The sequence below is a fragment of the Pavona decussata genome, unplaced genomic scaffold, assembly GCF_977016875.1.
Source record: "Pavona decussata unplaced genomic scaffold, jaPavDecu1.1 SCAFFOLD_34, whole genome shotgun sequence".
Taxonomy (NCBI): Eukaryota; Metazoa; Cnidaria; class Anthozoa; order Scleractinia; family Agariciidae; genus Pavona; species Pavona decussata.
The window spans coordinates 399,493-471,581 of NW_028145457.1; the positions used below are offsets into that span (position 1 = coordinate 399,493).

At 38.5% G+C, this 72,089-nt stretch overlaps 1 protein-coding gene, 1 long non-coding RNA gene and 8 pseudogenes across 4 annotated transcripts in view; 2 read left to right on the forward strand and 8 right to left on the reverse strand.

Moving 5' to 3' along the window:
* LOC146484304 (uncharacterized) overlaps window positions 1–238 on the reverse strand; it is a 5,345-nt pseudogene extending 5,107 nt beyond the window's left edge. Inside the window, exon 1 of the transcript XR_014863638.1 lies at window positions 153–238. The product of XR_014863638.1 is annotated as an uncharacterized LOC146484304 (transcript). The remainder of the gene's footprint in view (window positions 1–152) is intronic.
* A 14,733-nt stretch (window positions 239–14,971) lies between these two features.
* LOC146484305 (uncharacterized) lies at window positions 14,972–15,444 on the forward strand (annotated as a pseudogene).
* A 4,002-nt stretch (window positions 15,445–19,446) lies between these two features.
* LOC146484306 (uncharacterized) lies at window positions 19,447–20,520 on the reverse strand (annotated as a pseudogene).
* A 7,484-nt stretch (window positions 20,521–28,004) lies between these two features.
* On the reverse strand, window positions 28,005–28,991 carry LOC146484307 (uncharacterized). Its single transcript, XR_014863628.1, has 2 exons — window positions 28,785–28,991; window positions 28,005–28,644 (listed from the first exon to the last, which is right to left on the reverse strand). It is a non-coding gene; the product is annotated as an uncharacterized LOC146484307 (long non-coding RNA).
* A 3,011-nt stretch (window positions 28,992–32,002) lies between these two features.
* Window positions 32,003–34,118, reverse strand: LOC146484308 (uncharacterized; annotated as a pseudogene).
* A 2,599-nt stretch (window positions 34,119–36,717) lies between these two features.
* LOC146484309 (uncharacterized) lies at window positions 36,718–37,688 on the forward strand (annotated as a pseudogene).
* A 4,105-nt stretch (window positions 37,689–41,793) lies between these two features.
* Window positions 41,794–43,762, reverse strand: LOC146484310 (uncharacterized; annotated as a pseudogene).
* A 6,307-nt stretch (window positions 43,763–50,069) lies between these two features.
* Window positions 50,070–53,823, reverse strand: LOC146484311 (uncharacterized). Its single transcript, XM_085104861.1, has 2 exons — window positions 52,548–53,823; window positions 50,070–51,337 (listed from the first exon to the last, which is right to left on the reverse strand). Exons 1-2 carry the CDS (start codon window positions 53,356–53,358, stop codon window positions 50,070–50,072), a joined length of 2,079 nt encoding a protein of 692 aa, XP_084960987.1. The 5' UTR covers window positions 53,359–53,823.
* A 2,065-nt stretch (window positions 53,824–55,888) lies between these two features.
* On the reverse strand, window positions 55,889–59,060 carry LOC146484312 (uncharacterized; annotated as a pseudogene).
* A 4,337-nt stretch (window positions 59,061–63,397) lies between these two features.
* LOC146484313 (uncharacterized) lies at window positions 63,398–67,344 on the reverse strand (annotated as a pseudogene). Its single transcript, XR_014863635.1, has 6 exons — window positions 66,614–67,344; window positions 66,431–66,489; window positions 66,116–66,381; window positions 65,986–66,055; window positions 65,508–65,684; window positions 63,398–64,219 (listed from the first exon to the last, which is right to left on the reverse strand). The product of XR_014863635.1 is annotated as an uncharacterized LOC146484313 (transcript).
* Window positions 67,345–72,089: the final 4,745 nt, after the last annotated feature.

The window sequence follows — 72,089 nt, forward strand, 5'->3', positions numbered from 1 at the left end:
ATAGCCATCTTGGTGCAACGCCCGTCATTGGCAATCCACCATATACATCTCAGGCCTTACTGGAATTTCCCTGTATCAAGGAAGCTTATCACACGATAACTAGGCGGCCTCTACTTGAACATGGCCTGAAGGCAATGCAAGTAAACTCTTACCTCGTAGAGTGATTTACATTGGTGGACGTTGACGCGCCATTATCGGCGGGGGAAGAAGTAAATCCTGCGTTGTCCATTTCATTCATACTATAATGGAAAAATATGGTAAAAAGAGAAACGTTAAATGACAGGCTATTAACAATACGCCTTGGAGCTAACAAACACAGGTTGTAGTTATCAACTGTTCCTGACTTGCGGTACGTTGAAGAGTTGAACAAGTCTTTTGTTTCGCTTTGTGGCTCCTTTTAATAAATTTTTTTTGTTTGTCTATACAAATTATAAATATCTATGGGAAAAGTAATATTTCTATAAATCTTAGCGCTATTACCTAGTTCTTATTCTATTACCTAGTTCTTTAAAAAATTATTTCTGTTTGAAAACTATACTATTTAAAGAGGAGGTGCGCTATTTAGTATTTGCGCTATTTATCTATCTAGTTACATTATAATTAGTCACGCGTGACTGCTGGGGCCATGCTTTCCGGTTTGTGGAAGAATGCGTAATTTCATGAAATTTTCGCTGCCTTTTTATAGTGGCCTAAATGACGGCAGAGGTCAAGAAACGGTTATTTTAAAACTGAATTGATCTAAATATTGTAAAGAAATGTCTAGCGACAGCAAAATCTATGATTACGTCCGTTATTAGAATTACGCATATGTACAAACGGGCTACTGCGTGTATTTTAAATTCAACATTTTCTTTGTGATGGCAATACTACCTTTCGATTAAACGTAACATATTTACGAACTGTAAGCACCTAATAGTGCCAATACAAGAAGAAATAACTGATTATATCATCGCAGAATGCAAGAGATTCGTCCCAAGTCTTTAGTAGCTAAAAGTTGAAGTTTTAAAGTAAAATTTGTCATCCAAACATCTGATCATGACAGATCACAAACATAAAATATATAAAGCAAACCTCCAGAGACAATGCGGCAGTTAAAGTAGGTTAATTAAGACACATTAAAGTACTATAGAAGATAAAAGATACTACAAACCTCTTTAAGCAGCGTGCAGAAGGATTCACGTGCGTCTTTCCGGCTTACATGGCTCACGGCTCACATAATGTCACGTAACGCAATCTCGTGACATCTCATAACACGATACATTGGGCTTTAGGCGTACGCGTCTCCCAGATAAAGTAGCGTAAAGTAGTTTCTTAGTGCATACATTCAGTTAAAAAGGGACAGGGTTTCTGTTAAAATGTATCTATACTTTTATTATTGATATACAAAACACAAGTACATCACGATAGGACTCAATGCACTTCACACGAAGTGAAACGTGGAGCCTTAAATGAATAGGCAACAGGTAAAAGGCTTACAATTATTAATATAAAGATTTGAAAATAGAAACATATACGCATTTGTGGTACAACTATCTGCTACTGTAGCAAATACGCATTCGTGGTAGCAAATACGCACTATGCGTATTTGCTACGGTAGCAAATACGCATTTGTGGTAGCAAATACGCAGTGTGAGTATTTGCTACGGTAGCAAATACGCACTTATAGTAGCAAATACGCAGAGCAATCTAACTCTCTCTCTCTCTCTCTCTCTCTCTCTCTCTCTCTCTCTCCCTCCCTCCCCCCCCAAAAAAACCCTTCATCGTTGAAATTTGTAGATTAAGTTTGACACCAAAGATGTTAGAAAAAAAAAGAAGCAAGAGAGCTCCAATTTAAATTCACGAACAGGATACAGTCCAACCACTCTCAGTGTTAGACCTGTGCTCGCTATTCCCTTTTATTACCCAACTCCTCATAGTACTACGAATAATGCGCAAAACGAATACAATTTGCTGTGATAATGGCACAGATAGTTATTTGCATAGAAAGAGCACCGGTTAGGAGGCTATTCGTACAGTAGAAAACAGGTTTGCTAGCATGCGTGCACCCATTACATCATAATTTTCTTTGCCATTTATCAGAAAAGATTTAGTTGTATCACAAATCTCTTGTTTTGTTTTGGAACGTAGTATCGCTGTACGTTTTTACGAGTTGTATTATACTTTGACTGGCCTTGCAAGTTCTTTGAAATTTGCAAAACTATGTCCATGTATACAGCAACTCAGTCAGATAATAAATTTTTACCCACATTTCACTAAACAACTTTTGTTCTTAACTGTTGTACTAGTAGTGTTCACCAGTATAAGCTTTATGATACATGATCAATTAAAATTTCAAAAGGATCTTTAATACTTCTGTGTAATGTACTTGATGCACACAGAGTTGTGTGCGAACAATTGATGAGATATGTCCAGAAATGCACGCTAATGAGATTTGTGAACTTTATGATAGACATCTCAAGGTGTCTCCTATCCTTAAATCTCACTACAACACACATAATTCTGTCAAACATGAAGTCGTGAAAATGACAAAAAGGCCTGTTTTAGATGAAGTACCCAAATTCAGGGCTAGGTGCATTTCTGGATATAAGTGCAATAGACATGCAGTACACAAAAGCACTTTTACTTACAAAACTTTACCTTAGCAAAATGTAACAAAATAAAACATGTTTTTCTTACGAAACTGGCAGGAAATAGGCCAATTGCAAGAGAGCGTCATTTCACTACAAGATCCAGAATTCAATTCGTTCTTCCTTTGTTACTAAAATTTTGCAATTCAGGAGAGGAGGACATAGCAAGAACAAAAATCAATAACAGGCTAAAATATGTGATGGATTCTGGTGAGAAGATGATGTTATCGTGCAAACGGGCTGTTCACCTGGATATTTGCGCAAATGCGCATTCATGGAAGTTGTGCACTCCCTCCAGACCTTCTCTGAAACTGCCAGCTCCCCATAAACAAACACACCACATCTTCTAATTTGATCGACTCTTTGCTGGTCCAGCGCCGGCCTGGCTTTTGAGCCACAGACACTTTTTCCCTTTACCTCTTCAGGGGCAAAGAGAATTCTTATCAGGCAACAAAACCTCCCCTTGGTTTTTGACTTCGAGGCCACTCTCATTAGTTCTCCACTTGTGAGGTCCCCTTGGGGTGGAGATAAACAGCTGGGGCAGGGCTGGTGAGGGCAAATTCGGCTGGGATCCTTCTCTTCCTCGGGTGATGGTAGAGATGGTTGTAAAGTTGTTGCGGCCGTTGTCTGCCAACTTGATTGGGTAGGTGTGGTATTGAATAGGGCATTTGGTATTTGGGGTGGCAGAATAGCTGATGTTGTGGGTGGCATAGCAGTTGGATGATTGGGTGGTAGGAGAAGTGGCATGGTGGGTTGTAGCACGGTTGGGTGGGTAGCAGGAGAAGTTGGTGGTTGGTATGGTAGCTGCCTGGGTGGATGGGAGGGTAGTTAGTGATGTGGCTGGTAGAGTGGGGGGCGTGCTAGTTGGCTGAGTTGAGAGACAATCTTGGTATATTTCTCAGTTCATTAAATCCACTGAGCTACAAATGTGATGTGGGTGCTCAACATGTCTTTTAGAGGTTGAAATTAGTGGTATGGCACCCGTTTGGACCTATCCTGGTAGTAGAAGTAGATTTTTTTAATTTCTATTATTATTATTATTATTATTATTATTATTATTATTATTATTATTATTATTATTATTATTATTATTATTATTATTATGTCATTTAATTTCGCATTATAATACCAAGAAGACAGAAGAAAGACAAAGACAGAAGAAAAAACAAAACATAACATGCAGAATGCTAGAAGCTGTTAAAGTCTTTTACAAAATGGTTGCTTACTAAAATACTACTAAATACTTTGGCCATAAGATAACCAGACGAGAACCATATTAACCTAAATAATTCTGTACAAAGGGATTAATACTCCATTTACATATAGTTTGTCTGGTTCTGTACGATTGAAAAAGGCACATGTACCATCTTTCATTGCATCATTGCATTTCTTCTGCCCGAACTTTTCTTCATTGGACAATTTCTATTAGGAAATCTACAGAAATTCCACAGCCAGTGTCTTGAAAAGCTCTGGCATATGAAAAATTATACTCTATCACTATGTCAAAGAAGCGAGTGATAATTATAAAATTAAACGAGACTTACCTGTAAGTTGAAGTTTGATTTGCATTCTACCTTGTCACCATGGCAATGAGGGAATACGTGAGATAGCATTGCACCTGCACGAACTCATACTTCAAAGACTTAGTGCATGCTGCCATACCCAGCCAGACCACATAGGGTGGGAGAATCATGAGGGTGGGCATGTAATCCCTCATTGCCATGGCAATAAGGTAGAATCCAAATTTAACTTCAACTTACAGGTAAGTCTCGTTTAATTTTATAATTCTACCTTGTCACTGCGATGAAAGATCACAGGAGACTTCAAAGCAATTGCATGCATAAAGTTCTCAAGTAGACTCATCTGTAAATCCAACATATATTAAAAGTTACACGTGTCAACATATTTATATAAATCTGGCCTTGCGCATGCTACTGGTGTACACAACCAAAAATCGCACCTTATTTCAATTTTGTGAAATGATGCAAACTCAGATCGAGGTGAGATTTGGCACAGACTTTAAGTTATTAAAGTTCTTCTAAATGGAAGTATTTTTCATTTTAGAAAGGACTTTTTGAAAAAGAAAACCACAGTCCAGTGCTCAAAAATACGCCCGTTTTGAACACCTTGCATGACATTTTCAGTCTGATCTGCACATTTTAGTATTTCTCCTCTTCAGGTCATACAACATGATTTTCCTTTCTCCACAGGAGATAACAGCTTATGAGCATTCAGTAAATTGAAAATAGTGCTGAAAAATGAACATACAACAACGTTATGGTAAACAACGAGGCAACTTATTGTTTACATCCAATCCACGTAATGTGTTCAACTTTATTAACTCCGCCTTACCTTAATTTTGCTTTCGTAATAATAACAAATTGAAGAATAATTTGAATGCTCATTAATTCATCTCCCTTCCTGTAAGATTTTTTTTCAATTATGATGGGTCTTCTTTAAAAAAAAAAGCACCCTCTTTCCGAAATCACACTGCAATTTTTAGATGCAGAAACGGCTCACAGCGTGCTTATACTCGAATTCCAAAATTCAAAGTGTGCCACCGCACAAGTATTATGTGCACAAAGTGTGCAATAGTTGTGCCTAAAGTGTGCGTAAATGCGTGCCAAAGTGTGCCTAAACTGTGCATAAGTTGTGCACAAGTCGTTTAAGTTGTGGATAAGTTGTGCCTGTGCCTTCTACACGCGTTCCATGTATAAGCTTATTAGATTTCTTCTTTTGGAGAATACATAGCGGTAAGAACTTTTTTTGCAAGTTTCCATCTTATCTTAACAAAAAACAAAATGCTTCGAAAGGCTTAACTGACTTATGCAGGTCACTGCTTAGGATAGAAAGTGAGAAGAAAGTTCATTTCAGTGCAAGTCATTTTGACTTCCTCTTAGTAGGATGCATTTGAGTTGGAGCCATGATTTGAAGCCAAGCAAACAAACTTCCCACTCACCTCTGCCAAGACCAATTGAATCAAAACTGGAATTATAAAACAGGTAAGCAATTGACATTTGAAATCTTGGCTTTCTCCATGATTAGTTATTGAAGACAAATGCACCAAGATCGACCGTACTGCCATGCGAACAAGACAACTGTCTGCTCGGTTGCAATTGGTCAAGACGAGTCACGTGGATATATATCACAGGCATCACGAAATAGCACCCGCATAAAACGAGTAAAGACAATGGCGAATTTGTTTTGTTAGTGAAAATAAACCAGCTTGAAAAAACAAATCAATGTTTATTTTATTTTTTTTCATCTTGAGAGGTCCATTTGAAACCTGCTCAATATTTTACAGGGTCATGACGTTCCTGTGTGTTACGTGATGGAGAAAACACGGGTCAGTTGCGTGACTGAATATTTTCACCCTCACCCCCCCCCCACCCCCTTAAAAATTTGATCTACCGATGAAGAAAACAAACAAAGTTTACGAATAAAAAAATATGCTGAAAGGTTAGTTTATCAGCAAATAACAATAAATATATCAGGCAGCAAGGCAGCAAAAGTATTATGACAAGTTTATCGCACACATTTTTTATGCCTTGTGTTAATTTCGTCAGATACTCAGATAGTTAATTTCCATGTAGACGCTCCAGGGAACGGAGACAGTGATTGTTTAAAGGAGCTGCTTGAGTCAATGGGCCCTCAACAACATGTAAACAAGCCAACGCACAAGTCAGGACACATCCTGAATTTGATCATTACTCGACAGTGCGACTCCTTATTGGCTAACATTCCTGTGACTGACTGCCTGTTTTTTGATCACTTTACTTTGATCTGTGATCTAACCCTGGATGAGCCACCGCTCCCTAAGAAAAAAATGTCTTCAGGAAGACTAAGTTAGTTGACGTTAACCTATCATATCATGAACTCTCTACAACTTCGCTTTGTACAGTCAGCCCTCGTGCTCTGAATGATCTTGTTAAATGTTACAATTCTACATTATCTGCGGCTCTTGATTGTCATGCTCCACTTGTCACTAAGTTTATCACAGTGAGGCCTTTGGTACCTCGGTTTAGTGAAGATATTAGGGAGTCAAGGAGGGAAAGATGGAGAGCTGAAAGAAAATGGCGTCGATCTTGCAGTGTCCGTGATTTCCTGGAATTGAAAATAGAGATGAACTTTACAACCTACCTGATGAATGAAGCCCGTCGTAAGTTTTACTCAGACTTTATATTGTTGAAAATAACTCCAATCAAAGGAACCTGATCTCGGCAACAAAGAGGTTCCGTGTGATGTTTCAAAAAAGTTTCAGAGAGTCAAGAAACCAAAATCAGCGTCTGAATAACTCATGTCTCCCATGCAGTGACAGCTGTTATACTGAGAAGCACATCTGCTGTCCAATCATGCATAAGGGACGGTTCATTATTTATGTACAGGGGGGGAGGGAAAAAAGAAGGGTGGGTTCAATTAGATTGGCTGGGGGGGGGGCAGATGTTTTTAAACAGTCAATAGGGGGTAATCTTTTTTTTTAACTTTTGCAAGGGATCTTGTCTGTGCTTTTGCAAATGAGACTACTTGTACGAAATAAATTGATTTCAAAGATCTGGGTGGTGAAGATGGAGAACCCAGAATAGAAGAATATTGTCGTAAACGTCATTGCTTTAATATTTCACACTTTAATTAAAAGACAAATCCAGATCAGCCTGTTTCAGTAGTTGATTTTGCCTGCATTTAATATCAACATTTCCAAATATTTGTTGGTACAATAGCCCATGAAGTTATAAAATATGAATAACACAACACCAAAAATATTGCTTTCCACCTTGGAAAATATATTGAAGAAAATATTTATCTTCCTGGGTTTAATATTTGACGTCCAGCATCTGAAAAGTGGCACCTTGAGTGGAAATTTTGTGATGGCAACTTTAAAAGATATACTAGAGGTAATCACAGGTTATGAAGTCCGTCCGACATGAGTAATAGGAGTCATTAGGAAAAAATAAATAGGCAATGGCAGAGGTAAAGAAACTGTGAAAGTGCAAGCGGGAGGGGAGTGTGAGTTCAGAGGTTAAGTTGTTGTGTGCTCTTTGGGGGGGGGGGGGGGACGTTAACAGCAAAACACCAGCAGTGTTGGAAATGATAAACCACGTTAATTTGAAGACTAATAAAAGTGATGTCTTTAAATCGATCATTGTTGGATATGCGAAAAATACAACGAGGATGTAAACAAAAACGAAATCATGGATAAATCTGTAGAATTGAAGATATCAAGACTACAACAGACAGATTTCCGTGTGTGACAAGCTAAAAGAGAAATAAAACAGCAGAAGTGCAGAGTTTCTGTACTTTGCGAAACGAGCTCTGCATAGACCGCAAAGGGATTTAACTTGTTTGTTTATATTTCTAAACGCTTTTCTTATTTATCCCTTGCTGCGATGATGATTCGGTAGGTAGTTTGAGAATTATGCAGTATTTGTAGACAAAAAAATCATATAGAATAAACAAATAAATTACGCGGCGGAATAAGATTAGTAAATCCACCAAATGATTTTCAACAGACTTCGCTCCTCTAGCACACTTCGGTTCCGAGTTGCATATTTGCTGACTTGCCATGAACTTTCCCTCTTCAACTACAACAAATCCACCTTATACTTCTGGCTATTTTGTGGGTTTGTTAGCTGTACCACAGCATTTTCCGGCTGGTTTTAGCAGTGAAGAATTGTACATCTTTAGTACTTGGTTCGTCGCTGTGACGTTGTCTTCATACTTAGTGCACACAGCCTACCAGACCAGATCACGTTACAGGTCCCCCCAGTGTCCACTTGGAAGATCGTCTCAGAGCCACCCTTGATTTCCATTGTCACATGAATTTTCGACTTCAATTGCTTGCTCTGAACATCTAGGACTTCCTGTGCGGAATCTTGGGATAGGTCCAGTGTCATGATGGAATCGCCGGAATCGTCATCTGATAGCTGTTGAGATTCGCTGATGTGTGTCTGGCTGGAATTTCTCTGTAAACAGACTTGGGAGAAATGATTCTGATTGCTACATTTCTTGCATGTTTGTCCATACGCTGGACAATCTCCTCGTCTGTGACTTCCTCCACAATAACGAGCGGATTGTTTCTCTTTCTCTTCGTGACCTTTCATTATTCGTTCTCTTGGTGTTTAGAGCATTAATTTCTTGGTTTGTTCCAGATGTCGCTGCTTTGTTCTTGAGCTCTTTAACCCTTTCACCACTGGGTGCCACAAGGAGTAAAGTGCCCAGGAAACCAGCATATTTTGAGAAAATCATTGAAAAACAACAGGTTTTCTTTATCTCAATTTTTGCCCACGAAGGAGTGATTTTCATATAAAGTAACCCATACATATTTTTAATCACTATGAAATTATCTTTTCATTCCTGCTATTTAGAAGGAGAAAGCTGTTATCCTGAACTATATTTGACTCCAAGAAGTTGAGAAATTGCAAAATTTACCGATAATCAAATTTGTTTCTTAACAATGGTCATATTTATTTCAGGAAAATCAAAAGTTAAGAGTAATGATAGATTAATCAATTTTCTGTGATAATAAACTTCCAAATAAACACTTGTTGTCTGTACTTTGTTGACTATTTACAACAGGAAGGCACCCCTATTTACCCTATCAGTTTTACGCAAGGCTACAACAACAACCACAGAAAGATGACTTTTGTGGCTTCACCAAAATTCTTCACATACTGTTTTAAATGTTTTACTGAGCTTGAAATTGCTACAAATTTATGTGAAGTCACTTAGACACTGATTCTCCCCATCAGTGCAAAAACGTAATGAAAGTCACACTTTATAACCACTGTACTGTACAGCTACATTTCACTGCCAGTAAACAACCCGCGAGTGATAATCCACAAAACAACTTTCACCAGGAGGGCCAATACACAGGTAAACATTACAATGTTGACACATGTAACTAGTTTTGTGCCTGGAAATAACCTGTCCCCTTCTCTTAGCTTCAGTAAATTTCCTCTCACATACGACACACCGGTGGTTATGTCCCTCACCCTTGACAGGCAAGTGAACACCCACATGTTCTAATTGATCTAAGGAGGGTACATCTTGTTGTCGCCTCTTACTGTTTTTGTCAAGAGTGTCTCCTACAAGCTGAGTGTACAAGTCTTGCTTAAACTGCAACAAGTCCCTCTTTCTTTTCCCTCTACCATTGTGGTCAATTACCTGGCCCTCCATAATGTAAGCATTGAAGCATGCAATCAGAATGAATTTTACAAAGACCCTCATATACCAACGCATTTGCTCCTTGCTTTTATTCATGTTTGTCATTTGATCACATAAATCTACTCCACCCATAAACTTGTTGTAGTCTGAGACAATTTGGGGTCTGTAGATTCTCTGAGTTTGCCACTGCCCTCGAACTTTCACTCTTCTTTTGACAACATCTGGGTTTGGCTGGTCATTCTCTGGATCTGAGTCAGGAGCATTCACACCAGCATCAACCCAATGAGGTACTTCAGGAGGAGCATGGATTGTCTTTCCACCTCAGTGCAATCATCTCCCAAGTTAGCCAAGCAACTTGGCCCCTACGTTGTAACTGAATAGATTTGAGGTCATTCGAAGGGTACCCTTGTCGTGGCCTGGCAGTGCCTGTAGCTAGGATACCCCTTGCCCTTAGCAAGTTGAATTGTACTGGGCTGGTGTAAAAGTTATCCATGTACAGGTGATGGCCAGTTCCAGACAGATCTTTCACGAGCTCCATAACAATTTTTCCCGTTTTGCCCAGTCTTCCCGCTTTTCCTGCATAGATGATGATGTTTTTACAGTAACCAGTTTTGGACTGGCAGAGTGTAAAAAACTTGACACCAAATTTCACCCAATTTCATCCTCACTTTAATTGTTAATCTTCCTTTGAAGAAAATCATTGTTTCGTCCACAGAAAGTTCACGATTACAGTTGTTCAGTTTTACACTTGTCAATAATGGAAGCACTCACCTTCCTTATCGTATACAGAGGATCTCTTTGTTTGTCTTCAGTAAGGACGTCCCAAGGATTAACAAAATAAACATACCTCTTTAGCTCAAATAGTCGCTTTCGGGACAGAAACATTTTCTGGGTGGTTAGTACGTGAAAAATCTTTGTGTTCATTGTAGACAAGAAATACCGTTCATCCCGCGGAACCACCAACATATCGTTCGATAGAATCAGGAATGCCAAAAAGGATTTCATCTCTTGGGTGGTTGTGGCTCTCAAATTTCTGACTCCTTTTACTTCAGCATTTGTGTTAGTAAATTGAACGATTTCTTCAATCAGTTCATTGTCGAAGAAATGCAAAAAGAAATCCATCCCCATCACACAATCTTGCAAATCCACGGTCGGGCCGACTGGAAGTGCGAATTCATCGATCGGTGGTTTGAATCTTTCATTTCCCCATTCAATATCAGTAGGAAGATCAATGCCAAAACCCGCAAATTCTTCTTCATCGTTGTCACTGTCAAAGAGCATTTCCAGTTCATCATCGCTGGCTTCAGAAATGTTATTAGAGCTTTCTCCGTCATCAGAATCACTGCTTTCACTGCTGTTACTCTTGGAGGACATTTCAGAAGACATTTAAAAATGGTGTTGTCGCGCGCACCGATGAAATTTGTCTTTCAAATGCAAAATACGCGAAAAAGTCAAGTGAAACCATGTTCTCCAGGGAATGTGAAAATTCTACCCCTCTAGGGACTATTGAACAATTGATTATCTCCCTATAGGGCAATTATAACCTCGTCCCTGGCCCTCAAAGCTAGCGCGTCCATTTGGCCTGAAAACCGGCCATCGGCGGGACAGCCTATTTTTGTCTTGGCCGGAAAACCGGTTATCGGTGGTGAAAGGGTTAAGACGCATACTGGTCGTGTCGCCGCTTCTTCCGATGTCTACAGCGTGTGAGAGGCTAAGCTTCTTTTTTTGCAACAATCCATTCCGTCGAATATTTCCATTCCATCTTCTCGCATTACAGAGAGAAACATTGCCGTCTTGAAGTTTTTCATCGAAATGCTCAAGTCTGGCCACAATTGAGTAGTTGTCCCAGGTTCATTTGAATTGTTTCCAGTTCGTAGCAAGGTTTCCGGCCGTCTTGAGAGGCTGAGGCAGTTTTAAACCGGATGGCAGAATTGGCATTGCTGCAGCCATGTTGTTGTATTCTCCAGGCACTTGAATCAATATTTACGGAACTGGCGGTTTTTCCGTGTTGTCACTTGCTCCAGGGTCTGTACTAGTCATTTCGCGAACTGTGTAGATCCTACTTCTGACGCCATGTTTTGTTTGCCGAATGGCACATCCAATAAGCTAAGCTTTTGATTGTAATCCTTGATATATTGTATCATCCAGAAACTCGGTCACAATGCCAAACAATCAACCCGTGAACTCGTCACGTGCTTTCATACATAAGGTGCGGTTACACACAGCACGGTAAATGGCATTTCCCGTGGTAAATTGTCCCGCGGTACATCACACTTGGGTTTTAGTGTACCGTGGTTCCAGCGGTTACACACGAATAGCGATTTCCCAAGGTAAAACAAATGTCATGCAAATGTGGCAGGAAATTGAATTGCAACTACTTGAGTCATGGGGTTTGATTTAAGAGAATTAGCGTGCCTGATATCTATCTTTCTCTTGCTATCACGCCAACGACTTTCCACTCAGCTTTTTATGCGATACTTGATGCGAACGAGATTTCAAAGGTGGCAGTTGCTTGCAATGATACAACGAAGTACTGCTGTCTTAACTAGACAAATTCAACGTTGAGGAACTAAAGCACGCGCGCGTCGAAGTGTATGGAGTCTTCCTCGACCACAGCTTTGGTTTGAAAGATTGCTAAATGATAGATCCCTTGATGGCTGGTAGAAAGAAAACTTTTGGGTTTCCAGAGCAAGTTTTGAATACATCTGTAGATTAGTTGGGCCGGCGTTATCGCGACAAGATACCGCCATGAGAGCCACAGTTTCAGTGGAGAAATGGGTGAGCTGCGAGGAAACTTTTGCTGTCAAACGGAGCATCATGATTGGCTCTTGTACCTTGGGCATCAAAACACCAAAGTAATATACCACGTTGAATGTCATGGGCGCTTTGTGGGATCTTTTGGACGTATCCATGGATATTTAACATGGGAAATTTACCTCGGGAAACGTCGGTCACACTACTAAATACAGTTTCCCGTGGTAAAAGGGCAATTTACCACGGGAAAAGTGCCCCGTGTAACCGCACCTATAATCTATAAAACAACATCTCGAATTACCTTTAATCAACACATAACGTGACAATGGTCATGGCTAAAAAATGGAAAAAATCCCAAGAAAAATTAAGTTACAAGTAAAACAAAATAAAAATAACACTCAGTCCGCAGTCTGCATGGTCTGCATTTCAACATGACTATGAATTTGTGCAAATTCAAGTCTTGTAGTTATACATGGTTCAAATGGAAATTTAGATCTGCATTTAAGATCTGTTTCATTTTGTTTTTTGCGACAACAGTAACTCTTACTGCAATGGGTGTGTCTGAATAGTATTTCATAAATCAACATAATCAGCCTGGGTTTCTTGGATGTCCTTGTGACCTATTTGACTTGGATGGATTTATGGTTTTATCCATATTCCATTGTCTGGTGGGTCTGGATTATATGTGGATAATAGCCAGTCTACATACTCACAGACTTGTTGAGAAGCTCTTAAATCATCAAGAACCACTTTATTGAGTTTTGGTAAATCTGCTGACTCAGCAGTAGAAAGTGATTGCTCAGCCAAATAATCATCCAGTTCTTTTTCTGTAAGTTTGCAATGGCCAGGATCATTTTTCAGTTTAGCAACACCATGACAATGAATACTTCCTCTGGCGTGATATTCATATCTGTACTAGTGCCGCTCAGCACCTTGTGAATTACACAGCCAGCACTTTATAAAGTTTTCTAAACGCTGAGTGAAAAACTAGTCTCTAATGTGAGGATTGTTTATAACATTCGAGCGCCTTTGGTCAGATGTATTATTACCACTACAGTTAAAGAGAGCATGTAATTCTGGCCAATGCATGTCAGCAGAGGAAAAGATTAAAAAAAATGTTGGTGGTCCAACATGACTGATGATTTCCTTTGAATCTTGTTTAGCTTTATACCAATAAGCATTTGATCCAGTTATGTTACTAAGATAACGTGATATCTTTGAGAGAAAAACGTCAGTGCTGCTATTATTTGCCATTTCTTGTAGCTGCTCAGAAGTAAGATGAGCTTCACCTGGATTTTGTTCAAGAAATATTCCCATTTGTTGTAGAACTTGCTGTCGCTCAATCATGTTCAAAGCCCAGTAAGCAAATCTAGGGTGAGTGGCAAAGCGGTAGGTCCATTTGCCATCTTGTTTTTCAGAACATTTCAAAAGTTGTTTCATTTTTTCTCCAAGATGTATATCTCGTTTAATAGATGGATTGGTAGGATCACCTTAAGCATCTGGAAATTAAGTTGGGAATGCCATTGTTGCTAGAATTGAGTAATAAACCCATTTAGTGGCTCGTTATCTACTGTTGGCCAAGGGATCTGAAATTATTTTTGAAGGTTACCAGACACCTTCGCGTGTCTCCTTCGTGAAAAAAAATATTTGCACGCTGTCTTAAATGCAACAACCATAAACTATATATCAGTACAAAGCTAATAAAATGTACTATCTGGTAAAAATTATTTCGCCATAAGGAGAGTGCGTCCCAAAAGCGCAAAATGACTGATGTCTCTTATTTATCAGGTATGGAAATCGACCTCAGAATTAAAACCACTGCATCATATCAATCACTGGGCATTAATCTTCAAAACGGTGTGAGGCTTTTCCAATATTCCTTTTGGTTGCTTCGCAATTTTACTGTAAATCTTGATGATTAAAGACTCACCGATACGTTTTACGGCAAAGGCCATTGTGGGAGATCAATTTTACAAAAAGGAAATCCCTCACACGTTTTTTTTGCTCGGTGTCTTACTGGAATCCTCAGGCCAAATTTCAAGGCAATCCGTCAAATCCTTGTACTGTATAAATTACTTTTAAAGAGAGCACACTCGCGTAAAAATGAAGTAGGTTTTTTCTGCTTCTAAAGGTTTACAAACATTTCACGCCCTTACTGCGCCATATTTCAACACTGCATGCCGCCGATGTCGAAAGCCAATAGAATTATGGGAGGTCTACTGCTGAGTCCCCTGAGATTACTGGTGTCAGTTAGCAGCTTGCGGGAAAATAGTTGAGTGTGTGACCGCTGCTCTATTACCATTCAGAATTTCTCTGATTTCTGATTTACTTGTAAAATGCTGGGCAGAAGAAAGTCTTCAAAGAAAAGGAAAACGGCAGTGGCCTCGACGGTGAGCTGTATCGATCCAAAAGAACAGCTGCAGACAGAAATGCGGTCACTGGGGTGCGTTGAAATACTATTTATATATATTAGCCATGCGAATAAATTGCCGTCGCAAGCTTGCAGTTCAATATCAGAGTTTTTCTGCTTTGCAGGTTTGATGGTGATTTTTTCACTCGCAACCTGGAGGCCACAAAAGCCAGTTAGTTCACTTCCATTATAGAAATCCCATTTTCATGCTTAGCAAGTCAACCTTATTATTTTGATTTACAGAAGAAAGAAGTTGGCCCGGAAGATGCAGAATTCTCCTTTCCTGACGTTGTGTTGACTTTTCTGAGGCATATAGCTCCCGGGGACGTCAAAGGAGGGATCAGAGAGGTCAGTAATTTGCGTTGGGATAAACCTTTGTAACAAATATGTGTACGAAAATCAGTACAGAATGGTGTTTTTACTTCTGTGTAGGATGCCTTTAAAGTCACTATGCAGCAATTCTGTGAGGCCCTGGAAATTCCCAGGATATGAAACTAGAACCAAGAAGCTAAATGTACACTTTTGACAACACATGAAGCATGCTTGATTTTATTTAAATAGTACATAATTATTATTTTAGGCGAACTTTTTACGAACTTGTTACGTTTTCTCGGTTATATACCCATAGATTTATTTGAAAAGTTCAGTTTGATTAAATACCACCACCCCTTTGACAACCATACATGGACGAAATTTTTTATCATAATTATTTGTAGTGATGGCAAAAATTCAACAGTCATTAAAAAAACTAATTTGTCAGAAATTGTAAATGTAGGATATATGTACAGAATATCGTTGCGAAAAAATATCATTTTTGTAATCACTCTGTCAGAAATTGTAAATTTAGGATATATGTACAGAATATCGTGGAGAAAACAATATCATTTTTGTAATCACTATCAGAGATTGTAAATGTAGGATGTACGTACAGAATATGAACAAGAGAAAATGTAATAATCACTATAATGAAACCTAAACGATACTTGACTATTATTTTCTCCCTCCTTTTTGTTTTTGTTTTAAAACTCCCCCACCCCTTCCCCGCCAATTTGCATTTCAACTGATGCTTCCATAATTTGTAATGTGCAGTTCCAGAAAAATTCCATGCTCACACCATGAAAGGTCATTAGAAATTCCTATTGGGAGGGCGTCTTAAAAGCCAACATTTTGGAAGCAGAGTATGGAGCTAAACTGGAATTTCCTGAGGGGGAGGAGGGGTGCAAAAACCTTCCGTGGGGGGAGTATGAATATTTTCTGATGGAACTACTCATCACTGAACTATTTTGCCATGCAAACAGGGAGAATTATGGTCAAATAAGATATATTTTCTGTGCGTAACAAAATACCAATCCAGAATTTTACATTTCTGGACAGCTACACCACTTGACAATTATTGGATCAGTCATGTCATTAACCCTTTCAACTCCACATTCAACATAAAAATTCTCAGTAATGGTCTTTGTTCATAACAATACTTGCAAGGCTTTCTTTTCATTCTTTGCCAATTTGGTGATCATATTCTAAGTTCTCCTTACCTTTTCGCATGATTGTACTGCAAAGATCAATTTACTGGCAATTGCTAATAGAACAAAGGGTTAATGACTACAAAGAACCAATCCAATCAGTGTCACTGGAAAAACCTATTGAAAAATTCTGGCAGCCTAGCTCCATGTAGTGTTTGTATAAAAGCTTCTTGAGCTATGCATAACATCTTCTTGGTGAACAAAACCCTCTTGTTTTTGGACTTTTCTTTTTGGAGCCTTTTTCTGCGCTTCTTTACAACTTGATTTGACTTGTAGTCAGAGCTCCTTATTCGTTCACCATCGATCTCCTACCACTTACTTTGCATGCTGCCATTTACTGTCATAGTCATGGCAGGCAAAATTTTGGTCATGGTGCTTTCAATGCCATTGTTAAAAAGTAACATACTAAGTGATACTGCCACACTTACTTCTTGTTGGGAAGTAAACTGTTCTTTAGGAGCCATACTCCAAACCACGTGGTGCCAGCTTTCATGTCTGTTCTGGTCGAGGCATTCCTCGCAACCAACAAGAAACTGTTCACTACCAAGTCTGTCAAAGACTGGTTGCACAACCTTAACAACTGCTTCAGGCAAAGGATCTTTAATGGGTTGATGGGATTTCTCACCAGTAGCTGCATCTCGGTTGTAGCTACACCAGGAGTCCCTTCCTTTTGGGCAGTCCTCACGGCGTGGCTTTTCTGGCATGCTGGAATAGTGCTTAAGAATGGCATAGGTGGCCCATGACATCGGTTTGGCATCACCTTTATTATCTCTGATTGCCTTCCCATAAAAGTTTTGGAATGCATCAATCCTGGTCAATGTCAGTCATCCTCGGCCTCTAAGACCAAGGCCATCATCAAGTTTCTTACCTGAAACATAAATGCAGAAAACATGGAAGTCTATTTCAGACACTGTGGTCCTGGTAGGCTAAAATTGACATTAGTCCTTTGCAAATAGATATAAGTGCTGCACCCCAAAACAAAAAGTTCAGTGATTCGATTTTTGCTGTACAGTCGAATCTCTCCTTACGAACACCTCTCTAATACGGACAGTTCACTTGGTCACGGGAAAATGCCCATACATTCTTTGTAAAAATAACCTCAATAATACGTACAACAGACACGAAATCTCAGCCCCAGAGGGAAAATTCATACAAACTTAACCTCTTTATAACGGACACTCCATTGATGACAGTTTTTATTCAACACGATTTCCTGTTTGTCGTTACATATCAAAGTGTAATCAATTGTCTCATTGTTCATATGATAACAGTATCATTTGTTTTCAATCAGTAAAAATTATATATCGACGTGTCATTGCCATTTATCATCAAGATTAAATTATTCTTTGAAGACTCTCCAGTTGTTGCTTTCCTTTTTCTACCTCTTTTCTTCTCGACATTTTCACTTGAAAGACTATCTTTACGGACAGCTGGGTTTTCTGTAAGATCCAAGTTTTTCTCTAAAGGCTCAATGAATTTGTGCAGTCCAGTGAAAATATATTCACCATATTAATACCAATATTAATACCATCAATGGAGCCTTTAAAGTGACGTAATATTCATGACCTCTATAAAATGGACACCTCTCTAATACGGACACTTTGCTCAGTCCTCTCGGTGTCCGTATTAGAGAGGTTCGACTGTATTATTTATTTGGTTTCAACTTGAAGGACAATAATAGAAGAAAAATATGTATTAACAACAAACAACAACAATTTTTTATTATTTGCCAATAAATCCTTAATCCCCTGGCTCCGCAGATAGCAGTGCTAATTGAGGCGGGCCAGGATAATCAGTAAAAGAAGAGGAAAGTACACACAGTAAAAACTACAGATAAGTAAATAGGTAGGTAAAATAAATGTATAACACAGAATCTTCTAAATAAGATACCTTTGTAATTTTAAAAATGTTGGGTGTGTGCCAGGCATGTTAAAAAGAAAAGAATTAAAAAGTTGACACTGGCTAAAAATATATATACTGGACGTTTCGGCCACTACTTTTGCCTTCTTCAGCAAAAGATAAAAATGCAAATATCTAACGGCGTCCTGCTTGGAATATGTACACGATGTGTGATAAATAATTAAATCACACCTACACAGAATTTCAAAGTGTAACAGTGGTCTCTAGAGTATTGTAAAGACTAAAAACTCTTAATGTTATTGTATACGTTTGGTAGCGCTATATGTTCATTTATAGTTTCTATCGCGCACGGAATGCCAGGTTTCAAGGATTAGTCTTTGTCGCCACGTCAATGATCTTTCAATGATTTCAACATTCTCCAAATCTATTTGGTGACTGTGAAACACATGGTGTTTGGCTAACAAAGAGTTTTTATCCAATGTTGCTATGGCCTTTGCGTGTTCTTTCACACTTGTTTTCAGCGCGCGTGATGTCTGACCAACGTAAACAGAATCACAGTCTTTACACTTGATCTTGTATACGACTCCTCTGGAAGCCTCTTTCTCGATCTTGTCTTTTGGCTTTTTGAGTGTGTTGGAGATGGTGTGTATAGGCTTATGGGCAACCTTGATGTTGAAATCTCGAAGAACTTTTGCGATTCTCGTGGATAACAAATCCACGCTGGTCGGTATCATTCATTTGTTGTTGTCTATTCGGTTGGCAGCCACTGTGAATGAAGTTAACAGGGTAGTTATTAGCAGCGAGGGCTTTCGCTACTCGCTTAGTTTCCCTTGTGACTTCCTCCTCGGTGGATGGAATGTTCACTCAATAAACTTCTTCTACAGATAAAAGATCAACCAGCCTCGCATGACAGTAACAAAAAACAGCTGGAACCGAAGCTCTATTACAAACTTCATAGCACCGATTCCACACCAGCCTCATTTTATGGTCTTCCCAAAATCCACAAGGATAATGTCCCACTCAGACCAATTATGAGTGCCATTGGATCTCCCACATATGAACTATCTAAATATCTAGTCAACATCTTGTCACCACTTCAAAATAAATACAGTCAAGAACAGTGCATCTTTCGTTGAAAAGATGTGTTCATAGACATTGACTGGGTTAGCTGCTGTTTGTTCTGAACCAATTGTTGGAGAGCGACTTGCTGAGTCTCCTGATGTTGTTGTTGCATTTGAATGTCATTACATAGCATTTCCAACTGAGCTTTAAATAAATCAGGCTCCCTGGCAGCTTCATCCACAGAGCGAACGTTCCCCAAGCTTTTTCGCCAGTCTCCATCCAAGAGACAAAATGCCTCAAGTTCACAAGCCAGTGAAAAGGCTTCGTCCATGCTGCATGGTTTGTCTCTGCGTAGATGCAGCCAATCGTCTTCGTCTTTGATAGCATCAAAAAAATGCTGGACAGCAAATCTTTCTTGAGTGTCAGGAGATACATCCTGGTATGCTAGACTGGACATACAGCAGATATCTGCAGCAAGAGCTTGAACACTTTCATGTTCCTGTTGTCGACGGTTGTTAAATGCCCCTGATGTAACTCACATTGTTTTTCGACACTGAACTGAAGCTCCAGTTTGTCAACAATCTTCGCGTAATTCCGACAATCGCTATCAGACATGCCATTCAGCACCTTTTGAGCTTCGCCGGCCACGAAGGCTTGCTGCCAGGAATACCGCAGCTTCATCTTTGCTCCTGCCATTAACAACAGAACAACGCTCAAAGTGTTTCAAATAATCTTGTAGCTACTGAGTATGATCATAATCCACAGGATTTTTAACAGGTTTGGTAAACTTTCGGCGGGGTGTAAACAAATCAGCTGAAGAATTATCCAGTTGGTTCTTCAATGCGAGCGGGTTTGCTGAGTGAATTCGGCAACGTGGGCGTTCGAAATTTACTGATGAATCCAGGGATGAATCAGTTGTTGGTGTAAATGGGTTCCCTGGTTTGAAAGGGTTATTTGGTATTGAACAATTCATTCTTTGGAATCTCGAATCCGCCTTTGAGTTTTCCGCCATTGCAAACAACACACAAGCAAAAATTCGAAACAGAACCACACAATGTTGAAATTCGGTCGCACAAACCATCAAGACTTTTCCATTGACCACAGGTTTCTGTTAAGTTCGTTTTCTTTCACCGCTGCCACCAATGTAACGCCATAACTCCACAGTAAACACGGCATTAAAACCTTTTGAATCACAGGTTTGCGAGATACATAGTTCTGACAGCTCAACCGAGCACATGGCTCTTGCACCATTGGTCACGGACTTTCAATAGTTACTTAGGGGGATACCCACAGGGTATAACCTAATGCTACAATATCTACCACTAATGCTGAGGTCAAAAATTATTTTTGGTCTTTGTGTGTACTTTATAAAATCTTTTTTATTTCTTCTGCTCAAGCGAAGAAGAAACATTAACTAGCAAAATATCGCTAAGAAACGCTAATTAATTCTGTTTACAATGTGTCTTCTTAGTTTGCCCTTTTTGCAAATTTAAGAGCACAAGATCGATCGTTAATTTTAGCTTTGATTATATTTCCACAGTTTCTCTTTTTCAGCAGCACATTCAACGGGAAACTTGCAAAGAATTCAGCCTGTTGTTGTCTAGAGCTAGTTTGCCATAAGTGCCGTCAGTGTTGCTACTTGTAAGTTCTTCATCAGTGAAGAAGTATGGTAGAAGGTTCACTGCACATCCTAGCGCAACAAGGGGTCACAAGTATGAATTGATGGTGAGCTTAGGCTCGTGTGGACCAGCAATTATTCCCACCAAGAACACATTTTACAGCTTAAATCGCTCGGCTCGTGGATGGTTCATTAGAACCATATAGAGGGCACCTACACTGTAAATCGAATGCTTAAATGGTTGAAACCAATTCACATAAAGCATGAATGCATACTTCCTGAGAGCTGCCAAAAAGGGTTCTCCATTAAAGTACTGCCACTCCTTCCACACACGACCATCAAAAACATCAGCAAGGAAACCATCTGGTGTACCCCTCTCTCCCCATAATTCACACTTCGCTGCCAGGTCTATGGAGAAAGCGGGGAAGAGTGCCCGTAACCCTTTGATAACGATACACTTTGCAGGGATAGAATCTGGTCTGACCACTCTTCAATGTTACTTCTTATAAAAGTAGCTCACCACACTGAATTCTGCGAAATTGCTGTCGGTGATTAGGGAATTCAACAAAGGTACAGTTCTTTGAAAGTCTTTTCTTGTTTTGTAAAATGTAACAGTCATCAAAGTTGTAGAGAGTGTCACACTTTGGACAAACCACATTTTTGACAAATTTGTCCTGGTCAAATCCCAGTTGTTTCTTCAATAAATGCAGTGACGTTGGAAATGCTGAAGCAAAGCTTCCAATGAGAGGAACAACTGTGGCCATGGATTCAAACACGGCTCTTAAGAATTGGATATTGCCCATTAATACTTGAAAAATCGGAGTCCACGTCATCATCATCTAGATTCCATACTTGATGAGTTATTTCTGTTCCTATTTTCTGATTGTAAAGCATGTCATCATCAGTCTCATTGGACAAAACATCAGGGACTAATAAGGCATCCCCATCTTTAAGTTCTTGAATATTTGCATCTGTAGACCATACAAATTGCAAAGTAATATTTTCCTCTACGTTTGGTTTATATTATCTTATGCATAAAACAACGGTCAATAATGAGAACAAGACGTCAAAAATAAAAATACAACAGTTGCTGGTCAGTTAATTTAAGTAACATACACCTGTATACGTGCACTTAATTAAGGGAAGGGGCAACTGGTCTGTTCTTGTAACATGACAAGCTCTATCAAAACTGAGCATATTAAACATTCTCATACGTACTTGTCAAAAGGATGTTGGATGATGTGCTCTCTCTGATATGTAGGGCTGCATCTTTCCATAATTTGTGCTTCTGTCAAAAACTTGGCCAGGCTTTGCTACTAAGGCCATAATTGGGGCTCGTTTTGGCTAATCCCAAAAAATTCTGTCAATGCCATTTCTTCTTCAAAAGTCCACGTGTGAAATCTAACAGGGGACGGATGAAGTGAGAAAGCAATCTTGCCAGGCGAACTATACCTGCGAGTAACCTACAAAATAATCATGAAAAATAAAATTAAAATAAGTTAAGAAAACATCATCATCATCAATTCTCTGCGCGCCAGTAGGCGCATAAGGCCGACACATTCTCTGACCAACACTCTCTGTTCCGTACTGCCGCCTTGGCTACATTCCAATTCTTCCACCCTGCCTCTGCCTTGTTTCTCTCCCTCTCAACAGTCCTTCTCCAAGTGGTCTTTGGTCTCCCTCTCGCCCTTCGTCCTCCTGGAGTACACCCCAATGGTGTAAAATGGTTGTTTTCACCCTCTCTCCTGAGTACATGTCCTAACTAGTTCCATCTTCTTGGTCGTACCTCGCAGCTTATTTCATTGATCTCTGCCATCTGAACCACTCTCTTGTTCGTCACTCTTTGCTGCTATTTGATCTTCATTATCTGTCTAAGGCATTGGCATTGGAAACTATTCAGTTTTCCTTCATCAGCCTTTGTGATCTTCCACGTTTCACAGCCATATAACAGGACCAGTTGAACTCAAGTCTTGAATAGGCATATCTTTGTTGTCCTTTCTATTCCTCTCGCTGCCCACACCTTCCCTAGCCTCTGAAATGCACTGCAAGCCTTCTGCAGTCGGTTCATAATATCTTTACTGCCTCCACCCTCCTTATTTACAGTCGCTCCTAGGTTTAGAAACTCCTTGACATCTTCCACCTCCCTGCCATTCACCACAATGCTTTCCCTGTTGCTAGCATACTTAGTCCTCAGTGTCTCACACTTTCTCGCGTCGAGTTTAAGGCCTACTCTGGCTACTTCTTCTGTTAATCTTTCAGTCTTCTTGTGCAAGTCATTAAAGGGAAAGTATTACGCAAATTTGCTGTCATTTCAAAACCCAAAAATGTTTGTCTGTTAGTAGGAACAAAGAAATAATTGTCAAGTTTGTTATAAATTATCATCCTAGTGCAATAAAACTGTCGACTAGTGCCTCTGGTCAGAGACAGAGTAGGCTGGTATGGATTGAAACCTGAAAAATGTTAAGCTAATGTTTTTCAAGTTCTCACATTTTTGTTTCCAAAATGAGCTAGAACAGATCACGAGTTGTTCCTTTCAAGAATTGAGTTGATTTCTTTCCTCTCGTCATTCTGGAATTATTTTGCAGCTGATTGAAGGTCTTATTTCATCATTTTTAACAAAAGATACCAAAAACCCCCATGATACTTCCCCTTTAAACTTGGATGACAGCAGGGCAATGTCATCTGCGAAATCCAGGTCCTTCAACACTGTTGTGAAATTCCACCGTATCCCTCTTCTCTTGTCTGCTGTTGCCTTCCTCATGGTCTAATCCAGGGCCAGTGAGAACAAGAATCCTGACATCACACATCCCTGCTTTACTCCAGACTTGATCTTGAACCAGTCTGATGTCTCACTTCCATCAATAACTGTGCACTCAAAGTCGTCATATATGTCTGCTATCACTCTCACCATCTTGCAAGGTATGCCATAGCTAAGAAAACATCAGTTGTGTTTAAATAAACATTTCAAGCACAATATTTACCTTAAATTTCGGAGATGGCGATTTTAAGACCAATTCTCCAGGAAAGTGAAGCAAAGTTGGAAATGAAAATTTTTAACCCCCCTTCATTTTTTGTGTGGAAGTAGGTTACCTGGAGGGATGAACAAAAACAGCCATATTTGGATCAGCAGGTACGTCGTTGCCATGTAAACCGCACTTGATCACTTCGGCCTGTGGTCTATGTTTTGACCGAAAAATTCACTCTCAAATAGTAAAAATAAATGAGTCTGGTTCTCGAGTACATGAGAACCAATTCAAATGAAATTCATGCAGATGGCAGAACCACTCTCCCAGTTTATAAAATTTGCTGTTAGAGTATTTTGGGTTCTATAATCAAGAAGACAATGTCCATATTACTATGTTGCCTGTCAGCCATTTTGACAAGAAGGAAAAACAAGCACAACCATATTCGTTATTTCTCCGAAAGTGCTCTTTCCACATAAACGAAATTAGCAGCAGGGCTTACATAGATATTGAAGTTTATAAATATTATAAAATCTTTTTGGGGAAAATTATATCCTGGCCATAGGTGTTGAAGACATCCGAGGCAAGTTGCAAAAATTGCAAAATTGGAAATGTTGAGGTCTCCAGTATTTGGTTCAAACAGGCTTTAGATAGAGAATATCAGCTTCAGAGGTTTTTTCATTCATCTTATCTGTTATCTACATTTGATTGATTAGGTTTTGGCCAACGAATTTGATGAAATATAAATTAAAACAAAGCCCACCTTGCAACTTTTGGGAATTTCTTCAGGATGCTTTTTTCGTATAGGATGGGTCTCTCCCCAGTTCGCTCGCTCCATTTTCTTGACCAAATCTTGCACAGACTCTAGCGGAAAGGACAAATCTAACTGCCTAGCCTCGCCGAACATCTACTTTTAGACCAAAGATGATGATGCATTAACCCGAATAAAGAACAGTTGAACAGGTCAAACACAGGCGTGTGTCGAGTATCGAAATAATTCGTATCAATACAATCCATCCAGAAAGTTAAATAGATGCATCAAGATCACAGCTGAGCAAATGCATGTCTGCGACGATTCTGAATAAAGTCTTTGGCTAAATCGAGATGAGTTGATTGAGAAGCGAAGAAATCGTTGTTTATGACCTGTTTACGACCAAACGTATGTAGACCGGAAATGCGAGTAGCAAAACTGCTGACCGGACGTAGTTTTAAATGCAATATATGCGCTTTTTGTTTGTTTGCTTTTGTATCTTTGGCTAATTGTCGCAATGGCATTATCTCTTCTTTAGATATTTTTGGTACAATATATCATTGATAAGGGGATAAAAGGACGACTTTTGATCCGCATTTATGACTGTTTTACAGTGGTGAATAAAGAGGACAAAATAAAAGCGCTTCACTGGTCGTTTTACGCAACCACATAAGCTGCCCATGTTTCCTGGGTTTGTTTGTTTTTTTTTTAATTCATTCCTTATTGGATGTTAAGGATGGCCTGCATGTAAGATACGTCGCTGATCTGGGGCATTAGCGTACACATTAGAAGTTATGAAGTTGGATTTTTTGACCCACCTCTCCTCCAGAAATAAATAAGTCCTCTCGAAGCCAATACATTTTCACATTCAGTACCTAATACCTGCCCAAATTTTGGCATTCTTTCTGTTTATTTATTTATTTATTTATTTATTTATTTTTTGCTGTTGTTTTTTTCGGTGGGGGGAGGGGTGACCGGACGTAAATTTGTGCCGTCGATCAAAAACTCTGTAAGGGAAATTTGCATATTGTTGTGCGAAGGAAAATATCCTGATTGGGACAATGGAAAGTTGGTCTCTTTCAAATCCCAAAAGGGACGTTTCGGTTTGTGAGTGCAGTGGAAACAAAATAAAACTCAGTCAATGTGTAAGGGATATTTCCAGGCACGTGCAAGCCTACGGACTTGGTATAAACCGTGATGAAATCAGCGACAAAATGGATCTTATTCTTTGCCGTGCAGGTAAATAAATGTAACATTTCACGCGTGAATTTTTCATTCTCTTGTCACGAATAGTTTATCATAAATGAGTTTGTAATTGCATTTTCACAGTCTAAAGAGCAATCCTTTTTTTTGGGCAGGGGGGGGGGGGGGGGTGCAGCTATTATGATCATGTGTTCAATTTTCACCCAAGCTTCAGTTCAGCTTCATTACCTTTGTCTTTGTTTTCATTTGGTTATTCTGTTTTTTTTTTGTTTATTTACCATTCTTGGCTTGTCGACTATCGCAATATCTGACTCGATTTTAGCCAAAGACGTTACTTGGGATTGTTCAAAGGCATGCATTTGCTTTGTACATCGATCTCAACACATTTACTTTACTTCCTGGCTGAATAATATTGATGAATTTAGGTGCTCAACGGCAGAAATCACAAGCATTACGACCATGTTTTGGACTTTGTCAGCTATTCTTTGTCAAGTGTACGGGGCTACTTGTATCATCATCCCTGGTCTGAAACACAGCAAACTGGATGGGAGTAACTGTTAGTCTGCGCTAGATTTGGTCAAAAAGACGGAACGTGAGTGGAGAGAACCACGTGACGAAAGTATCCTGAAGAAATTCCCAAAACCCTCAAGGTAGTTTCTGTATCAATTTATATTTCATCAAATTTGTTGGCCAAAACCTTATTTACCAAATGTAGGTAGCAGACAAGATGACAAAAGATACTTTTGAAGCTGATTTTCTCTCTCTAAAGCCTGTTTGAGCTAAATACTAGAGCTCTCAAAATTACCAATTTTGCAATTTTTTGCAATTTGTCCCAGGTGTCTTCAGCACCCATGGCCAGAGCATAGTTTTCCCCAAATTGATTTTATGATATTTAGAAACGTCAATATCTATGTAATCTCTGCTGCTAATTTGGTTTATGTGGAAAGAGTACTTTCGGGGAAATAACGAATATCGTTGTGCTTGTTTTTCCTGCTTGTCTAAATGGCTGACAGGGAACATAGTAGGACGAGCATTTTCTTCTTGTTTATAAAACCTAAATTATTGTAACGGCAAATTTTGTAAACTGGAAGAGTGGTTCTAACATCTGTATGAATTTCATTTGAATTGGTTCACATGCACCCGAGAACCAGACTCGTTTACTTTTACTTTTTGAGAGTGGAACTTTTGCTCAAAACATAGTCCCAAGGCCGACGTCATATAGTGCAGTTACCATGGCAATGATACATCTGCCGATCCAAATATGTTTGTTTTTGTATATCCCCCAAGGTAACCTACCTACACACAAAAATTGAAGAGGGGTTAAAATTTTTCATTTCCAACTTTGCTTCACTTTCCTGGAGAATTGCTCTTAAAGCATGAAGTGGACCCAACCAAAAGTGATTTCTTTGTTCGAGTTCCGCGTGGAACAAGTTCTTGGGTGCATTCTCGTTTTTCTTGAGGCTTTGATGGTTTTATTCTTAAAGACGCAGAATGCCTTTTACAGCTAGAAGAATGACTTTTCATAAGACCTGCAAAGTAAAATATAAGACATGATTCTAAAATACCCTCAGTAACATCAGAAACTTTGGCAACCAGCATGTGCTTCAAGAACGTTTGTCGTATTTCTCTTCTAAAAGCATCTCAAGCTTTCTTGGATGTCCAATAATTCAAAGACGATTTCGACGATAAAGCATGGAGCCTTTTTACGACTTTTACAATAAAAAGCTACTAGAGAGGTAAAATTTACTTCAACTGAAGTTACAGCCACTGTCACTCTTATTGTTTAAAAGGATGCTTTTCTACCGAGGGAATTTTACATAACCAAAGAAAACCATGCATCCGTGAACCGGTCACGCTTCTTGCCTCTCATTGGGCACTCCATGCAATCGCAGTGACTCGATAATGATTTGCATACAATACAAGCATCAAGAGTTTCGCGCTTCCGGTTGTAACACAATGCCTTATGGGATAGGCTCTCCAGAAAAGTGGGCACCAACTCCCGAATGTCTGCCATAGTGAATATATCCAGTCGCGTTTGTTTACCTTGTATCTTGGCTTATTTCTGCTTCTTCAATTCATCTACTGGCATTCGTAATCAGCTAAGTACGGCTAAAGATTTAAGTGAAGTTTTGTGAATAAGTTTGAGGGAACCAATTACATTTTAAGTCGTGATTTCAGGCCAAGAACTTGTGATTGAAATGAGTTGTGAGGAGTCTCTAACTTACGAAGAAGTTAAAACTTGGCATTGAGACGCTCTAAAGCTTTATTCCCGTAAACGATGCTTGAAAGTTTCCGGAAGCAAGCAAGAACTGTTTGCTCGTGTGTTTGCAGCCTCGGAAATGGGAACTCCTGTCCAACCGACTGCTGAAGAAAGGATCGCAACCACTGTGAACGAGAAAGCTTGGTTGTTAGATATGGGAAATGGATCTTCTTTACCCGATCCATCTACTCTGAAAGACTGGCTTCGTGAAAGTGATGCCATAACATCCTCACCACCGATTTTTCTTAGTGACATTACTGTATTTCTTGTGGAAGATCACCCGGGAAAGGACGTGGGAAAGGGAAACAGCTTGAATGGTGGCTCACAGTCGCATGATATGTCTGTGCCCCGTTCAAACATTCATGAACAGGTTTGTTTGGCCCATTTATTCAGCTTTTTATCGCTGTTGGGACATCGAACAACTACACAATTCCGGTGCCCAAATCCCATACCTAGAGAATAAATCAAAACAGAATGACTTTAGACGTGAGGCATATCGATCACCAGCCAACATCCCACTCGAAATTCATGTAGTTTTGCCGCAATATTTTCGTGAGAAAAACATCAATAGCCACAAAATAGATTAACTCACCAGTTTATATAATTGCTGACCAATATTCAAGGTTTAACGGGAGTATTCGATGGTGGAAAAACGCAGTATCAATCGGAGGAAAACAAACGCGATCGGGACAGGATATATTCATTATGGCGGACATTCGAGAGTTGGTGCCCACTTTTCTGGAGAGCCTATCCCATAATGCATTGTGTCACAACCGGAAGCGCGAAACTCTTGATGCTTGTATAAATACATCTTTACACTTGAAAAACAAAAGAAATTTAGTCCACCTACGTTCCAGAATATTAGAAATCAATCAAAAATGGAGAAAGCCAACCGATTTCCCGTAATGTGCCGCCATTTTGGAATACAAGCCGAAATTTCAGCATTGTTGCTACTTGTGGGATTCCTGTTGAACTTCCTCTGGTGCCTTGCCAACTCTCCTTTGGACGTGGCCAATGCATTCCTTCTTTGTAACGGCAGCATTAACATTTTTAATTTTGGTATGGCTTTTGCTGTCCCTGTCTCCATAGAATTCAGTGTAGCTGAGTTTAGGTGAGTCAATCGACAGCTTAAATATGCTTTCTGTACCCTCGGGTTCCATGGCAGGTGCAGATCCCTCAAAATTTGATTTACAATTGTTGCCCTCTACAAAGATATTCTGGACTGTCCTTATCAAGGTGAGAGTGGCTTCTATCTTTTCTTACTTCTAAATTTTCCTAAGGCTATAGCCTTGAATTCAATAATTACAATAAGTTATTACAAGATTAAACACTTAGTATGCTAAAATTAAATCAAATCACACTCGTCTACACTATATTTAACATAAATATACGGCAAAATGTAGAATCAAATCATACTAAAAAAAGGGGGACACATATGCATGACACCCACGGTATGAACTTACATAGGACAGTTAAGCTTCTCCTATTGTTATTATCAGGTGATTTAAAATATTAAGGATAGATAGTTTATTTATCAAAAACCTTGCAGCCACAAGCTGAATTACGTTTGATTTACAATAAATTATATACTACAATAAAATACATGGCTAAGAAGAACTAATATAAAAGGACAAAAATATATAATTAAGAGAAAACGATATTACATCATTGCTTTATGGACATAGTGATAGATAAAACTATTTCGAGTCAAATGATGTGGAGGCGCCGTGTAGTAAAAGAGTGCTGACTCCTTAAATTGACTTCGCACTCATTCTTGGGAGGCAGTAAGCTATACAGCTTATGCGAGGGATTAGACGGGATAAAATTAAAAAGCTTATTACATAAGAACTCGCGGCGTGTGTGTAATTGAACTAGACCAGTCAAAAGAAGCGCCTCATTGTTAAAATCTTTTATTTTAAAATGTTACATAAATCAACTTTCATATTGAAAACTCCAAATAAAATATTCATTATTGTAAAGATTTATAGCTTAACTTGGCATTGTTAAGCCAAGAGCAGAGAGCTTCCCATAAAGACTTTGTCACATTGCAGAAAAAAAATATGTTCAATGGATTCAATCTCTCATTTACAAAAGGCACATAAAGGCCAGTCAAAAGATTGGTCTGTTGGGAGCAGATAATTGAAAAAAAATTGCGTTCCTGGGTAAATAGTCTGTTGTCCCACCGACAATGTTGCCCACCTGAAAGTCAGTATGGTTAGACAAAGCGTTTCCCAATATTTTGATTTTTTAGGATCACTAGCCAGTTTATTAGGAGCAATAAGAAACGTGTTAACCAAGAATGTACATTGCGTTGGGCTTCATGTTCATTTGTAGCATTTATGAAATGAAACTTTTGTTCACAAAACAGCCAAATTTAGGATTAAGTTTCCAATTGTACAAGTGTAGCTTAACAGATCACTCATGTCAAATTTTTAGGCGAAACTAAGACACCTTTTCTACAGTGATTAAGGATATTTTCATTGTCAAGACTATAAATATTATTTCACCAAAGCTTGTGGTCCTCAATGTCTTGGTTATGATTGTCCACAGCACATAACATTAATCAAAGGCTCCTGTGAGCCAACTCGTGAATGCAGATGACACATAGTAATTGAAATTTAGACGGCTACGGAAACTTCCTTGAAAGCTAAAAGAAATTATATCTTTGCCCGATTATGTAACGAAAAATAGCCATTCTTGTACTATAAAAATGATTGTCAAACTGTTCTCTACAGATTTAATAAGATTATTTTGATGCGCCGATTAAAAAAAAAAATCATGTGTCTTTTTTTTTTTCAAAGTTCATAGAAGCACACCATGTGCAGCTACGTCATGCAAATTCGTGTCCCCGATAGTCCGGGGCTACTGGATTTTGCGATCAGGCTAGTGGATTCTGACCATCACTTGCCCGGCAAGTGAAGTTTTTTTGGGAATTAAAATTACAAAATTACTGTAGGGCAAGCCGATCTCACAAAGGGAAATATGTTCAACAAAGTATCGCATTACATTTCATGCCCGACATAAATGCGTGAAATTTTTCCTTTGGAGTTCAGTCCACGCAATTGTCAAGTAAAAATAATGAAGTATGACAAGCTCTTGCTAAATAAGAATTATTTATCGACCGCGTCCTTTTGCTTTCCCATAAATTACCAGTTGTAAATTTCGAAAATGAAACATTTTTTCCCTTTGAAACCTCTATGAAAGCTGACAAGATCTTAAAGTGTTCATTTGCATAATTTTGTTTACGACGTCAATGATGCGTGACATGGCACGTTCCACTTTCGCGTGATAACTGACAAATTAAATTATTTTTTAATTAAATTATTTCTAAATTAAATTATTTTTAATTCTTAAAAGAAACCGCACTTTGTAGAAAAAAACGAAAAAACCTATAACTTTGCTCAGATTCAACGAAAAATCTCAATTCTTACACTAAAATGATTGTCAAATTATTCTCTACAGAATGAATGAGAGAATTTTGACGCGTCGTGAAAAAAAATTTTCACGTTTTTTTTTCACTCATTGAGTTTACGACCCCGGACTTTCTGAAAAACTAAAAAAAACTTGTAACTTTGCTCAGATTGAACGAAAAATCTCCATTCTTGCACTGAATGATCGTCAAATTATTCTCTACATATTGAATAAGAATTTCCTGATGCGCCGTGAACAATAAATGTTCGCGTGTTTTTTTGCATTAATTGAATTTAAAACTCATTCACTGCGCACGCCCGAAAGTTAACGACAAAACCGACCGACCGACCAAGTCAAAAGTCACCTATCGCTATAACTCGTTCATTGCGCTACGCGCATTCACGAGTTAAAAAGGAATCTCCATCTATTCATATGTTTGCTTATTTGGCTAAACTTTGACAACCATGAGAACAACTGCTCACATACTTCAGTGTTGACATCCTGTTAATAAAGGAGAACAATAATTGTTATCTAATGTGTGTTTAATTTGTTTATTTTGTTCAGGTATATTTGTGAAATTATTATGATTGTTGTTCAAATAACAAGGGAAAAAATTTCCCCTTTAGCATTGAAGGTCCAACATGATACAATTATTGCTACTGGTTTCTTTTGGGATAAATTTTAGTTATGACTTTGGTGCATTTTGTATCCTTTAGGTATGTGCTCTAGAGGAGTATTGTTTTATGTGTTAAAAGATATGTGCTATTTATCTACACATACTGCCACATCACGGTTGTCCCTGGGACTAATTAATTTTGGTTATTGAAAGATTTTTTTTAAATTTTGGATCATGTTATTTAAAGCATTTATCGTAAAGTTACAAATAATTAATGGCAATCATAGAGTGATTACAGTATGAATTGGCAGGCAAATCATTATTTAAAAATGAAGTGAGGAAAAGTGGCATAATAAACAATTAAACTTGTCAATTTTTAAGCAGTTATTACCAAAGTGCCCAAAGTAATTTTCATTGTGAACTTGACCTGTAATGGTCTTAGGGTACCTCACACCACAGGTTTGACTGTACAATCATTGCCATTCCTGATGTAAAGAATTTACTTAAGATTCTAGCTAGGCAAAATAGTTACTTACCTGGAGTTTGTCACTCTTGTAGGGATTGTAGTTTTCCTTACACCATACATCAACGTGATTTTTGAAGTGGAATTTGTCAACCACCATTTCCATATTTGCCATTTTTTGTTGTTGTTTTTGTTGGTGTTGATCTTGAAGGATTTAGGGCAACTTTTTTTTTGGGTGGCATGCATCATCATAGCAGATGGTTTCTGTAAGAAAGGAACTTAGTATGAGGAAAGATTTTATTTATTTCACATCACTGTTCACTGTGTTTAGGCATTGACTAGACACTGGGGAAAGAAGAGCAATTTATGTCATACAGGAGAGACAACATATAGATAGCTGTTTTTGTTAAAAGTATGTTACTGAGTAATTTGAGTAAGGTGATGGCTTAATGTGCTGTGTTGAAACTTACCTATATCATGCATTTCTGGCTTCTGAAGTTGTTCATGGAGATGTGCATACACCTGAGTTTTACTTTCTGCCTCAAATAGTTCTTTTACACTGACAACTATAGAGCAGGGTTTTGCAACTGCAAGAATTCCTGTGGCAAATAATTAGTACAAAAATTTTTTAAGTAGTTGTATTAGATGGAAACATACAAGTCAATAATGCAATTTCAGTGTTTTAATTTATAAAAGTTAAATGCATATAGATTAATGGTACAAAAGAAGTTATGTTGAAGGAATATGGAAAGGAAGTGTCTACTAATTTGTTCAGTGTTCTCCATTTCAGGCAGAAACCGGTAAAATTTACTGCATGATGCACCACATATCACTGCCTAAAATCCCTGAAAATTCTTGAAAAACAAACTGTCAGGATGAATTCATGTTTTAATTTTACTCCCACTCATGACTTCCCTTGAATCCCTTTTGCTTGTTTTACTTTGATGTACATGTGATAATTCCTGCATGATTTACCCTTGGCTCGTGCGCAAATTACCGGTAAGGTTTGGAGTCACAACTCGCGAAGCAGCGAGTCCTTCTTAATTTGTATTGACGCGGGTTGCTTAAGAAAAGTTGTTACTCTGGCTTCCCAATTGTTGTTTTGGGGAAATTTGTGATAGCCCTAATCCTTAATCAAAAACCAGTAGCTGAAACAAATCTGTCTGTAATAATATCTGTTTTTTTGTTTCAATATTACATTATTTTGTTTTTGAATACTTTAAATTTGATTTACATTTGTTCAATTGAAAGTTCAAATAATCATTTAATTTATTGAGAAATGAAAGCATGTTGACTGTAAGGTAATATCTCTGAAATTGTGACTGCTCAAGGCTTTTGCCATTCATTTCCTATATGATATTCCATGTTTAACAGTTGTTTGTATCTCACCATACCATTTGTATGATATGTTGTATACCTGAGTTAAATTTATCCATCAGATCCTGTGTTACATAAGATTATATTCAGGAGAACCTGAGTCTATTAATCGTGTTTGAGGTTTTGGAACCCTAAAATTTCTGTTGACGACAGCAAGCAACAAGGAAAATTAAAGAGCATCAGATCCCACGTGCCTGTTATTGCAAATGTGTTGCAAGTTAATCGCCCGCTAAATAAGCATTCATTTTAACAGTCACTACTTGGGCAAGTTAAATTAAGGATTTTGCTTAGCTGCGGTTTCTTTACTTCATGCACTTTGATAAGTGCAACGAAAATACATGTTTACTCACCATAAGAGCTATATATCCATGGTTTTCCACAACATCTTAAAGAAATGTCACCTCAATTTCACCTTGTTATGATTTACCACCTTCATTCATGTACCCTTACAAAGGATTTATATTTGTCTTGCTTTGAAACTTTAATATTTCGAAAAAAAGGCGAAATGTGTTTGTTCCGTAGCATTCTCCATTTCCTCCGCTATCTTTCTTCAAATATGTGCAATACAAAAGCGACTTTGCACCATTTTGGCCAATTGTTTCAAAAATTGACAAGATAAACAGCAGGAAATACTGGATTTTAAGTGACAGTTAGGCACATATGAAATTGCTGAATGGATCGGCTGCAGGCATAAACGACAGAGTTTACAGAATAGTGGTAAATGCTTTTGTTAGGATTGTCAAAAGCAAGCTAAAATAAAACTGAGATTTTAATTTTCTTTTGAGCCAACTTATCCCCTCTAATTTTTTTGGAACATTTTTGTGCTTGTGCTAATGCTTTTGTTGGCGTAAGTTTTCACTTGCTGGGCACCCTAATGCTTGTGCTTGTGTAACAAGCAGAAACCGGACTTAAAAGTTAAGAGAACAACTGATGGGAAAATACTTCAAGTCAGATCAGAACAATAATTTTACATAGCATTGACAAATTTTTCCCCAATTTTCCTTTCTGGGTTAAGCTATTCAAATAAAGAAGAGCGTTTTTATGGTGAAATGCCTTTACCAGGTCTCCCTTTAAACAGTATCCGGTCGTTTCGCTACAAAGTCATTTCGCTGCACGGTTGTTTTGCTACACCGTTAAGTATGAAAATGTTATTATTTCTTGTTCTTAAAGTGAGTTTGGGTGAAAAATTATCTTAGCTGTTTCTATGTTTCATAGTTTTGCACGAGACATAAATTGAGCTCAAATATCAGAGAATATGTCAATTTTAAAACCTGCAATGTAGTGAAACAACCGGTAAGCCTTAAAACATCATTGTAATGATTGAGGGCAGTTAATTTTAAAAGGATGGGCATTTGTGAAAATGGCATCGTTTCAAAAAAATAAGCATGCAAATACTTACTTCACGCGGTTTCTCTGGTAGCACTGTCCAATCGAGGTCATTTTCGTAACATTTCTCCAAATCTGCGTCAAGTCATTGCAACCGACTGGCCATGACTTCCAAACAGTTGTAGCAGAACTGCAAGTGCAATCATGACAACGCTTGCAAACACAGTGAATCAGAACGGTCCATTTAGAAAGCGCCGACTATTATAAAAAATATTTATACATGGACCAATTAGAAAGTGAGATGTTAACACATATTGTTGTGTTTCGAATGCAGCCTTTGTGATCATTCTTGACCAAAAATGATTGTAAATATAACATAACAATATCATCAAGTTTGATTGATCACTAAAAAATGTATTAAGACAAACATTGCGTAAAGTAGCGGAACGCAGTGTAACATTTTGTGTATTGCGTGCAATATACCTAACAGTATTATTCATTTTAGTAGTGTATGATAAGACAGATTGCCCTATTTTAACACAAGATGATAAACCTTCAACATTACGCACACGTCAATGGCTCTTATCGAAGTTGAGCACTCGAAATCAGCGATCTCTTGATGAGCGTACGCCAAAACGAGGCTATCTCGCCAAGTTCGCCCCGAAATGCAAGAAAATATTAGACTTGGAATACGTAGTTTGACATTTACTAAATATTTTTTCGTTGTTTGAGTGTCTTTATCCATGGTTAAGCACTGCATAGCTTTTGGATGTCAAAATCAAAGTTCCAAACCGAAATGCAAGAATTTGTCATGGCATTCACTTCCGCTGAGAAGAAAATCATTGCTGGCACAATGGCTCGTGAAACTACGTCGCGAGAACACTCCAATAACCAAAAACTCTTACGTTTGTAGTCAGCATTTTGAAGCCAGTTGCTTTACAAAATCACCGGGAGGGCAAAGAACTCGTTTAAAGCGAGGCTCCGTACCAACGAAGTTTATTTTTAGTACGGAAAAACGAAAGAGGAAAAAGCCCACTGAAAGAGCAACGATAAACACGAACAAAGGGAAAACTGTGAAATCGCTGCATTCATTGTTCGAGTCGAAAAACATTGAATTTGGTTAAAACAACGCCGATTTGTTATCTAATTCAGATGGTGGAGGAACCGAACATCTAGAAAATGAAGATTTATCTCTAACTGGACCTGAAAACTGGGAACAAAAACTTAAGTTGAAAGATGAAGAAATCTCGTGTTTACTTGAGAAATGGCAGGCTAAAGAGCGTCAGTTGAACAACAAAATACAAGAGCTGGAAAAACAACTTAAAGAAAGAAGTGCCAGGAAGGAGCTGGAATTATAAGCTAAGAAGAAAGCCTTCAGAATCGAAACTGTGAAGGATAATGATAAATTATTTCGGTTACTGGATTCGAAAACTATGAAGTGTTTTCGATGGTTCTTGGCTTTCTGGGGAGAGAGACAGCAACTCACTTAGACTACCAAAACACCCAAAATTTAAGAGAAATCAAAAACAAATATAAACCTGGACCAAGCAGGGCTTTGACTGTTGAGGATGAATTTTTTATGGTGCTTTATCGTTTGAAAGTTGGCCTACTAGAAGAAGACTTATCAGCTAGATTTGGAGTGTGCCAAAGTGTAGTATCTCAGATTGTTAATACCTGGATCAAGTTTATGTTCTTCAGCTTCAAAGAACATGATACATTTCCCTCAAGAGAGATTGTTAAATTACACTTGCCTGAATGCTTTAGCAAGAAGTATTCATCAACTTCTCTAATAATTGATGCTACTGAGATATACATAGAAAAGCCAAACAACCCAGAAGCCCAACAGGTAACATTTCCTTCATACAAAAATACCAACACCTTGAAAGCCATGGTAGGTATTGTACCAAAAGGAGGGATTTCATTTGTGTCAACCCTGTATGGTGGCAGCATTTCTGACAAGGAACTAACCCAAAAGTCACGACTTATAGAGAAACTACAGTATGGTGATGTTATAATGGCTGATAGAGGTTTTAACATTCAAGAGATGCTGGCAATTAAAGGGGTAAAAGTGAATCTTCCTCCATTCATGAATGAGTCAGGTCAATTTTGTGTAAGTTAACTACTGGAAACAAGAAGGATTGCATCTCTGAAAATCCATGTTGAAAGGGCCATGGAAAGAATAAAAAAACTACCATATTTTAGACTTTGTCCCCATAACATTGCGCAGGAATGGTATAATTGATATGATATTTTGTGTGTGTGCAATGTTATCAAACTTTCTCCCACCATTAGTAGATGGTTAGTAATGACAATGATATTTTTGACTTAGGTAAAGTAAAGTAAAGTAAAGTAGAGTTGCCTTCATTAAATCTATAAGACAGTAAACAGGAGACTGTGTATTCAAATAATGGTTATTTCATGAGAATGTTCCATCAGTACCTTATAAAAATATAACAAAAGGCACAACTGTACAACAGATGAAGTTTGTGCACAGCCCATAACAACTCAGTGTAGTTCAAATGTTCCTCTCTAAATTAGCCTTTATAGTGCAGCTCTTAAGAGCGAATGTCTGAAAATATCAACCAGAGGTATGCAATAGCGAAAAATTCAAAATTCTCAAAAAAATTCACAACATAGCCCACGATAAACTATTGCAAGAAATACATGTTTTACTTCGATCCGATAATTATTTTTGATGTGAGGCTATGATCTTGAATTCACCGCTCCTGAACCGGGTTTTCGGTGTCTGACACCACATGTTGCGAAGACCTTGTTTTAAAAATCAAACCAGTTTTGTTCCAAACGAAAAACATCCAGTCTAATAAAGTACATAATTATGGACATCATGAATGGTATGTTACTCATCTGGAGTGAAAATTGAATATTTAGGAGATTTTTCAATATTTACAATTTTTTAAGCGATTTCTCGTGATGCCAAATTGACAAATTTGCGAGGCTAAAATCATCAACTGGTACATGGCGTTGAGGATAAAGATTTACACCACGTGAAAGAGCATCATTTCTTCTTATAAAATCCGCTTTCAAAACTATGGGCAACACAGAAGGAAATTTTTTAGGCCGCGAATTACAAGTAGTATTTTAGTGAAATTTGAGCTTTTCTGTCACGGCATTCCGTTGCTAAGACTCAGATAAACACTACATGAAAACGTTTCAAACAGCAATGGTTTATTAATTCTTGCTACAAGGCACTGCCTGTGCATGACCTATGCTTATAAGACTATTTTCCTTGGTTTTCTATTTTTTAGGGGCAGTGTCAAAAGATTTTAGCGGAGTTCAAAAGCCGTACACGGGTCAGTTTACGTTGTCAACCGGTCGCAACACTAGTAAATGTGGAATAAAATGAAACCAGGACTTCTTTCATTCAATCTTACTTTGAAAAAAATGGAGCAAATAGCTAAGAGTGCATATAATTCATACCTTTGAGTGGCCACACTGGATGTTTAAGAAATATAAGACATCTATAGGAAACATCGTAACACTTTAGGCCGTTTTAAACATTTGGTCACAAAGATTTTGTTACATACATTTCACCGGTAGACCGCTGACCTTGCACTTACGTACGCCCTTGTCCACGGGATAGAAAGCGATGTTTCGTCCAGCTAGACCCCAAAGACAATTAATTATATAATCAGTTCAAACTGAGATTACAGTTTCTGGTTATCACAATTTTATCTAGTTGTGTCTACACTCGCGCAGTTGTTTTGATTTTTGATAAAGTTTTTCAAATTTCAGTCTAACATAGCCTGCGAATACAGCCGCCTCTTATCGCTCCCGTCCCCGAGGGGCGTTTTGCGAGGCTACCATGAATGCTACTCAAGGAGAGTTAAAAGCAATGTGACTGTCTAGTTCATCTGGATAAGATCCAATTTTCAATTTATTGTTCACAAAAATTGTCTGTTGTATGATAGTTTTCATACGATAAAAGATAGTTCATCCATCAGTAATGGAATTTGAGGAGACAAAGTATGGTTTCTTTAGCCTTAATGGGTCAAAGTAAGAACACGATCCAATGAGATCATGTTGCCTGAATATATGGTGCTATGCTCTGAATTTTTAGAGTACTTGCCAAAGCCGACAGGCACTAATATCGAGGTCATCTTGTGGATAAGCCTAGATTGCACAAATGTGATGCTCGGATCTCCCTTTGTTTGCTTGAGATGATTAGCTGCCAAACTTGGTGGGACCGGCGCAGAATCGGTTTTGGCAGCGCCGTCTGATGCCATAAGCATCTCGATGCCTTGAGCAAATAGACCTGATTAGATAGCTGTCATCGATTTCGAAGATATCAAGGGAAATTTTGCCCTGAGGTTTAGTCAGTTAATTATGTCACTTTGTAGAACTGGCTTTACAGCCAAAGGAGCGTAGCTGTGCCGTCCAGGCTGTGAAACCCTGGCCCCTTTCTGACAAAAATTGCTCCCCCTACGCTCCTCCCTTATTCCTGCTGACAATGGACTGTGGTCGACTGTAGCAGGTGTGAGTCGTACTGCAGGAAAGGAAAATAGGGACGACAGTGGTGACTCAACCCCGTTTCCCTCCTCGCTCTTACCCTGCCGCCTCCCCACTAAGCTCCCCATTCTTTACGTCGGGAAACTGTCACAGTGACAAAGCACACGGCCAAATAACTTAAAAAAAAAATCACTAAAAATCGTTAATGTGTGTGAATGTAATAACCAGTAATTCAGAATCAAATTGCAAGCGCTATTAAAGGTAATTCTTATTTAAGGTCAGGAGTTTTCCGTTACAGTAATTTGATACCTGCTCTGCATACAAGAAGCTCCGCCTCAGTTTTCAGTGTTCAGCCAGCAAACCCCGTGGCCCTTAGATAGTTTCGAATGTCTGTACCACAATCTCTGATTGGAATACATTGGGTATTCGCTGGATTTCCAACACTTTGTCCACATTGTCCTCCAACAATCGAAGCATACTCACACGATACCATTTCGGCTCAATTTGTTTGAACGCCGTGAAACCAGAATCGAGTATTAAAGTTGGATTGCAGAGCAAGATAAAGAAACTGAAGTGATCTGAATACCAACGTGGGCTAACTGCACGTTTAGAAAGTTCAGTGACAGAAAATACAGCTCACAAGTAAAACGCAGTTACAGTTTGTATCGAAGGGGCCGTGAAAAATTACCCCTGGCATGCGCCCGGGGGTACTATTCGAGCAGAGGCTCTTTGATCTTCCTAGATAAGTTGAAGGGCCTCTGCTCGCAGGGTACCCGGGGGGTGAACCTTTATATAAAAATTGACGGGGGTGATCGTAGCTTTCGGGGGTTAAAATTCGTGGTTTGGTACCTGTGAAAGGTATGGCGGTACCTTTTAGCCAGTTTTAGGGTGCGCAAACTGTAAAGCAATCTCTGCCGTGAAACGTATTTTTAAATCGCGGTAAAATGCATATATCGTTCCTGATTGATGTGATGATTTCTACAATGTACAGAAAGCTCGCTAAAAAGGTATGAATTATGTAGCACTTGTGGCTATTGTTTCATTTCTAAAGTAAGATTCAACGCAAAACATTCTGGTCCAAATTCAAAACGTTGACTTCGTAAACTGACCTTTGTGACCTTTATACGCTTTTGAACTCGGGGTCTAATAAAACTGCTACAATCTTTTGTGCCTGCCCAAAATGATTAAAAACCATGGAAAGTAATATTATGAACGTGGGCCAAAACCTCTAGCAAGTACCAACAAACAATTGTTGTTTGAAACGTTTTCATGTAGTGTTTATCTGAGTTTTAGCAACGGTATGCCGTGACAGAAAAGCTCAAATTTCACTAAAGTACTACTTGTAATTCGCGGCCTCAAAAATTTCCTTTTGTGTTGCCCATAGTTTTGAAAGCGGATTTTATAAGAAGAAATGATGCTCTTTCACGTGGTGTAAATCTTTATCCTCAACGCCATGTACCAGTTGATGATTTTAGCCTCGCAAATTTGTCAATTTGGCATCACGAGAAATCGCTTAAAAAATTGTAAATATTGAAAAATCTCCTAAATATTTAATTTTCACTCCAGATGAGTAACATACCATTTATGATGTCCATAATTATGTACTTAATCAGACTGGATGTTTTTCGTTTGGAACAAAACTGGTTTGATTTTTAAAACAAGGTCTTCGCAACATGTGGTGTCAGAAACCGAAAACCCGGTTCAGGAGCGGTGAATTCAAGATCATAGCCTCACATCAAAAATAATTATCGGATCGAAGTAAAACATGTATTTCTTGCAATAGTTTATCGTGGGCTATGTTGTGAATTTTTTTGAGAATTTTGAATTTTTCGCTATTGCACACCTCTGGTTGATATTTACAGACATCCGCTCTTAATCCTTTGAAAAAATGTAAAATACTTTTCACTCTCTACTCAGTGAGAAAATTCATTACATGTGCACAATAAATTGTTTGAATGGCTCCATTTATGTCTATTGATGTCCTAAGTAGGCACAAAATATGTAAAATTTAGAATTAGTTGCTTGATTTCAGTCATTTCAACTAATTAATTTACTCAGTCTTGGAAGTCCATCAGAAACTCTTGGATATGCTAGTTCCAGATAGATGTGATTGTCATAAAACTGTTCCAGCTTTGGGATTATATCAGAACGAAATCTACTGTCTTTCTTAACATGTAAAATAATTAGATTAACAGTGTCAGATAGTACCAGATCAGTCCAGGAACATCCAGTACATAACATAAGCTGCTGGACTTGATAGTAAAATTTGTGATTCTTGTTGATCACCAACCCATGAGTGCTATCTTTACAATATACCACGTTTACATACTGCCTCCTTTAGAGATAAGTCACCTGGGAAGATTCGCTTTATCTCCACTAGTCCCCCATCTACCTCCCCGTCTGGAGAGGCCCCAAGGAAGGGATGACTTTGAGATATTACAAAACCCGTCTCACTGACTTTGCAATCCAGTTTGTCTTCATATAGTCGTAAGATCTTCTTTTCATCTTTCAGTCCCTGCTTCATCTTATTACTTTGGTACTGTTTGTTGTAGTGTAAGATTTCCTTAATTGCTTTTGTTGGACTTGTAGAAGGCTTGAGTATAGCTTGCTTGCACTGAGAGGCTGTTACACGAACACGTCTATGTGCAAACCATGCTTGACAATTACTTTGAGATTTTGTAGTTACTGAAATGTTCCGTCTCTCTTGATCACTAACCATAAGGTTTCTCTTGATTCTTTTTGCTTGGTCCAAAATCCCAGTGAGTGAGACAGGGTGCTTTTTAATTGGAGAAATAATTTTATTTTTTGTTTGGTACAATTTTTCATCTGATAGCAAACAAAAGAAACCACAATTTGGTTTTAACCTCTTGATGTTATCAAGAAGTTCTCTGTTGACCTTTTTGGGATCATTGTTCTTTTCAGATGGACGTCTAGGATCATTCAAAGGTTTGGCAGTGTTCCTTTCTTCTCCTCCATAAATCTTTTTTGAAAAATCAATTTCATATACTGACTGCGAATCAAGCTTCCTCTTTCTCAGTTGGTTCCACGTTTGCAGTCTTGAGGTACGTGTTTCAAATTCCCGTGTACACCTCAGTCTCACAAATTCTTCAAGTGCATAACAAAGGGCGGCTATGTGTTTACAAGAACCAAGTGGACCTTTGCCAGCTGGGCAGGGGCAGCTAGCAAATGCGATATCACCTTCATGTTCACCATCATTACACAGTGAGAGTTTTTTAATATACCTCAAGTTTTTTTTCATTTCAGGTAGGCAGTCGCATCGGAAATGTACTTTGTCATCCTCACGAGCAAGTTCCAGTTTTTGGATGTGTCCATGTCGAAACAAACCGAAAGCTTTGGTACTGACGTTCTTGTAGTCTTTGTTGGACTCGTTGTCTTTGGCTTTTCTTTCAATGAAGAAGGAAACGATGTTTTGCATATTAAATCCAGGGTCATTGTTCTTTGTGTCAACAATAGAAACCCATTGAACAGATCCAGGAAACTCACAAGTGGTCGTTGTGACGGACGTCATTTGATCCATTATTTGTTTACTTGATGACAAGTGTTGCCATTTGTCCGTAAAATTTTCCTCCCACCCATTCTTGATATAGCTGATGACCCTGCGGGAAGTAAAACAGATTAAAATAGAACATACTTTTAAATCAAACCGCTTTAGGCAATGACAGTGAGAAATAAATATTGCAGTCCTTAATACCTTTGAGATAGCTCAGCCTTTCGTAGCGTCCGACCGCGCACTACCATCTTTTGCTGTTCCTTTCCTGTATGATAACCATTCCTTTAGTCTTTCTTTAGTCAGGTGCCGTGAGCAATTACCACTGAGTAACTGGACCTTCTCTTCAGCGGAAAAGAGGGCCGATTCTGGAAGATTTTGGGTAATATTTACACTCTCCATAGGTTTTCTCACACTTTTTTTTGCAAGTTCGACCTGATAGCCTCGTTTTGACGTCTGCTCATCAAAAGACCGCTGGATTATTTAAGCGGTCTACTTAACCTCGATAACAGCCATTCAATCATTTTTGGACCTAGAAAGGTATATAAGGCAGCATCCAATAAAAAGGTGTGACAAAATTAAACTCACACGCCAATTCAATCCTCCTTCAGTGTACATAGAGAGGTATAAGGCAGTATCCAATACAAAGGTAAGACAACGTTAAGTCATTCATAATTACAATGTCAAACTTTAGAAGAAAGATACTGAAAAAGTGCAGATCTGCATAAGACATTTACCTTATGACCCAGTGGTTTGTTTCGTGAAGTAGGCACTCTCATCAGTTTTAATGAAGTGAATGAAGTCCGTCACTCCAGAGCAATGTCTACACTACGTGTTCACCGCGAGACGGTCATACACCTTCCCAGAAGTGAAATATCTGAAAAGAGAGCAGACCTTTTCAAAACCATGAACGACGGCGCTTTCTTTCCTCTAAAATGCTGGCCAAAAGACCTACGAATGGCTTTTTGGCAGAAGCCTATCAGAGATCGGAATACATTCAAGCTGTTGCTATTCTGTTTAGGCAACAGCTATTCCCCAATCTTGGGGGAGGGCTAGACAGATAGACTTCACCTTGAGCAGTGCAGACGGAAAAAGAAGCACGTGGTTTTACTACAACCTTGATTACGAGAAACTGTTGTTCCTCAATGGGCTGCCGAAACATTTAAGCCAGGACCTGTACTCCGAAGTATGCATAAGGAAAACAAGAAAAACATCCAAAAAAAATACAAAAACCCTGCACTGCAGAAGGAAAAAACGGCTATTTTAGGAGTCACTAAATGTATAAAAGACTATCACCAATATTTGTTACTTTGTGTGCAATCAACATTTTTTCGTATGGTTTGCTTTTAGATCGAGGAAGATTCAAGTGATGACGTTTGTCAGTTTTACTCAGCCGTTAGGTGTAGAACATCTATAGCGCGCTTGTTTTGGGTCATGGATTAAAGTACGAGATATATTCATGTGAAGTGTGCTTGTTTCGGCTAACGGATTAAAAAACGAGGTATTTTCATGTGTATCGTGCTTGTTTCGGGTAACAGATTAAAGAACAAGGTATTTTCATGTGTAGCACGCTTGGTTCGGCTCATGGATTAAAGAACAAGATCTATTCATGTGTAATGCACTTGTTTCGGCTAACGGATTAAAGAACGAGATATATTCATGTGTAGCGCACTTGTTTCGGGTCATGGATTAAAGAACGAGATATATTCATGTGTAGTGCACTTGTTTCGGCTCATGGATTAAAGAACGAGATATATTCATGTGTAGCGTGCTTGTTTTGGCTCATGGTTTAAAGAACGAGATATATCCATGTGTAGTGCGCTTGTTTCGGCTCATGGATTAAAACACGAGATATATTCATCCTTAGTTTGCTTTTTTGGCTCATGGATTAAAGAACGAGATACATTGATGTGTAGCGCGCTTGTTTCGGCTAACGGATTAAAGACCCTTTATCATTTACTGTGATGAACCGTGGGCTAACAATCGAATCGTGGACCACGAAACCGCCATTATTGCGGGAAGTACTTCATGCGAAAGAAAATTGGTGTCCATCGTGTTGTTTATTGTCGGTTTTAAGTCGTGTTCAAGTGTTTTCAAACTCTTGAATTTTGTTTCTAGTCGTTTTGCCATGTTTTTAGAATATTCCTTTAAGATAACGTGAGATTGTTTTTGTCCATGATCACTTGCCTTTATCACTTACTATGATAATGCTGGAGCCAAGACGGAAAGAAGAATTGGTGAGGATTTGGTTGCGAGAAGCGGTCTTCTCCCTGTCAAAAAGCAAGAAGGACCTTGCAGGATACTGGAACAATACAAACAGCGAGTTTGCGGAGTTTCTCCTTCACCGCAAAAGTTCCTTTTTGTCCATTTTGACTCATGTCCGATGAAAGCCGCGAAGCCCCGTTCACGCGGCATGAAATAACACAATGAATTTGAAACAAACCTAGACCAACCATCCCACAAGGAAATAAATGCAGTGAACATTTCAAACTCGCTGGCTGCTTTCTAAAGCATGCAACCATCCCACAAGAAAATTATAACAATAAACATTTCAAACTCGAATTTGTTAACGGAAGTGGGCGGGGTGGTGATACGAAAATTCGGTCCCATTCCACGCATTGGTGGTTTTCGTAGTATAGACTAGCTGAAACACCCAGAACTGAATCGGCTTTTTTAAATAAACAAAACCATGTTATCATTGCATGATTGACATCGGGTAATTACTCCAACAAAAAACCAATCCAAACAGACTCTGATCACTGATCGCTTTCATAACTGTCCTTATTTTAGAACACCACGTGCTTATCACATCACTGAAATTGACAGAATTTAAGTTATGGAACTCACAAGATGATGATTGCCTTCAAACAAGTCATTTAATGATTATCCTTTGGTTTTGTTCCCCACAGCCCTCTCTCGCGTGATTGTATGAAATGATTAGCTTGCAAGCAAGATCTTTGTTTGGGAGCCCCTACAGCCGGATTTAAAACTAGCAAGAGATTGTGCTTGCCGCAGATTGATAGGTAAACTGTTCCACAGCAACGCACCACTTTAGCTGAAACTGTTTTTTAGAAAATTTGTGTGGAGGAGTGGGACAGCTACTTTGCCCTCACAATTCCTAAGAGAATAGGTAGATATTGCACTCCGATTAGTAAACATTGATTTCAAATAATCAGAGGCGAGACCATTGAGAGATTTATAGACCATGGTGGCTGTTTTTAAATCACGTTAAAGGTTACCTTTCACTCTGGCGATGGAGATAGAGGACAGCGTAATTTGTAAATATTGTTGCTCTGTATTAAAATAGCTAAAACAAATACTTCCGGGCGTAGTGCAGACAACTGTTACTTTCTCAAACACAATTTCCAAGTCCTCCACCTTCACAGGCTCCAAGTTAGCACTCTCCTGTCAGAGGATATCAAGTACTGCTTCCTCTAGCTCAGAGAGTTGTCCACTTCTTCCTGCGCCAATCTTCTTGGACTCACTGATTTTTTTAATGGTACGTCAGTGAATGTTTGCCCAAATAACATCTCGCAGAGTTTTAATGCCGTCAAGGTTGGCTCCAACGCCATTTATTAGGCTCAGAATATACTCCCATGCCTGTTGTTTGCCCTTTTTGTGACAGTTGACGAGAAGGGTGCCAAAACTATTGTTCTGTTTTCCTTCACGAACTGCGCTAACAGTAATTTTTGTGATTTCGACAACATGACATCAAAATATCAAGTAATTCTTCTAAATGGAAATGACTTTGCACTGAACTAATTTGCACTTTTAGTGTTAGTTTTTTTTTTCTTGAATTCTTGTAGTTACAATTTGGACTTTACATGCGGTTTTTACAAGTGTAAAAACTGGAAGTGTAATTCCTTTATTAAACTGACCCCTGTTCTCATTTGTAATTTCAGCCCTTGATTACCAAGAAGACAGGTGGTTAGCATTTTTCCAGTCAATGATGGTTTGCAGTTGAACCTTTCATAGTTAGTTTTGTGGTGAGGGGGGGGGAGCAGTTACAAAGAGATACTACAACTAAAAGTTTTTTCTCATCTTTAAACTCTAATTAGTACAGAAGCCCACAAGGGACACATCTTTCCTGGTAAATTACCTCCATATTACAATAAGTTACTCATCCCACAAAATAAAGTGCACTATAAACAAAATAAATACGCACAATGCGAACAAAATAAATCCGCACACTACGAACAAAATAAATCCGCACGCTGCAAACAAAATAAATTCGCACACTGCGAACAACATAAATTCACACGCTGCAAAGACAAAATAAATCCGCACTCTGCGAACAAAATAAATTCGCACGCTGCAACTAAAAAAATCTGCACGCTGCAAACAAAATAAATTCACAAACTACGAATAAAATAAATCAACACACACACACACGGAAAACAAAAACGGGAACACTTAAACTGTTAACAAACTGAAGATACACTGCAAACCATAACTTAGAAGCACGCACTGCTAACAAAACATCGATCGCGCGCTGCAAACAGAAAAGCTGCGCGCTGCAAACAAAACGAAAACCTCTGCGTGCGCAGGTGGATGCGAAAGACTGGAGGCAAGTGATTCGCGCCAAATTTGAGATTATCAGCATGGAGTCCAGTGAAGACGATTTGAGCGAAGTTGAGCCTGATAATGGAGGAGGAATTGTTATTGAAGGTTTGCCAAGTGGATCCGAAAAGGAGGTTATTGAATATTATTTCAACAGAGGCCTTACCTACAGGGAAATAACGCTAATGTTAGGAAAACATCATCAAATAGATATGAGCGAACGAACATTGAAACGAAGGCTGAAAGACTATGGGCTAAGGAGACGTGATGTTGTAGATGATGAACTTGTTGAACACGTGAGAGAGTTGATTACACTCGAAATTAGCACTGGTCCAAACAGCCTCAGTGGTTACAGAACTATGTGGCATGTCCTACGCCTAAGACATAAAATTCATTTTCCTCGACAATTGGTTGAATTGCTTATGAGGGAAGTTGATCCTCGTGGAGTAGAACAGAGAAAGCACCGGCGTCTTCATCGCAGAATGTACGTGTCACCAGGAGCCAATTTCTGTTGGCATATCGATGGATACGACAAACTAAAGCCGTTTGGCTTTTCTATTCATGGGTGTATAGATGGCTTCAGTCGAAGAATTTTATGGTTGGAAGTACAGCGTTCAAATAAGAATCCGCGGCTAATTGCAAGGTATTTCTTGAACTGTGTTAAAGGAACTCATGGATGTCCAGTACGTGTGTACACTGACCGTGGAACCGAAAACGGAGTACTGACTGCAATGCAGTGCTACTTGCGTGCGGAAGGTGTTGATGAATATTAGGGCTGCAAAGCTCATAAATACGTTAAAAGTACGAGGAACCAAAGAATAGAAGGTTATTGGTCACACTTCAGGAGACAGCACTCAAGTTGGTGGATTGATTTCTTCAGTGACTTGCACGAATCTGACATTCTCGATCTGACCAATGAGATTCACACAGAGGCTCTTTGGTTTTGCTTTGCTGATATCCTGCAGGATGATCTTGATAAGGTAAAGGATTACTGGATTTCTCACCGGATCAGAAAGTCAAAGTATGCTACTGTGTCTTGAGTGCCACATATGATGTACTTCCTGCCAGAAGAATTTGGGCGAAGCGACTGCCTAGTTCCAGTTTCTGACAGGCTGAGGGAAGTGGGTAAGAATTGGGTGATGATCACAGTGACCCAATTTGGGAGGAGTACTTCCTCTATGTGATGGAAAAGAATGGTTTTGCACAGCCCACCTCCGTTCTTGAGGCAGGAAATTTGTTTCAAAAGCTTATTCGGTTTGCCACTGGCTGAGGAACAGTTAAAATAGCATAATTTGGAAAACGTCAAGGTTTACAAAGGTTAATTAAGTGATTACTATTTGCAATACTGAGAAAGTAACCACTTGCTTGACTGACAAAAAAGGATTAGTGACTCGCTTATTTTTGAAATTTTAATGTTTAACCTACACTTAATATGCAGTATTACTTGTTCTGTACTTTGAATAGAAAGGTGAATCGTTCATATTTTGAAATCAGGGAGAAAAGGTGGCTACTTCATACTGTCGGAAAACTGCAAAATGAAAACAAAAGGAAACTAACAGGGCGATTACATGAGACCAGAACAAAATCAGACCGATTTCCATACAAATCCTTATATATATCAGCAACATGAGAGCAGTATCAAATACTGAGGCTGACATACCGAAATAAATCTAAGATCAGTGTGCCAGTGGTTTGGCATGCACAGAAATCATAAAAGCATTTTCTGTATCCTGCAGTCATCTCTCCTGCTCATTTAGGGTAATGTCATTGTAAAAGTTTGAATTTATGCCACTTACATGTGATCACCCTCTAAATCTAGCTTTTCAGAACTTTCAAAAGGAATCTATTATTAATGATTTACAACAAATTTTCTCACTGCACTCTATTGCATGTAACTTTATTAAAGCATCTTTAATATAAACTATTAATCTCAAAGCTGTCGCACCTTAAAGAGGTGCTTTGTGTCAACAATTTGTACAAACAAGCAGTTTTTAGGTTGAAAAGGTACTTCATGCCTGCCCTGAACCCAACATGACACTGTAAATTTAACATTAATTTTGTAAACAATGATATCTTACCTGAGATGAATTAACGAGGTGTTGCCCTTCAAATTGATCTGTTCAATTACATGACTTCTTGACTATTATGCTCATGGCAACCCAAACCCATAAGCCTCAAAAATGTCCTCCATGAAGTTACAAGCAAATTCCTTACTGTCACAAGTACCAGCATACCTCTTATTCACTGGAATAGTGATAGTGAGGGAACATGTATTTCCAGAAATTCTTTTTGCAGTTAGTGTATTCTGGTGATCAAATTCTAATTTTCCTGAGAAATTTGGGAAGCGAGAACCACTTTCAAACTGCAACACATCACCTAATGTGAGAACTTTAAGTTCAGCATCACAAGCACCAGGTGAGCTTGTTTCAGAAAAAGGGTGAACATAACATTTCAATTTCTCCTTCTTCACATTACGTAGAAAGCTGTGCCAGTTATAGACAATTTCTGTTTCTTTCTCGTGCAATTCTGTTCCAGGGGATGAAAAACAAGGAACAAAGCAGCATTTCACATCCTCAACAGATATTTCCACATGCATTAGTTTCTTCACACCATCATTAGGGAATTTACACAACAACTCTAAAACACCAAACGAAGTTAGCCTCTTCTTGAAGCTATAAATCTCCTCTGCCACACTACTCAATACTATATGTTTGATACAAGCATTCAAAAGGTCTTTCTTGTCCTCAAAGGTAACAGATGCTTTTGTGTATCCCATATCGAAACGTTCGGGAAAGTTTTGGACAGTATCAGTAAATGATGCTTCATCACAACAGGAGGAAATGTTTTGAAGCTGATTCAGGAACTCACATTCATTTGGGACTTCCTCCAAGTGGGGTTCTTGATGGATGTCTAATACAAACCCCGCTAACATAGGAGTAAAAAAATGGGGTCCTGGGCAACCATTTACCAGAGCAATAGCTACAAGCTTACAAAAGATCTCAAACAGGCCTTTGCCCAAGGCCTCTAGGTTATGTCTAAAAGTAACATGAGGGTATTTTCCCCTTACAAGTGTACTATAAAGACTGAAACCAAGGAAGAGTTCCGAAAAGAACTCCCTTGTTACCCCTCCTGAATCCACTGCTTCCTCCCCAATGAACTTAACTGTTACCCTTGGTTTTAGATCTTCATCTTCTAAGCACTCAAACACTCTGTTAACTAAATTTTTTCTAGTAATTTCAATGAAGGTAAATTCTTCGATTGGAAAACCATTCAGAATTTGTTCCAGTGCTTCTTCCAAGGACTTAGGAGTGACTACTTCACATGTTTTTTCCACTGTGTTATGAACAAGAGCTTCCTGGTTGCTCAGACTCTGGTCTATGGCACATCTTAAAAGGAAGTCATTAACATGGTTGGTATCTGCAATAAATCAACATCAAACTTATTTCTTCTCAGGTATCGATACATCACCTCAAATTTAACAAAACATCTGCAGGTAGGCGACATAGGTTTACTTCAGCAGCAATGCAGAAACAATAACTATTATTAATTTGGGATTACTATAAACAGTTTAATCCTAGTTGTTTACATACCCCATGGGCAACCTTTCGGACAAATTAAATCCAACAGGCCCCAGGATGGGTAATTATTTTTAGAGTTCTTGACCTGGGGCTAGGGGTTAGGCGAATCAAAAAAGTAAAGTTTTTATTATTTGGTTGCCAAAACATAGGCCCCAAGTCCAGACCTATGAAACAATGCTTACTGCACTTTTCAATAACATTTGGACTCTCAAATTCAAGATTCAACCAACCGTCACGGTTTTCTGTGCCATCAATCACTGCAGTGGACCTCCAAGATAACAAAAACGTTTGGCTCAATGGGGTCAAAAGGTCATGTTCATATGCTGTGATTGGCAGATTTCCATCCACTTTGTTGGTTTCTTTATTTCTGTGGTCAGCTGGTTATCGCTGTAATTATGATTGACAGCAGTAAATCCTGCAAATTGTTAGTTGGGGTTGAAGTTCAGAGTCCATATGTTATTGAAAGGTGTAGTAATTAACAATTTAATAGAAAGGTCTCCAGATGGCATAAATTTTGAAGCTCTTTTCTGTTTATGTAATGTACCTGTTCTGTCCACTGCTAAAACTTTCCTGAGCTATATTTCTCAAACAGTGTCATCTTTTTGTTAAATTATACAATTCATAAATGAAGCCAAGTGTTTCCTGGTTAATACATAAATGTTTACCTTACTGTCTAACCCAGGATGACAAAGGTTCTCATACTTTTCCCAATAATACATCCAGGTATATCAAGGCAAATGAGGCCAAGGAGCTAAGGAGCAAACTTGTATCAAAAACAGGGAACAAAAAAAATCCAGGCGACCAAAAGAGTTGCACTGTTATGAAATCACTATTTGATGATGATGGCAACAGCTAGAACTAAATCATGTCATGCCTGATTTTTCTAATGTTTACACCAAAACAGTCCCTTAAAACATCCATTAGATTTCAACGTGTAAGTGGCACTGTAATGTGATGATTGTGTTATATATACCAAAAACTGAACTCCACTCTCTGCTTGTAAGAGGCCCCGTATACTACCAAAATTAGAGGCTGAATGAAACACCCACCTTCCAAATTTGTAACGGCTTCAAAATGGGCTTCATCACTATCACCCACAACAACGGTTTGTTTTGGTTCACGCCCAGAAAGCCATTTGGTAAGTCCTCCCTCGTTTTCACATTCTTCAATAGAACTGTTATCGGTGTCATCGCATCTGTTAGTAAACTCGTCAAATGGAATCAGGAAAAAAGTGAGACGCTTGTAGTCTTTACTTATTGCCTGCTTGTATGATGATAAAACAAAAGGATCCTTCGTTCCGGGAACAACGTTTAATTCACTGAAATCGGGAAAGAGCAACGTGTAGGGAATGGTTCCATCAAAGGTCTGGTCAAAGCTGGAATGCTTTGCAATAGCCTTTCCTATGATCTCTCCTTTATCAGCGTTTGATTTCACGGTAATAGAGTGCATCTTGCCACGTCGACTCTTGAAAACACCATCAACCTGGGAAGCGATGCCCACCTTAACTGCTACATCCACGTCCTTTGGAGGAACTGCCGACTTACCAAGAGTCTTCTTCTTTTTCTTCTTGGGTGGTAAGAATCCCTCCTGACGTTGTTCTTCTCGAAGGGCATAGAATTCTGAGAACGACAATGTAAGATCTTCGGTGCTTGAAGTCGCCTGGGAATCGCAAGTAACACTTGTCCTCGTTTCTGCAATAGCAGAGGCAGTATCTGTATCCCTTGCACCAGTCGTTGTTGGTGTGGAATCGGCAAAAACGCGTGAAACTTCTTCTCTAACTGCTGCTTGGATTTCTCTTTTGAGAAACGACGCCATGATGGACTGAAATGGCGCGAATAACTTGGCTCCAGTCTTTCGCATCCACCTGCGCACGCAGAGGTTTTCGTTTTGTTTGCAGCGTGCAGCTTTTTTTGTTTGCAGCGCGCAGCTTTTTTGTTTCAAGCGCGCGATTGATGTTTTGTTAGCAGTGCGTGCTTCTAAGTTATGGTTTGCAGTGTATCTTCGGTTTGTAAACAGTTAGTGTGTTCCCATTTTTGTTTTCCGTGTGTGTGTGCTGATTTATTTTATTCGTAGTTTGCGAATTTATTTTGTTTGCTTCGTGCAGATTTTTTTAGTTGCAGCGTGCGGATTTATTTTGTCTTTGGAGCGTGCGAATTTATTTTGTTCGCAGTGTGCGAATTTATTTTGTTTGCAGCGTGCGGATTTATTTTGTTCGTAGTGTGCAGATTTATTTTGTTCGCAGTGTGCGTATTTCTTGATTTTGTTTATAGTGCATTTTATTTTGTGGGATGTGTAACTTATTGTTATATGGACGTATATTACCAAGAAAGATGTGTCCCTTGTGGGCTTCCGTAAATTAGGATGAGGCCAAGATCTCAACAACAGTGCTGGCCTGTTGACCGGCCTCATACCAGCAAGTCATAAAAGTACACCACAGAGGGTATTACTAGTTGTTCAATTATGTTAATTTTGTGTGTGTAGGATTCGTAGTCCTATTTTTACCAAGTTAAAAAAGATCAGTCCATCAATTTATCTTGGACAAACAAAATTGAGTTAATGGTAATTTTCTGTGGGTTGGTAGGGGAAGGGTGTCCCATGACCGTAGGATTCTGTCTAAAGCAAAAAGAGTGCCTGAAAAGACCTATTAGGTTTAGTTCTTGGTTCTGTCCTCAATATTGTTCCCCACACTTAGGTTGATTTCATTTAGATAGACAACTAATCAACACATACATCAAACCTATAACAGACATATCTGTCCTACGGAATGTTGTAAAGCCAGAAAATATCCATTCCCACACCGAGGATGGGGACCAGAAACGTAAAGTGGGGGGGTGGGGGTGGGGGGGTTTATGGGCCTACTTTGAAAATAAAAATAAAAAACCTTATGCATCGAAGTTGGAATTTCCATGTTCTAATCCAAAATCCATTATTTGGATAGGCACTGTTTGGGTGGGAAATGAATATTTTCTGGTCTAATGCACTGACCTTTATCAAATTAGCATCCTTTCTACTTTCCTCACACATTGGAGTTCTGTTAAAGCACTAGGGTGCTGGTCCAAAAGTTGCTACAAAAATAATTGTCATTTATGGGTTTTTCCTAGGGAATAAAGGGTTAATTTTCAAAGTTTCGTCTTTTTAGTTTTGTCTCCTTGTTGTTGTTTTATTTTTCTTTTGCTTTGTTTGTATTTTTTTTCATGTTTCACACAGTTTTCAAAAATGAAAACTCCCAGATAAATATTCATAGAGTAGAAAAGAAGTTCAACACAAAACAGAACATAAGCACTTAATACGCCAAGACTTTCAATGTTTATTCTGGTAACACATCAGAACACTCTAATGACTGATGTGTTGCATCCTGCATGGTGCTCTCCATTCCAGAAAGAGATTCTCTCCTCTTCAGATAAATATTCATAGAGCAGAAAAGAAGTTCAATACAATAGAACATAAGCACTTTATACACCAAGACTTAAGCCCGTCAGCAAGCTTAAAAGCTCCTCATCTTCAGCGAGTGGGGCCCACTCTCCAAGTAATGCATTGTCCTCGAATGCATCATCACTGTCACCAGCAGTGTCATATACCATTTCTTCATCACACTAGCCATTACGTCAACAAAAACTTGACCAAGCTTATGAAGAATTTTTTGGCATGATTTATGTCCCAGATTTCAACTTTTGGCCATGACGTCCTCTAGACAAAAAAAGTGTTTCACAATTATCAACAACTTGTTCAATTTGTAACCCAGAAAAACCAAGTCTGGTATTCAGATTCATCAAAGTTTTCACATGACCTAAAGCAAATTTTCTAATTAACTCCATGACAACATGGTTCTCCAGAAAATTTATGGTAGAGGGAGAAATAATTCAAGTAGGCAGCGACAGTTTAGATTTAAAGCAGCGCTGACACTTGTCAGGGTAGGTATGGGAGGGGTTCGCTCCCTACCATAGGGGGGTCGTGAAAAGTGCATTTCAGTGCATTTTGAGCGACCATGTGAATGGGACCTATATGTACCCACTTTTGCTTTATTTTATACCATGTTTCCATTGTTCATACTATATGTTCATTAATGTCAACTGATACTTGTCACTTTGGTTGAATTTTCTCAAAGCATCACTCATTTTTATAGAAACTTTTAAGTTATTTTTCTGTGACGGCACTTGTATTTGTTTAATTTGTTTTCATGATTTGGTCCATTGCATTTGTCTATAATGTCTAATCATACTAGGCTAAAATCCGCTAAATTGCCTAAACATCACCCAAATCGGCTGATACTTCATACTTTGCTTGGTGGCTTTTATCAGTGACAAAAAAAAATTCACATTTCACAAAAATGCAACTGAATTAAAGTTCGATTTGTGGTTGAGGTCTAGGAGTTTCAGTTGAGCTGTTCAGGTTAATCATCGTCTTCCATATCAAACTCGAATTCCGAATCTGCATCAGAATCATCTAACATGTCCATGTGAGCAACTGCCTTTTGCTCTATTGTAGCAGTCATGGATGCCTGTGCCGGAGCTCTTTCTGGTTGGACTGGCTGAGGGTCTGTCACAGTTTTGACGATCAACTTGGATTGTTTGTGGTAGAAGAATAAATATTATTTATTTTGGAGATACCATTTTATGTGAGAATTATTGTGTAATCTGAAAAGGTCAATTCTATTATAAACAAATGATTGTTAGCAATACATACCAGTTGCTTCAGTCTGAATGCCAATAGTGACAGATTGCTTGTCTCTAGCATCAGCATGGTTACTGCCACCAATCTTTGGAAGATTTAAGGGTGGTACGTTCCTGTTGTGGGTATTTAGCCATGTTTGTGTAGCCTCTGTTAGGATTGCTTTACATTCGTCAGAGTTTAGTTCCGGGCCATTGATGGAAAGTTGAAGACATGCTGACAACATATCATTCTTCTGGCAGTTTCGCAACCTTGTCTTCTCCCTATTAATTGCACTTGCTCCTCTCTCTACAACAGCTTTGGGGTCTGGTTGTGTCAAGCAGCTTTTCACAGTGTCCACCAAGAATGAGTAGCTTTCCTTTAGCAATGCTTGTTCTTTCACCACTTTTCGGAGAAAACATTTAGGCGGCGACAATTTGCTGTTGTTTCCTTTCAGCACGTTTTGGGTCGGGTTCCAAGATAGCATCAAATAGTTAAGATTTTGCCACTGTACAACCATTTGGTCTTCACTGAACTCGAACTGGCCTGCAAGAATCTTCACATTTGCCACACCATATTAAGAAAACTGAGGCTCACTTGCTGTAGGCAGGGTGGTTGGGTTAAAGTTACTGAAGGCACCTAGTACTGGAGCAGCCTCAGTAAAACCGTCTGTCCAGGTTCTTTATTAGTGCTGAAATATAGTTGTTACAGAGGTTGACTAACATTTGTTCTTGTGATGAATCTAGTGTTAATTCTAGATCTTTATATCTTGTTTCCAAAGCCTCTTTTTGTACAACCAGTTGCTTTATTAGTTGCTTCTTTGTGTATTCAGGGAGGGCTCAATTGCAGAATAGTGTATCTTGTTGTGCTGAAACACCTTGCTTAGGGTAATAAGATGGGGGAGAACTCTGTTCAAGAGAACAAGAGTTCTGACAGACGTCGTTCTTTCTCTTGATCAAGCCATCAGCAGTGGCAGCGAGCTCCTGGAATTTCCTGAGGGTGTGTATTAGAGCCAACAGATTACTGACAACGCTGGATACACTCTGACCAGTTGACAGTCCTGCAGGCCCTCTGGACTTTACTTGCCAACGATTTCTTTTGTGTGTCTGGCACTTGAATGTTTCTCAAATTTTTGCAGACCTTGATGTAGGCAGAGCACCCTTTGGGATATTCAAGCCACTTCCAGAGCTGTTTAAGGGTAGACTTGATTGTGGTGATGAATTTGAACTGATCATTCGGGTCTCCATAGGTCAGCGCCAACCTATGGCTTATGCAGTGTATTCATAGAAGGTGAGGACACATTGCCTGTAGTCTAGCATCAACTCCATTCCTGGCTCCTGTCATGACACTGGCACCATCTGGCCGAAATCCACAGGCGTGCTCAAGTGGAAGGCCACTTTCCTTAAGCTCTTTTGTAAATAGTTGTGTGATAGTTTCAGCTTAGTGGAGCCGGATGACGCAAGGCAGTCTTTAACTTCTAAGAAATTGAAGTGGGTCTCATCGTCCTTATCTACGTGTCGAACGTAGATTAAAAGTTGTTTGATGACAGCACAATCAATTATTACATCAACAAATATGCTGAACTACTTGGCTTCCTTAGTCCGGGACAGCAACTTCTTCAGCAACTGCCCCACTAGGAGTTCATTTTCCAGTGAGAAGGCCCATGCAGCTGTTCGTCCAAACTATTGAAAGAGATAACTATCGCCAAATGATAAGTCCTTACAGCTGTCTTAATACCTGTTTCTTCTACCTAATCTTGACACAAATCACGGATAAGCCAAAAATCTAGTCTTCTGAACAAGGGGCTTCTTTTGTCTAAAGGCTTACTATCCAGGTTTCTGATTCTCCATGTAATAGTTAAATCATAATATAAGCAGTTGTTATCTAGAATTTTAGCTGATCTTTTTTCATTAGGCAAACCTCCAGAGCTATCAAGATCCAGATCCCTGACAACATTAAAATCTCTACCAATTATAATTCTTTGATTTTGACCAGTAATAAGATCGTCTAATTCTTACCTTTTTCTGTGTCTTCTTTGGGTCTTTTATTCCATGCAGTGAACAGCTATGAATAAAACGAATATTCTGGCCACAAAGATTTCAGTATGTTTTTATTATTATATTTTATCTTGTGGCTATCCAGGATTTGTTTTTATCGAACAAGTGTTGAGAAACAATATGACGGATTTATTATCCCACTTAAAAAAAAAAATTCGGTGACTAGCCGACACTTCTGGGGCAACTAGACACCGGAGCTTCCGGAGAACCCTGTCAGAAGTCACTTGCGGTACTTAACTAGAGCCATTTTAAGTTCTGTTATTCTGTGATGCACTGATTTCTTTTTCTTTTGCACTGAGGAATAATGGTTCTCATTGTCAACAACTCCAAAAAAGGTGTAAGTGGAGCACTCTGCAATGACATCTTTGGGCACAGTTGTCACAGCAGGTGTGAAGGGGGGCCCGAAATTGTAATTTTTGTACTACCAAAATGCATTTCTACATTTATTTGTTTTGAGGTATTCTTTATGTCCCTTTCAACATGATAAAGCATCAATCCTTTGTAGAGCAGATAAGAGAAACTCAGTTTACCATCATGGCCTGCACGCCCTGTCTCCTGAATAAATACCTTCACATATTTTGAGGGCCCAAAATGAATTGTTCTGTGAACACCCTTTCAATCAACGTCCATTCCAAATACTATAGTGGCAAAAAGGACAAGGATAGGTCCATCTTCTCTTCGAAGTGACCTCACAACTGCTTCTTTGTTGTCATCTGGTGTGCATGAATACAACATCCCCAGAACAGAACATTCCAAATTATCCTTCCCATACGTGCACCGGCCTGGCATTGATTTAAGTCTAGCATATATGAGGGAACACTGTTTTATGGTCTGACAGTAAACAACAGTTTCCTCCATTTTTCCTTGTTTAATCTGTTAAACAATCCAGTCAAAATGGTCCTACACCTCACTGTCATTAGCCATGTAATTTACGATATAGGTTATGTTGGCTTATTCGGGCTTTCAGTAACTTCACATATGTTTGTCAATCTGAAGACATAATGGCAGTCTTTTTTGTTTCTTCTGTGGCTGTTGCAGTCAGAGCCGTCATTCTTACTGATAGAACAGGAGTTCTTAGTTCATGCAAGTCTGCATACACTGCACAAAATGTGGTTATCTTGTTATTGGTAGATGTTCCCCTAACAATGGGACAACAGTGAATGTTAACAGTAAGGACATAAGCCTATTTATAAAAAATTGGGAGGGGGATAACACTAGTAGATAATTGCCCTTTTGAAGATTTGCACTGCTGATGTTTAGGGTATAATCAGAGAGACGTTTTGTATGCAAACTGGTAGACATATAGGTCGGTGGGATTTTATAAGTGGTGGTATTAAATTACAACAGGGTTTCTGCTTGACGCAGTTCATTTGTCATAGCAAGATCTCTCTGAAGAAATTTGAATCAAACTGAGTTGCCCATAGTAATTGTGATTCTTATCTTTGAATTATTGTGTGTTCTTAATGTTTTGTGTACTTTTTGTTGTGAAGCTTAAGTGTTGTAGATATTTTACCTCAGACAACAAAGCACAAGTGCAGTGAATTAATTTCACTGACTACGAATCTCAGCAAGATTAAACGTACCTCAGAGCCAAAGATTGATTAAGCTTACACTGTCACAGAAGTATAAGAAAAACTCAAGTATCTAGACACAATGCAATTATACAAGCGCACATCATAGATGGGTTGTTCTCTAATCAGCAATAATCTTACCATTGTTTTATAACATGGGCTTTATCTACTGCAACACAACATAAATTTTCTTAGTAGATGGGACTTGACAAAACTTCCCTCCACCATTTGTTTCTCAAAAAAGACTCTAGAGTGCCAAACACAACCGAATACACCACTTTTTTTTCCTTTTCCGCCTCGCCTTCCTCCAAATCGCTCAGACTGACAGAAGATAGGCCAATAATTCTTAAAAGCCTGACTTGGTCTTCCATTAAATTCACGAGAGGCCACACAACAGCTACAACGTGACCAGGAGAAGCTGTTAGGCTACTGAATATCAAAGAAAAAGCTTGATAAATAAGCGACTCTCTGTAAGCAGTTGGCAAATTGACGAAAACATCCCTACTTCCCCTCACAAATTCTGATTGCTTTCAGTTGGTAGGCATTTAAGGAAGAAATTTTATGGTGCTCAAAGCTTGCTCAAATTCTGCCCCTGCTATGTTGTTTTTGACCATTCCCCCGAAAAGCGTTCTGAGGTAAAGGTCAACCTTCCGGATTTTAGAAGGATTGTTGTGATTGGCTTAGTGACAGAAAAGAATGTGGTGCTTGGTTAAGCAGGCATTTGTGGGGAGGAGGTAATACAAGTCACCTAAAAACAACTGCATGGGAGGCTACATTTGGCGGCATTCATCATTTTAGTGCGTAAATACCTAGATCCCTTACGTGACTAACTCAATCTCATTCCCCGCTCCACCAAAGTTTTGGAAAGAAGCGAAACAAAAATGGTGGAAATGTCACAAGGGTATATTGGTCTGCTAGGAGACATGTAGGTCTTGACTAGTGGGTTGTGGTAGTTAGAATCTCCCGATCGAAGCGAAGAACAATCGACTTTTTGGTATCTAGGTTAGAGCAACTTTTACAACATTTGCTTCGAATAATGCAATCGTATTGCACTGCATCAGAAAATGATCTTATGGAAGATGTAATACGTTGCCAACTGCCATACCTTAATTTCTCTAAGCATGCAAATAATTTTTGTCTGTAAGCAAGTCATTTGTCATGCCAGCGTCACGTTTTGGCCTGACAAGAAGCCAGTGTAGGCCATATTTAGAAAGTAAATATTACAGGGACTGGGAGTAGTGATTTCATTTGAGTTCAATTGCCCTTGGATGATATTAGTTTCCTCAACAACAGTACATTACGCTAACCTTGTACAGTAACTTTGCTTTTCAGAACATGAGATGAAAATGAGTCTGTTACAAAAAAATGTTTAAATGTGAAGAAGCTTAGTGCTGTAAATTGAGGAATCAACGTTGTGGAAATAAACCAGTTTGTTACTGTTACCAGCGATCCTGAGCTCTGTCTGGGAGCATCCCTGCTCTGCATTGACATGCAATTTCTAAAACAGTATTTTAATTAAGATATGTCTTCCTCTTCACTCCAGAAGAGAGTGTCTTTGGATTCTTCTGATGAACCGAGGTCTTCAGAAGAGTCTTCCTTTACAACATGTTTGGGTGGTCTTAGATTGTAGACTGGGCTTTTGGTTTGGCCGTCGCCTCTTTGCCTAATCCCAGAGCTGTGGAGGGGTCATAGTCCTCCACTGTTGACCCTTAGTTTATATCCTGAGGAGCTTCCTGAGAGAGGGAAGTTCTCTTGACTGTCTACCCCTATCCTTTCGGTGTCTTGAATTTTTTCTTCGGAGAGTTCCACATTTCTTTTGTCACCTTTCTTTCTACCAAATCTTCCACTATTTAAATCGTTTCCATCTTCTTTTTTTCTGTATTTTCAAGGGCTGTTAGAATAGCATCTCTATCAATGATTTCTTCCGTCATTAACTTTATCAAGTGAGTATTAAATTTCATAAGTTGTGTTTTTGCGACCTGATTCTGTCTCTTAACTGTATCGATGACGTCCTCATTTGCATCAGCGTTGTTCAAAACATTTCTTGTCATCTTCAGCATTCCTCTTGAAACGTCCACAGAAGAAACCTCGCTCTGCTATTATTATTATTATTATTATTATTATTATTATTATTATTATTATTATTATTATTATTATTATTATTATTATTATTATCATCATTACTTTTATTATTGCTGTTGTGATTTTTTATTAGTAGGAAATGTACCTCAGTCTATACCTTGTGGTGCTTTATTTACCGGTAGTGCGACCACAGAGTTTAATTTCCCTGTAGTTTTCGTTACCAAGTATATAGTTTGCCTACGATAACAGATTTTTGTCCAGGATATTTTATTCAGACTCCCACGTGTTTTACTCAGAGCCTTCCTCGTACCACTTTACCAAATAAAGTAGGTCTTCAGACTACAATAATAACAATTAAAACGGAAGCTATCAGTCCATGAGTTATTTGCTTCAGAATGTCATGAAAGAACTTTAATCCACACGCTCCAAAAATCACTTTCAAGATACTTACCTTACATTGTTTTTCATGCAGACCAACCTCTCAGCCTTAAAAACCCTTGGTAAAGTGTGCGACCCTAGTTTACTTGTACAAAAAAAGTCAGCAGTTGAGAGGCGATTCAAATCGGAATAATCGTTTTTGCTTAGTTTTGCATGGGGCATTTTTGCCTTTTGAAAGCTTTTAGCTTTAAAACACGAAGCAGAACAAAGAAAGCCTCTCGCACTCCGCGCAATTATCAGGCAGCCAAGAAGGCCTGGTTCTACCTTTTAACCAGTCAGGTTGAAGAACAGAGATTGATGGCACTAATCTACGCCCTACCCCCACAGGAATTTTTTGTTGACCGCCAACGTGACGTTTGGACCAGAACATCGCCGCCTTACCTTTGTGTTCATATAGCTTTTGGAGTTCCTCTTTTAAGTCTTTGTATATTCTTAATTCGCAATCGATGTCTTGTAGGTTCTTGCTTTTGAAAATTTTGACATCTAAATCAGCTAATAGTTTCCCAACTTCAGATTTGCACTTATTTATTAATTTACACTTTCCTCTTGTGAACGCAGTAGTGATCGATCTGATTTCCGTTTGTAAAAGTTCCCAAAATAACCATTTGTCTTGAACGTTTTTAAGTTTCTCTCTTAACTTTGGGTATATCTTCTGGATGTTCTCAAGGTATTCCTTGTCATCCAGCAATGTATTATTAAATTTCCAAAAGCCAGGCCCCCTCCAGGTGTTTTTAGGCAGATCGAGCAACATGTAAATTGTTTTGTGATCTGGAGCGATTGACGCCTAAATGTCCACTGTTTTAACATACTTTTTCAGCTCTTTCGATATTAAAAAGAAATCAATGATTGATTTTACATTCAAAGCTTTTGATGTATAAGAAAATTTGTTTATGTTGGGGTAGCGTTTCCTTTGAATATCAGTGAGATCAAACATATCCATTGTTATTAAAATTGCATTTCTAAAGTTTGTAGCTTTCCATGACAATCCACCTTTTTTGTCAAGGTACAATTCCAGTCCCCCCCCCCCCCCCCCTATAGTTAGTGTCGTAAGTTCTGATCTTTCGATCAAACAATTATTAAGACCACACACATTGAGCGACAAACATGCAATTTTTCATGCTTGATCTGATTCATAAATACTGAAGCTACAGCAATCAAACTCTGATTTATGAACGCTGACTTTAGAAAAAATTAAAAAAACAGACAGAAATACTCAATTCCAATAAGGAGCATTCCTCTGCGTTTTTGTAGTAAGATCTTCCCTGCATAAAGCTCAAAGATTATCTAAGTCCTTTACAGAGTACATTCTTACTGGTGCGCCAGAGGGTGACATTTTCACAAATATCTTTCCATCCACAGTCCACACACAGTAGTAGTCTCTTCTTTCTCGTATCATTGGCTTTCTTCACAATACTTCGATGATATGCCGTAAGATGTTCGTTTTAAAACAAAAGACGATTCTCTCCACCAATTGAAAAGGCGTAACTCATTGCTGGAAAAAGATTGGATACTTTCAAATTCTTTAACTTAACTCGCTCTTTTTATAAATTAAATTTAACCTTGTGGCTTACAAATTTAACGATTATTGGAGTATAACGAGCATTTAGCTCATGTGAAATCTTGTTGTCTTCCAATTTAATCAGTACATTTAAGGCTTCTCCTAGCTTTAAAACTACTTCTTCAGTGCTGGTATAAGCATTCGCAGAAACTCCATGAATTTTGTTCTAGGTAATCCAATTCCTCCCTTTAGTGTCTCGACTCTTCAATTTCATCTTAGTGCTGTTCACCATGCTCCTGGTGTGGGATACTGCACAACACCATTCCTTCGCACACGACATAGAGTTTGTCGGAGTCAAAGCCTTCTCCAATAGGAACAATTTGTGCTTGCACAAAAATGGCAAAGTCATCATCAACTGAAGCACCTCTCTGTAAAAAACCAAAACGAAAGATGAGTCACCTTACTACATGCAATTGACCAAATTAAACTACATACAAGTACTAATAACATAATGATGAACACTGGAAGCCAGGTATAGATATAAAAGCCTCCAAAGAACAGGGAAGTTGTTACTGATGGCTGCTGAGTGATCGAATGCCAACAACAAAAAAAGTCGGTGCGAATAAAGTCATTGATAACTATCAATGTTAAAGACCATCACATGGCATACTTACAGACATTTTATGTAGTCTGTTCGCCTCAGGCAACTACTCTATCCAGTGACCAGTTGAAATAAACTGCTCAATACTGTTTACCTAGCTATAAATGTTGGCAAGTTTAGGCTTGATTAATTTTTGTCTATGTACCTTACTGGTAAAGACTCTTGATAATACTCTTCGTAAATTGCAGATAATCAGTAACTTGGCATCAGACGAAGAAAGAAAAGAAGTCTTTGTATAAGTTGGGATCACAAAAACAATACCCAGAGCAAGGACAAATTTTTACAGCAGTTTTTTTCCAGATTTAAAAAAAAATTGTGTTCTTCAACAGTAATTGGGCACACCCTGATAGTGATAATTATAAGAGCACTTTCAATCTGACCAAAAAATCAGAAAATCCCTGAATGGGAAGTTCCCACAAAATCAGATAAATGTTGATTTTCCCAAATGCTTACCATTCAGCCAAAAATTCCTAAAGCAGAATAAAATGGTAAATGAACAGGGTTCCAAACCTATTTCATTATCTCAAAAAACTGTCAATAGTTTCAGAAGTGCAACTCACACAAAAAAATGTTACATTTTCACAAAAGTAAGCATTAATTACTAGATAATTATATTTACAGTTATGGCTTAGGGTGTGTTTACTTAATACCGGAGAACCTTTCATTCCAGTACGAGATGCAAACTTATATCGTCTTTACACAAACTGTTTAAGGTGGTGTAAGTTTTATTTCGCGATTAAATCTTTACAACTGAAAAGAATATAAAACTAACAGTCAAACTGCATTTCCATGATACCAGAATGAGTTTTCGTACTGGAATGAAAATCTCATCCCTGCACAACAACAGAGATGAAGTCAGTCCCGTGTGAGATCGATCAGTATAAAGTAAACAAATACAGAGCCGCAACAGGGAACCAGGATGAACTCATACACGTGTGATAATCAGAACGGTATTGTGTAAACACCTCCCTGAATTTTAATGGAAGTTTACAAGTAAAGCCAAATTAATGTTTGCATAATCCCTTTCTTTGGCCTCACTGTATTTGAACACTCACATTTGTTACAATCAACTATTGTCCTCATCTTGAAAACCATGATATTGGCCATCCACACTGGGAAACTCTTTTCTTATTTTGTGATACGCACAGCAAGGCAATGGATAGCGTCTGGAGCTCCCCATGAAGTCCCATAGAAGTCGGGTAAATTGACGATATGCAACTGACCTCAGGAACCTAACAAAACAATTTAGTAAAAATTAGAATTATTTCTTGCATTCTGTTAGCAAAAAATATTCCAGGAGATGTTCGATCGTTTCAATTTCCACAATATCCCAAAACATATAATGAGATTAATCCTTGCTCGAAAATCTCGTTGGAGAGATGTAACAACAATAACTGTGAATATTCCTGTTCTAAAAGTTCAGAGGACAAGAAGACTTATGCACATAAAATTATATCATAAGTGAAATGACCAATGCCCATCTTGCAGAACACCCAGCCATGTACTTATTTGCACTGCACTGAATGACAATACTCAATAATGGCTTTTGCTAGATCTCTTATTCTATAAAGAGATGTGACACATGCAGTGAAAATACACAAGACTGCACAAAATACAAAAAGAATAAGTCAAGTTACTCTGCTTCACCTCTTTGTCCATCAACAAACAATTTTTGTGTAAGATTTTCCTGTCCTTGTCTTCAGCCCAATGCGGCTACTTCCAGGACATACTTGTTCAAGCAAACATCTTGGAAGCCAGGATGCGAAGTTATACAGCTTGTTTCCTTGTTAAATGTTCCCATCACTTCTCCACAACGATCGATTCCTTAACAACAAATACACTCTTACAGCTTACATGCAAAATCAACTGAGCAATTGGAACACGTGCACATGACCAAGTGAAACAAATATGAAAGATTTGAGTTGGATGCTCAGTTCGGATATTGAACAACAATAAGGGAAACTGCCATAAAGAGAACCTATTGGAGTACAAGGAAAATAGAGAGCCAGAGATTGAAAAAGGTGTTGTTCCATGTCCCTAGTTACCCAACAGTAAATGTAAATAAACGAATCATTTACGGCAATAATAAACCCCTTAATCAGCTCAAAATTTATAAGAACCTTTTCAGTTCGAACTAAAATACAGTTTTGTTAATTCTTACCATGAATTGATGTCCACTTCCCGATCGAATCTTGCTCTAAGCTGTTCTTCCTCTTCAGCTTCTCGAGTCATGCTAGCTTCGTATTCTGCTGCCTCTTCTGATGTAGCTAACGATTCCAGACTATCGTTGTACGGTACAACTCCCCATGATTCGGCGACTTGTTCATCAAAACTAGACTCTGCATCGCTTTCTGATGAACTTGAGGAAGATATTGCCGGCGAAGACGGTGAAGACATGCCAAAACGTAGTGGAGAATAGCGCCTAATCGCTCTGAAGAGATGTTTCGTTGAGTCCCTGACGTCACTAGTCAAGTCATGCGTTAGTCCGCAGACCAGTAGAAACGTGGGGTTGGATTTGTGAAAACAGTAATGGCCGACAGATTATTCGTGTTTTTCGGCCAGCTATTTTAGCGCCGGGTGAGCATATATCGATCAAATTTATAGCAATTCACCTTTTTTTGAACATGTTAATTAATGTGAGGTTAAAAAATACCGAAAAGAAACGCATCAATATTCGTCGTAGTGGCACTTTAAAAGGTAGTAAAAGCCTCTAGGTTAACGTAAAAATGTATAATCCTAATAAATACATCGTGTAATAATTTGTTTTACCCTGTATGTACGCAAGTAAAAGTTATTCGCACTGTTTGTTCCGTCGCATGAAAAGACATCGAATCCTCCTACAATGCATTGCACACCCATCCTTACGGCATGTCATGACCATTTGGTGTAGAATTTTTTGTAGTGAGCAGAAGCAAGTGGCGTAAGTATTCCATAAAGCGGTGACAAACAAGAGCTTATACACATCAAAGATGTAGAGTACAATAATTATTTGTTGGGAAAAACCTGAGCCGTAGCCAGACAAAATTTGTCACCGAGGCAATGTGTACAAGTAACACCTTTTTCATTTGTTATTTTTTAATGTACAGCCTCTTAAAGGAAAGTCAAAAAATGCTACGCCTCTGTGAAACTACACAGCCTGCTTTCATTTTTCGAAAGACACACACACAAGAAAACGTAAATTCAAAAATTTACCAAGGCAAGTGCCTTGGTTTGCCTCATGCTAGGTACGACCTAGAAAACAGTAACTCAACCTCTCCCAGATCAACAAAACTTGCCTTGCAAGGTGCTAATGCTATAATTTGTTGGAAGAGATGTGAAATGGTACTTTTCGCCTTAATTGTAACAAATGACCAAATGCCACGATTATACCGTTAACTATCATAATCAAAAATAAAATTTCAAGCTGAGTAGCTTCCTTTACAAAAGCTATTGGCGGTAACCGTATTTTTCGAAAAACTACGAATAATAACCCAAAGAAAGCTATCAATTCCACTTAACTATTGATAAGGTCACTAAAAACTCATGATTACAAGCGACTTCTTTGAAAAACTGGAAAAGAAAACATTGTATAAGGTTAGGCGAACCAGCAAATATAAATTCAACTGGTTTGAATAAACATCACAGACAAAAGTGAGTTTAAGCATAACGTTTACATCAACAGGAAACGGCAAAAGTCGACTATGATTTTTCTTCCTTTTCTTCTGACCCTTGAAACAACACAGTACAAAGAATGGGGAAAAATCTCTTAATCTTGAGCACATAAATGGCGAAGAAAAAGATTGTTAAGTCCAATGTTTGCCATTTGCCGTAAATGGCCTAGAAGAAAACTGTTTCAAGCTGGACGAATGACCCCATCAACAAGAGCTCCAGTGACATCAAGGCCATAAACTGCACGATCCTTATAATACCATATGTAAACAACATCTTTCTTCTCCTCAAAACGTTGAACCTCTCCCTTGTACCAGCCTGGTTTCCAATTTGTACCTTGTAAATCTTTCTCATTCCACAAAACCTCTAACGTATGACTGACTGCAAAAGTCTCCCTGCCTTTCACTTCGCCAGTGTGATCTCAAGTTTTGCTAGTGGTCGCTTCTCTCTCTGTGGACATTTCAAAACCTTGTGGTGCTCTTCGAGTTTTAAAACCTTTTTCTTTTTGGCTAAACTAAATTTTGCCCTTCGCAAATTTTTGAAAAAGTCTTAGTTTCCTGTGTAATTTTGTATGTTGAATAATTTATAGATCTAGCAAACCTTAACTCCGTAAAGTAAAATAAATCGCTCTTTTTTGTTTAAAAAAAATGTTTCTAGTATGGAAATCCTTCCGTCAGAGCAGATGGTCCCCCATTTGAAAACACATTAAAATGACAAAAAAAAAAACGAAAGAAAATAATACACTAAAATAACATCTAAGTCAGGCCTAAACCTCAACTTCCATCTTTCGGTCATGACGAGAACCTTGGGGTCAAGGTACTAATTTATACGGTCAGTCATCTTGATTTTTTCTTTTTTTCTTATTCTTCATCGTAGTGGACGTAGCTGCGGCTCTTAATTGCTCGTTTCTATTCAGCCTTCTGTGCTGTCCACTGTTCGAACTTGTTTGCATCATGGATCTTGCCCAAACTAGCGTTTTGGCGATGGAACCTTCATTTGTCCTTCTACTCGAAGCACTTGAACTATTCTCAGAGGATCCTTTTCCCAGAGGTTTCGTATAGCAAGGCCCTTGAAGAGGCGGGTTTGAAAACACTCTTCCATAGGCGTGAGGAATTATGTAGCAGTCTGTTTAAACAAATAGTAGAGAGTGACCAGCATAAACCAGCTAGCCTGCTGCCCGCGCACAATGACAGTGAGAGATATAATTTCAGAACTAGGCGTATGTTTTCAATCCCGCATGTGAAAAAAAAGAGGTTTGGAGACACCTTTATGACATACTTTGCAAGTAAAGAGCAATTGTAGTTAGTGTAGTTAAGATTTTTATATTTTGAAATTTTAAACATGATGTATGTAACGCAAGTAATTCAGCTTATAGCTGCAAGTTGTGTTTTTTTTTATAAACGATTTATCTATCTTCTCCACACTAAACAACATGTCTGATGCCTCCTTAAGGAGTCCAACAGCCCGCTTTAATTTCTCCTCGTCCATAACTTTAACAAGAGCAAGAAACAGTGCCCTATGGCTGCACTATGATCATCTTTTCCAAGATGACGGCTTTAAAAACGCAGGAAGTTCCAGTAGCCGCGGATTTTATTTCTCGCCCCAGACCCCAAGATTGAACAAATGAGTGCGACCAACATTGAATGAATATGAACGGATTGAATTGAATGGATATACCAGGATAAATTGAATGAATATGAACGGATTGAATTGAATGGATACATACGGATTGAATTGAATGAATATGAATGGATTGAGTTGAATGGACATGTACGGATTGAATTGAAGGAATATTGCATGAACAAATTGAATGCATATGAACGGATTGAATTGAATGAGGAAAAAAATTGAATTGAATGAAAACTTTTTGGTAAAATTAATTGAATGAAATTTGGAGGATTTAATTGAATGAATATAAAAATATTAAATTAATGTAAGGATTAAATTAAATGAATATAGTGTTATTAAATATTGCTACACTTGGCTCGCCATATATATCAAGTACCTTGCACAAAGACAAACGATCACCAGCATCTGCTGCCGGACTACTTTTCCTTTCATTTTGCTCTGGAAAAGAAGCGCCTTGCTGACCTCCATCTAAATCAATAGCTTCAGTTGTCTGGTGCCTGTTTCCACAAGCAGCAGGTTCGTTGTCAGATTTGTCATCATCACCGTAGATTATAACTTCCAGATGATTGATTCTTTCTTCCGTAGGGGAATCCGCAGCGGACCTCTCACATGCATCATGTATAGGAAAGTGCACATGGGGGCAGCTAGTTTTATATTCTTGGGGATGCTTAGTTACAGTTGTTGATAAATTGTCACGAGAACTTGCCCTTCTGTCTTCTCTGCAACATTTAGCAGCAGCATTGGGACCTTCGATAGTATCTTATCTGGGACGCTTCCTATCTGCTTTGGCAGAACTTACACCTGGATCTTCACTTGCATCTTTCCTAGGACACTTTCTGCCTGTTTGAGTGGAATTAATATTCGAAGATTCATCAGCATCATCTAGGCTTGCAGCTGCTTGTTGCTTAGTACCAGAATCGATGGGATTTGTTCTTGAATCTGCATCTTCCGCGCACTGGGATGTTGTCTTTTTACTAGTCATCTCACAGCTACAAGGACAATTAATTAGCCTGAACCTTTTTTCTAAGAAACCAAATGTTAAACCTTATGCCTAATTAACTCACTGCCATGTGGCACGAGGATCAAATTTCATCGAAATTTTCGAAATTTTTACCTTCAGGTTTGTTTTTCGAGTAATCTTTAATTCGCAGCTAGGATATTTTATTCGACAATTAGAAATTCTAGCTATTCTAGACCAAAGGAGGGCTGTTTCTTTCATCCAGTAAGTTGTCAATTTTTACTGCACATTGGGTTAATAATTAACAATATGCTAATTTGTGAAGTAATTTTATTCGTGGAAAACACGTGGCCGTTATTGGGTTAAAAGTATTTAATGGAAAATGAAACTTGATTGAAAACTCAAGGTGGGTCTTTTGGTCTCTGGGTCTTCAGGGTCTCTGGGTCTTCTGGGATCACTGGGTCTCTGGGGTCTCCAGGTCTGTAGGTCTCTAGGTCTCTAGGGTCTTTGCCTCTCTGGGGTCTCTTGGTGGTTCAGTCTCTGAGCCAAAAATCAAGAGAGTTGATCATAGTAAGTTGCTTAGAGCGACTTTTCCGGTTAAATTATGTTAACGAAAGTATCCTCAGAAATAGGCGCTTTAAGGTGGCTCACAACCGTTTCTGACTACATGCATTTACAGGCAATGTTATAGGTCAGATTATAGGTCATGCAGCTAACACAACCTTTAAATGTGTAAGAAATGCAACAAACATGATTCTTGTTCGGCTTCGAGAGCACTGTTATAGAGATCTCACCCCTCAAAGTCTAACTTTATTTGTCAATTAAGAATCACTGACCACGATATTTTTCACAATGATCATGGAAACGAGCTACGTTTACCATGAACAACAAAACCACTCACGTTGAATATAACCAATGAAATTAATTCATTTTTCAAAACTGAAAAAGCTTAGTTTAAAAAATGCACCAAGTAATTGAATGGTGTCAACTGATTTAATTGCCTTTGGAAAATTTTGTCTGTAGTATTAAAGCAAGAAACCTCTGAATTTTTAACGAGCACAAAAGAACAAACTTGTTCTCTGTTGACAAAAAAAGAGAAAGAGAGAAGTAGTTTACTCCGTTATTTTGCAACAATAATGAGCAATACTCAATACTTAATCACTGACTGAGCAATTAAGGTGACTCGACCCTGTTTTTGAGAGGCCATACCGATATTTTTCAATCGCCTTAAAAGTGTTTTATTCCTTGTCCGATCACCATAAAATTTTCACCAGTAATTGGCGTTGGATTGAAAAAATGTAGTTTTAAGTAAAATCGATATTACTATGACAACAATAAACAAACAAAATGGAAATTGATAAACGCCGAATTTTGCACAATCTAGATCTAGACCTGCTACTAA

Excerpts from the sequence above, each read along its gene's own strand:
- LOC146484311 (XM_085104861.1), bottom strand. The coding sequence starts at position 53,358 with ATGCGAAAGACTGGAGCCAAGTTATTCGCGCCATTTCAGTCCATCATG. Across the intron at positions 51,338-52,547 it reads AGCCGTTACAAATTTGGAAG|ATACCAACCATGTTAATGAC; the intron begins GTGGGTGTTTCA and ends GATTTATTGCAG.